Source organism: Glycine soja, chromosome 5, assembly GCF_004193775.1.
Source record: "Glycine soja cultivar W05 chromosome 5, ASM419377v2, whole genome shotgun sequence".
Classification (NCBI taxonomy): domain Eukaryota; kingdom Viridiplantae; phylum Streptophyta; class Magnoliopsida; order Fabales; family Fabaceae; genus Glycine; species Glycine soja.
In genome coordinates this window covers 2,431,257-2,496,252 of record NC_041006.1, presented here as the reverse complement: position 1 = coordinate 2,496,252, position 64,996 = coordinate 2,431,257, and the positions used below count along the sequence as shown (strand labels likewise).

Below are 64,996 nucleotides of genomic sequence, written 5' to 3'. Positions count from 1 at the left end.
CTTGGGAAGTTTTTATTTGGTGAATAATGCTAAATTATAATTAAAAATATTGATATTGTATATACTTTCTTTTTTTGCTGTAATCACTTTCACATGTGATTCTTTTTATTTTTTTTACAAACACATGTGATATCAATTACTGTGATTATATTTTTTTAGATGCTACCAATATAAATGTAAATTTGTGATAATTAGCAAAATACTAAAATATGCTGTTTCAACTCTTTTTTTGCGGAGAGTCAAGAAGCTGTTTCGACTTTGAGAACCAAACTTCTTTAAGGAGGATGAGAACAAAACTTGGGATAAATTAGGAAGGGCCGAATTCCTAATGTGAACTAGTCCCGTTTTTATATTAAACAAAAAGGCTTATGTTGTCCAACACATGCTCCATCAAAGGAGCTTCTATTCTCACCATCATTACATCGTTGGCCAAGTTCATACCACAAGAAACACTCACTAGTAGAAGCAGTAACACAAGATTTTAAATTTTGATTTTAGTTCATGGCTTTAGCTAATAACATTAATTAATGATATAATAATGATGTTCACAATAGAGATGAAAATAGACTGAATTACCTATCGGAGCTTATGACCTGACTAGTCTGATATGTCTACTAAAAAAATTAGACTGAGTTTCTTAAAAAATCTATTTAGTTAAATAGACTACATTTAAGCTTATAAAAAAGTATGATAAATTGATCTGTTTATTCATTTAAATATAAAAAACAATAATATATATTTTTACTTTTATATTTAATATCTTTATAAGTTAATAATTTTATATTATAAATAAAATAAATATTTGAGATAAAAAGAAATTTAATTAGGTTAAATTAAAGATCAAATTATACTTTTTAAAAAGGTCATGTCAAGCCTAAAAAAAGTTTCTATAGACTAATAGCTTAGATTAAATCTTAATTTTTTATAACAATTCAACCCTATTTATATAAAGTCTAGTCTAATTTGGCTTATTCTCATCCCTAATTAGCATCACATTGACTTATCACATCAACAAAAAATTTAATATGACAAACACATGTAAGTTTTTTGGCAAATTATATTTTTAAATTTCTGACCAACTAATCTGATTACATCAACTATTTTGAACATGGTAGGATTTAAAAACATATTATAAAAAAATTGTATAAATTTGTCATGTTAGACTCTTAGATTTTTTATGGATAAATTAATGAACTGTCAATGTTATGTAATTATTTAGTGTTGTTACTTGACAACATGAACTAAAACAAAAAAAAAAATCTATAATGAATTAAAATCAAAACAAAAAAATTTAAAAAACTAAAATTAAAACCCCTTTATTTTAGTAGAGACCAAAAGGTTATTTAAACTTAAAATAAATCATTTTAATTTGTTCAACTTATTTACAAAGATCACTCAAGCAGATGTTATATAATCAAAATTGCTTTGAATCATTAGCACATTACACAAAAGGAATAACTTTTTACAGGTAATTAAATCTATCACTATAATTATATATGTGTTTTTGATAAGAGAATGATATCGTGGGAATCACTCAAAATATAAAAAAATAAAAAATAAAGAAAGTTGACGTGTAATGTGTGTATGATCATCTGAATTTAGGATTTGTCTCGTTTAAAATAAGTAAACATAAAATAAATAATTTTAATCATCGATAAAATAATTAATGATTAATATTTTAAAATTTGAATTAATGACCATGTCTTATTAGTATAAATTAATTAATCAAAATTATTTATGATAACTTGATATAATTTTTTAAATAATTATTATAGAAGTTAACAAACTTATTTATGATGCATAATAGTTTATAATTAAATAATAACATAAAATTGATTTACACATCCATACATAGTTTTTTTATATATATTTTAATATATACACATAATATTAACTTTTTTGCACAATTGTAAAAATTAAATTATTTTAATAGTCTGTTTTATATATAATGGATAATGGATGGATTATAGTCAGTGGTAAGAGTAAATTCCCATTAGAAGAGCTGCATCCTTAATTAATTTAACATACGCACTCAACAAATATCAATGCTTCTGTTGAGTCTTTTTGGTTCTAACCTACGGAAGAGGGAAGTAAGAGATTAGGAAATCGTGGATGAAATGTTCTTTATTCAATGATCTCTCTCAGGCTGCATCTGGGGGCACATGAAATTATTAGACGTCAACGGAGTTGATCTCTAGATTGTCATTGTTATTTAGACAAAGGGTATTCTTAATAAGTCACATAAGAATATTGATTAAGAAATTAAAAAAATATATATTTATAGAAAAACATAAAAAAAAATGATGAGTAGCATAGTTTTTTTATTTTCTAATAAAAATATATTTTTTTATTTTAAATTTTTTAACCAATATTCTTATAATACTAATCAGTATGTGTCCTAAACAAAAAGAAAATATGTTACATACATTTAGAAGTACGGTACCAATGCAAACAAGTGGATAACGAGTAGGTTAAATTATTCATACACATAGACAAAGTATATAACCTTGAAAGTTCAATATTTTATATGTCATTTACCAACCTAACTTGCCTCCCTCATTTTATATGGCTGCGGCGACGAAGACATGTGTGATACATTGATACTATACTAAGTAGTTGTCATTAAACAAATGTGTGATCCACATTAAATACGTAATAATTAACACGTAAATTAATTGTGGTTACATATGATTATACATGAATATTAGTTGACTAAGATTATTATACTCTCTTTGGTCTTTTCCATTGATCATTTTATATGCGTGCGCCTCGTTTATTTCACAATCGTACAACTTGGGTTTTAAAGTTCATTTGATTAGATTAGGCTAATATTAAACATATCAGATTAATCTTCTTTCTAAGAATTTAATCATTCCTCCTATAGTTTTTACTTTTTTACTCTTTCAATTGTCTTTTTAATTTGTTTAAAATTCATTACACTAACACCCTATATCATCCAAAAAACACATTATAATGTGTGCCGGTGTGCCCTTATTAGTGCTTTTTTATTTATTAATATAAGTGACTATTGTAAATGTTATAAAAATAATAATTCAATCTCAAAAAGTTTTAAAATATGTCACTCTAATTTATTCATAATCTTAAAAATCTAGATAAAACTATATAATATGAAATATAATCGAATAGACTATTTTTACACATTGCTAAAAAAAACTAAATCAAACCCCAAAATTTATTGAATAGATTAATATGAAATTTTGTATATAAAATACTAAGTTGGAGTTATTATATTTTCATTTATTTATTTTTTTAATCACTGTAATTAAGATTTTTTGACTCTTTAGAAAGACCTTAAAGTATCTTCATATTCAAAAGTGTATTTTATAAGAATTAAAATTATATTTTTTTCTCATAAACTTAGTGTAGGTTATCAACTAAGTTACATCTATTATTTTTTTCATTCATCTCTTTCAAGTAAGGTAAATAATATCCATCTTCTTAAATTCTTTAAACAAAAAATATTTTTATATCCAACAAAGTTAATTTAAACCTTAAATAGTGTCTAATTAAAATTCCAAAGAGAGAGAAAAGTTGAATGAGCATTATAGTAACGTTTTCCTTCTAAATAGTACGTAGTGTCCCAAAAAACCGGGCGGTGTGGGGGGCTCGTAGCCTCGTACGTAGATATTAGCCTTTAAAATGAACAAATGGAGGAAGTTGCCTTTCTCAAACCCAAATAAAAAAGAGAGGCTGACAACACGATCAACTTTTAAGATGAGCTTTCAGACTTTTTGAAGAGTAATGTGTACAAATATTTCATTATCTTAAAACATCCCATTAATATTTTTTTTATATTTTTTATTACATTATAATCCTATCTTATTTATATTTTTTATTTTCTTTCTAGATGTTACATAATAATTTGAAATGTTGATTTATTTTTTTCTTTTATTCCTATAAAAAATTTTTATCGCAGTTTATAAATTTATTTAAAATTTATCCTTTTAAGGTGTACAAGTTATAATAACATTTGGGCTATTTTTTTTACCTTAAAAGTTACTTGAAAGTTAAAAGAAAAAATAATTAAGATCTTTAAAATCAAAGCTAATTAAATGTTTTAGCTTAAAAGATATTTTTGAACTATGATTCTGGAGAATATATGCTGGATCTTAAAATTAATATTAAGAATGATAAAGGAGAAAGAAAAAATTCCTAGATGATTCTAAGTCCCCTTCCAAGTACAATTATAATTTATATATGCACTTTAATTTATTTTGCTCTCGATTCTCCTACTAAATCATATGAAAAAATGAAGAAAAAACTTATATATTTTGAGGCATTGACTTATGTTATGTAATTCAGTAAGGGCAAAAAATCTCAATTTTTTTTTACATTCTCAAAATTGGTTTTTAATATAAACATATAACGAAAATCCCCGCTTTATAATAAAGATATTATAAATTTACATTAACGATATGATATATTATACTAATAATTTAATGAACCAATAATGCATAATAATTTCTCTGTCCATGCGTGGAATTGTTTGTTAGAATGATATATATTAACAATCTAATTAGGGTCTTTAATTTGGCTTTTTTTGGGATTCTGAGGTATTTATACAAGGTTCATAGCTTTAGATTGACTATGAGACTATATTTGAAATTTAATAGTACTTAAAGTTTTTTTTCTCTTTCTAAAAATGTATTATGTGGGAATAACTTAATTCATTTCTCACAAATTAAGCGTATGCTACTGGCTGAGCTATATCCATTAGGTTTTTGCAATGTAAACATATCCTCCGTGTGTGTAATTTTTTAATTGCTATGAATTGCAAAATCTTACAAAATGTGCGTGTTAATTAGAATGGCAAAATCTTACAAAATTTAATTTTAACTAAATATTTAAGAAAGAAATCACATTTTTTTTTTGGCAGAGAAGGTAAAAAAAAGAAAACATGAATACATAAGTGACGATCGTTTTTTAGGATAAAATTGCAAACATTACCCCAGTATACATTCTTGCTATACTTTGTACCACAAAAAATCATGAGGAAGTGAATTTTGAATTTTTCACAATATCTTTATATTTCTCATTATCGTCCATTTAACGTTCCTTTCCCATTGTAGTTCTTACGTCAGTGAGCCATGACAAATAGATTATTCATCTTCATGAACAAGTTGCTAGAAGTTAATTTAAAACCCTAGATATTATCAATATATATCATCATCACTACATCAGCACGAACCAATGAGGAATTCTCTGGCTCATAGCCCTACATGCACTTTGACCCTCGAATGTCCAAATTCTGAATTTTCTTTTTCCTATCTAGATGATGGATGTAGTTGGGTCCATTGCAAAATGGGGACAGTGAAACATCGTAATATTTACACTTAAATTCGTACATCTTTTTCTCACGCCTATAACTTTTGTTAAAGAAAATGGAAAGAGGCAAAATTTATTTATTTAATCTTTTATAGTATTATTTTTTAAAATGGTGTGTATATATACGCCAAAGCCAAGGAAGTCGCACTTGGTTAAAATACTTGACTCGAAGAGAAGACCAAGAAATTAAATAATATGTTGATATCCATAGGAAATTAAGTCACCTAAAAAATATACATAGGAAATTAAGGGAAGTTGCGGTCACTAGTGGTGGCAAAAATTTGACCTGAAAACCGTTGTTGTCGTTTGGGCCATGTGACTTTACAAAACGTACGAAACTTCAACGATGGCACCAATCACTAATTTTCTTCCTTTTTTGTTTTAATTAGTCAATTCTTTTCATGCGTCAAATACTTCATGCAGGCCCTTTTTCTCTAGTCTCTATACCAATATAAAAGGAGGGCTTTGTTTGAAGACTTAGAAGAAGAAGAAAGCACATCAAGAAGGGCTAGCTTGCGGAGAAGAAAGAGAAACTACCTTTTTCCATATATGGAGCTTGCTTCGGAGAGATCTGGTGATGGAGGTATTGGACTCAAGGAAGAAGATAGTGCTGGTGATGATGATGGTCATCATAAACAAGAGATTATTGTCGAGGTGAAGATTAATATTCTCTTCCTAATTAATTAAGGGCCAGCAGTTTTAACCTTTAAATGATAAAAACATCTTTCTTTCTATATACAAGTCTTAATTTTTGTTTTTTTAAGCATATATTCTTAGTTTGTGTTAGTTCGTGTTGGATTTGGTTTTTCTATACATCCTTTAAGATTTGCATAAATGACCAATCGATGAAATTAAATAGAATTTATGGAATAATCATGTTTAAAGCATAATAATTTGATCATTTAATGTTGGTTTCTCCTTAATTCCTCCCTCTGCTATCTATATTTATTTTCCAAAATTAAAAGGAGGTCTTCAGTGAATTCGTTTCATGTCCTCGACGCAAATAATCTTTACAAGAAATTCAATCCGATTAGTTAGGAAATAATTGTAGGTTTTAATATGCTTTTATTTCGAAAACAGACTCAGATTCTCTTTTTTGTCGTATCATCATCATCATCATCCCGATCAGTAATTTGTTATATCCTAAGACACAACATATAACATTAATCTTTAGGAATTTGTTTGGTATAATTCATACTAAAAATAAATATAATTCATAGCTCCATAATGATTTATCAGTTAGCAATAATAAATAAAAAAGATGATATATATATATATATATATATATATATATATATATATTTATCTACAACTAGAACAATACATTTATGAAAGTAGTATTGAATTAGTCAACTCAAAGATAAGATTTATTTTCAAAAGAAATCGTCAATATTAACGTCTATTAGCTTAAGTTGTAAGGAAATCAATTTCTAATTTTGTGACCAAAAATAAATAAAGTGAAAGAGCTTTACTCCCTTAAAAGAATTTATCTTATTCGGCATATATTATTCAAGAAGTAATATCTTTAGAATAAGTTTGGACGAAAGTCTTTAACCATTTTTTTTTTTGAAGAAATTAAACCAAAAGTTAAAGAAAGTTGTTGGTTGAGAAATTAATACAAATGGCCAATCATACATGTCCTTAGCAAAAAAAATATTTGAAAACATTATCATTTTTTGTGAGCATATTATTAATACAAACCTGTGATAAGAGTTGACCCATGCATGTGCCTGAAAAGAAAATTAATGATATCCAACACATGATAATTCATCCTGCACGTGTAAGTTAAAACCAATAGATTCTCACTGAGCCAAATAATCTAAATAGTCATATATTTCCTCATCGAATAAAATTGCTCACATTTACTTCCTTCATTCCACTGTACGTATGAATTCTCATTTTCTTTTGTTATGCCAACAATCAAAAGAGTACTCCAATATTTTTTATTTTATGTAGAAGGAAATTAAGAGTTGGAAAAACCTAATTGAATGCTTTGCATCCATGAAACATATATATAGAGAAAAGTATGTAACAAAAAAAAATACATTATTGCATGCTTATATTATTTGATGAATATTGTTTTGGTGCGATATATACAGGAACCACCCGTGACTAATACCGAAAGTTCCATACTGGAGGCTCCGCCTAGCACATCCCCAAACAAAAAAGAAGAGGTTAAATTTATAATGATAAAATTAGTTTTTTTTTTTTTTCTCATTCACTGTTGAGAAACTAATTATAAAAACAATTATTACTCATATGATTCAGAAATATAAGGTTAGTTAGATGATTAAAAAAGAAGATCTCAAGTTTAATTAATTTCTCTTGCTAACAAAATTAACATTCTAATCATTAATATTTATCGATAAAAAAGAAAAATTTAAATTACTCATGTCATAAGTTTGTGATGGCTGATTGTAGGTTGTTAATCAGCTTGAGACTGCCAAAGCTGAAATGGGTGTAGCGAGAGAAGAAAATCAACTGCTAAAGACGTGTTTGAACAAAATAATGAATGAATATCGGACACTAGAGATGCAATTTCAGGATATACTAAAGCAACAAGGGACAAAAAAGAACGCTGATAAAGGAAATGATGATAAGCATGAAGAAATATTAGAGGAAGCGGATCTTGTTTCCCTCTGCCTTGGAAGAGTTCCAAGAAGTGATGAGAAAATCAAAGTTTCTAATAAGCCATTGAAGGATGATGAAGGGTTGACTCTTGGACTAGAGTGCAAATTTGAAACATCAAAGTCAGGAAGCACAAATGAAGCTTTACCTAATAATCCAAGCCCAGAAAATAGTTGTGAAGTAGTACCAAAGGAAGAAGGTGGGGAAAGTAAGGAGGCACTAAAGACAATGAGATCAGACACAGAGGATGAAGTTGCTCAGCAAAATCCTACAAAGAAACCTCGAGTTTGTGTTAGAGCAAGATGTGACACTCCAACAGTAAATCTCTCTTCTCTCAACTCATTCCATTTAACCTATGATATACCTATATACACATGAGAAATTATATTTTAAATATATATAGACTCTAATTTTTAAAATAATATATAGACTCCTCTAGTCTTGAACAGTTATAAATATATATAGAAAGCTATTTGTTTAAGCTTTGATATATATATATTAATTGAAACAGATGAACGACGGATGCCAATGGAGGAAATATGGACAAAAGATTTCAAAGGGAAATCCTTGCCCTCGAGCTTACTATCGTTGCACAATTGCACCATCATGCCCAGTTAGAAAACAGGTATCTAGCTATATGACTATATATACATTAATTACATACATTGACGAGTCACAATTTAATAACGCAAAGGAAAATTATTGTTGACACGCATTTGGGGGGGTTGTACTTTATACACTCCATTGAGTAAAACAGTCAAGATAGAGATAATTTTTTTTATAAATATATATTTGCTTTCTCTTCGACTTGTTTTTACTCTTTCTTAATCTATTTCTTCTTCTTTTTTCATTATATTGCTTATGAAAAAATTGTAATTTTTCTCTCCCCAATTCATCCTAAACTACCAAAAATAGAGTGAATTTTCGTTATAATTTAAAAAGAGAAAAGTAAAAAATTGCAATAACACTAAAACTTATGTCTTATAAAAAAACCTAAAAAATAATAGATAAGGATATAAAGAGAAAGAGAAAAAAAACTTTGAAAATATGAAAATTATAGATTTAATTAAGTTTTTTTATACCTGGAATATAGGTCATTTTCAAATTACTATTTAACATTCATTTTTTTCAACCAAATACCTGGAAAAAAAATTCAATTTCATTTTACTATTTGTTAATCGCCTTCTGTTAAGTAATGACGTGACAGACGGAATATCACATCATCACGTTTTGTCATGGACACCCAATTGTCATATCACCACCTTCAATGACGTGTCCGTGATTGAACATGATGACATGACATTTTGTTTGTTACGTCATCATTTAACGGAAGAAGACTATCGATAGGTTAAAAATGACCTATTTTTCCAATATGAAAAACTTATTTAAACAATATATAATTGATATTTTGTGATCTATGATTAATGTATAACATGTTATGTCTTTCCCGACTCTTCCTTCACTATCCAAAATATATATCTCACAATTTGATCTTGTTGGCTCTCTTTTAAATTTGTCCAGATATTAAATATTCACTCTTAACTCTTTAATTTCACCTTTAATACTATTTTATTAATTTAGTTCAGTTGATTAAACATGATAAATTGATAGCTAAGTTATTGTAAATTTTAAATAGTATTTTTTTATTCCTACCAATAAAAAATATTATTAATTTAATGTATTTCTTATTTTAAATGAGAAATTATCTTTAAAAAATAAATAGGATAAAGTTTCTTAAGTCTATATAAAAGTAAACTACATACATGTTCATCAAATTATTTTAATTAATTTTTAATTTTTTTGACAAGTTTACAAATATTTGATTAAATAAAATGTTTGAGAAACGATTTTTTTCTTATAAACTTATAAGATTTGCTTTTAAATATAACTTGAATTTATGATTACCATTTTTATTTTCAATAAAATAATAAAATTTATCATTTATCATTTTATATGAAATTAAATTATTTATTTTGATAAAATTCCTCTTTATCATTTGTTAACTATAAAATTATTTTTCTGAGTTAATTAAATTTTTCATACATAAAAAATAGATCATTTTCAAATTATTACCTAAAAATTCATTCTTTGTCAAATAACTATATGAAAAAAAAAATTATTTTAACTTATTATCTATCGTTAGTTTTCTTCTGTAAGTGATGACGTGACGTGACAGACAAAATATTACGTCATATTTTTGTCCCTTAAATCATCACTTAAGATAACTAAGAGAAGATAATAAATAAAATTAAATTTTTTTCATGTACTTGATTGAAAAACAAAATAAATATTAAGTAATAATTTGAAAACCATCTATATTTTATGCATGAAAAATTTAATTAAGTAAAAATTATATTCCAAATTTAAAATTCTATTTATAGAAATACTATTATTAACTAAAATGCACTTCATGTATATAAAGTGGAGTATTGATAATTATTTTTTTCATCCTATTTTTTTTATCACGTCATATATATACCATATTTATAATTATTTTTTCAGGTGCAAAGATGTGTTGACGACATGTCCATTTTATTCACCACTTACGAGGGAACCCACAACCACACTCTTCCACCATCAGCTACTGCTATGGCATCCACAACTTCCGCAGCTGCATCCATGTTATTGTCTGGTTCATCAACCTCTAACTCTGCCTCAATACCTTCAACAGCAACCACAAATCTCCAAGGCCTCAACTTTTATCTCTCAGACGGTTCAAAACCAAGGCAACTATACCTCTCCAACCCTGCACTATCATCTTCACTTTCACATCCAACCATCACTCTCGACCTCACTACTTCACACCCTTCAGCCTCTTCCTCATCATCATCACCCTTTGTCAGATTCAATTCAAACTACAACAACAATCACCAACCCAGATACCCCTCTTCCTCATCAAGCCTAAGCTTCAGTACTAGTAATTCCTCCGAAATTGCTAATGCTATATCTTGGAGCAACGGCTTCCTCAACAATAATAGGAACATCCTTAGCAGTGTGAACTTTGGAAGACAACAAATGGAAAACATGAACCAGTCCTACATGCAAAAGAACAACAACAACACAAGCCTTCTTCCTCAAGCTGATACTATATCTGCAGCAACGAAAGTGATCACAGCGGACCCCGCTTTTCAGTCAGCTTTGGCAGCAGCACTTACTTCGTTTATTGGCGGTGGTGGTGTTGGAAACACGCGAGGAAGTCAAGGTGGTAATGTTGTTGGAGAAAGTTTGAGTTTGGGTCAGAAAATGAAATGGGGTGAGGTGTTTCCAGCGTCTAATAATTCTAATTCTTCAATTTCGAACAATAAAGTCAATGGTTGTGCATCCAGCTTCTTGAACAAAACGCCGGCAGCGAATACACAGACGAAAAATTTGATGTTTCTGCCGCCGTCGTCATTGCCGTTTTCTTCTACTCCCAAAAGTGCATCTGCATCTCCTGCTGCTGATAATAGCGACACCACCACCAATTGACCATTAAACTGGTCATATTTCTCTATAGCTATATATATCTATAGATACATATCTAGCTACTTTATTTTATTTTTTCAATTTTTATTTCTTGAATTGCATTGATGTAATTATAAGTAAGATGCTAAGTAAAATTTAGCATAGACACATAATAAAGTATGAACATAGATGTTTTTCCCTTGATTTTGGGATGAGAGATACGCTATCGAAAATTGAGTCAAATGCACCACTAAAATAATTTGGATAAATACTTGGTGTTGCAGCTGTGCAGCAAAGGATTAGCGGTTGCACACTTTCTCTCAATATTTTTTTAATATTAAATTTAATTAGTATCTTTATATATTAATTAAGAAATTAAAAAAATATATATTAGGATTCTCCTATAATTTTCACAATAAATATCTTCTTTATTTTTTTAATCAATATCTTAAAAGACCCTTGTTAGCAACATCTTTTCTTAATTTGTAGGTTGGTTTTGACTTTATCTAAGTCAGTAACTGCGGCTCTTCCAACCTACTAAATTGTATGCAAACTGTTTTGCTGCTTGTATCATGTCTGTGATGAGCCTGACAATAATTGTAACTATTCTTTTTGTAGGAGATCATGGAGGATAAAAGGAAAACTCATCTTGCGGGTTTGCCAATGAATTTCCTGGGGAGGGGCGTTATGATACTAGCTAGATATAAAGCAAGTTCAGAATCAAGTTATATATAACACGTTTGGTTGCATATCTCAATCTAGTTTTTCACGTGAAAAAGTCGTAACTATATATAGCTTCTACATTTTAGACATTATTTATTGCTTCTCAGCTGTTTTATGAGAGCAAGGTACGTTGGGATTTATGATAAGACAAATGCTAACTAAGTCTTAAGGACACTAATTAAAAAGGTAAAAGAGAATGATAGTTAAGCAGCACAATCATAGCAATTAATCTTAATCCACCTTATCATACGACAGTGCCAGCAGTGGATTTATCATAAGGGTCTTTCTCCTTGTTAAGGAATTAAAAAAGAAAAAATAATTAAAAATTATATAAGAGCACAATTAAAAGTCATAAAGAGTGTATTTTTACACAGTCTCGTGTTCTTCACTAGTTACAGGCAAAGGGAGAAGTAGTTTTTCTTTAATTATTACCTCTTTCTACCCTTGGTTTTATTTTGAAGTCTTTTGCTGTTACAAATTTTTTTTCGTACTCAAATATTTTAGGTATCCATACCTGCGTCCTCCGTTGCATCTTCTAAGTTGAAAGGAGCACTGAAAGTCTGAACTCTGAAGCAAACATGGTTGCAAAGTCCGGCACTAATTATATATCTTCTTCCCTTTTTTATATATTGATTTTTATCTATTTTCATCCTCTTTTTATTCTGGCGTCTTTGTTTGTCCCCAAATTTTATTTTGTTCCTCCAGAAACTTGTTCTTCAATCTTACTATTATACACTGTGATTTGTATAGAGAGGTGAGTTGCAACAAAATATATTATAAATTTATTCATGTGATTAGTATTGGTTTATTGAAAATTTTAAAGATAAATTTCTGTGATTTATGCTGATTTGTATTGGTTATTTTATGTGATTAGCATTTTTTAAATGTGGTAAGTGGGTGAATTGATTAAATATATCTGTGTTGTTGAATTTTATTTTCACGCATACAACGACTGTAAAATATATTTTTTGACTTTTAATACTTAATTAGTTCGGGGAATATATGATAATATAACCCAGATGATTGTAACCATAAAAATAATATTATCTGGATGGTGGATACATAGATTACAGATATGAATTAATGTGATACTCAACCAGTGCCAGACACATCAGTTTCTTTCTCCGTCAATCATTGTTATATATTTGAATAAAATAATTCTGAAAGTCCTAGTATACGATGTTTACTTACGTTGATTAAGATTTATCTTGTCTTCCTGTTTTTAGAGCCAAATTAAGCGACGCAACTGTGATAATTTTAAGGGCCCAAAATACTGAAAATAGTAGTGGACGCATATATGACTATGAGAAAGCAGATAGTTTAATTGTGTGACATTTTTAAGTCTTGAACTGAATATTAGTGAATCTCCCAATCAGTTCTAAAAATTGAAACTTGTAGAGTACTATAGATATCTTGTGATTAAAACTCTATTTATAATGATTAAAAATAAAATATAAAATACATATACTCTTCTTTATAACGAATACATATACTCTTGTACACACAAAAAAAAGTGGCATTTTGATTGTCCCTTCTAATAAGGATATCTCCAATAAAACAATTTCACCAACTTTTGTTTTTATCATTGTTATATTTTTTTATATTATCACATAATTTTTTAGTAGTTTAATTAATTTTTTTACTTCAGCCTAATAATTCTAAGAAATTTTTTAAATGAATCTCACAACCTATTTCTCATCTTTATATTTTATAACTATTTAAATTTAATGTTTTTTCTTAATTTAAAAATAATAAACGAATATTATTTGTAATTAAATGTTTATCTTAATTTTTTAAAGTGTACAGAAAATATTGTAAATTTTAATTAATAACAATTTAGTTAAATATGTTAACAAATATTTAACATTATATTTGTTTTTTTAACTAACAATATCATATTGATACGAAATATTCATTATAAAAAACAATAACTAATATTCATCGAAAGTGAACACATATATATATATATATATATAATGAATATTTATCTTTCAATATAATTTATTTAATATTCAAATTTAAACATTTAATCACTTAATTAAAAAATACATTTCATTATCATTTGTCTTAACCAGGATTTTAGTATAACATTATATAATTATAATATAGTTGAATTATAAGTATCTTTCTAATCAAAACATTTGTAAATATGTTATTCGAGTCTGCTTAAAGAAGATGATATATATTTTCATTTAACTTAATGTAAGTATATTACAAAACTGAGATGAAAATCAGTAATTACTTTATGTGTCAGAATACTTATCACACTTGCATCTACGAGTAAGTTGTAATACATTTGTATCTATTTGGAAAAGCCTTTGTCATATTGATAAGGAGTTAAGGACGGTATACGTATAACACTTGCATTCATGAAAAGGCATCTACTCGACATCATAGGACCCATTGGTCTGCTTCGAAGAAGGCTTTTGTTATTTATGCATTCCTTTTTTCCATATACACACCCCATTAATATTTTTGGTGTAAATTATTAACATACTTCAACTGAAATATTAATGCTTATTTTCAAAAAAAATATTAATTATGAAAATTATGATTATGAAATTACTCTCTTTGATAAAATTATCTTTATTAAAAAGTAATCATTAGAGAATATGTCATGTTTACTTGAATGAGTTATTTATCTTATATTTATGTATTATACAATGTTAGATAAATTTAAGAGTTCTACATAGAAATTCACTCTCTAAAGTTAATATTGCTAAAGTGTGTGTTTAATCTGAGTCAGATTAAATTTTTTGATTAAAAATAAATTTTTATTGGTACGAATTAGTTAAGTAATGTTACTTATATTTAAACAATTCTTTTAAGTTTAATGAAAAGATTTGTTAAAAAATATGTTCTTAACTTTAAGCAACTCGCTGAATATCCTCTTACAAGTTTATTTAAATACTTACGTGAGAAATCAATTAAATAGATATTACTAAATTTATTCATGAGATGGATTTTGTTCAACCATTTCAGCCAGTGAAATGTATTTTGGACAGATGAGAGAATTATTGTATGGCTCACTCCTCTTTAGATGCTAACAATTTGGTTAGTAAAGGATGGATGTTTGTTGGAATCCTCCCCAACAAGGTTGGTCAAAATCTAGATGCTGATTGCTGTGGTCAAAATTGGAAGAGCTACATCCTTTTTAGCTGAGTTATGGTTTTTTTTTTTACATGATCATGGAGCTTCAACCCTCTTTCTTGAGCCACTTGTTGCTCAGTGATTCCTTGGGAGTTACAACTCCTTGTTCGGTTGCTTTCTAGTTTGTTTTTTTGGGACTTTTGGCCCCTTGGTTTCATCCTATACCTTCTCATTCCAGCTTGCTGCCACATTTCTTGAGCTTTTGGGCAGTTCACAAACAAGTGTCATGCATTCTCAAATTTAGACATACAATAAGTACAAGTTGAAGTACAACTTACACCTTTTTGAACTAATTGAGCTCTAGTTGGAAGACAATCTCTTTGAATTCTCCTGGTGAAATGTTTTATTATTGGTGGTACTTTCAATTTCCAAATCCATGACCAATTTCCTTCAACCTTTAAGTGAGAGGTGTCCAAAATTGATCCATTATACTGTGATAGGCACTTCCAACATTGTAGTTCCCATCTTCACTAATCATCGCATCATTCGCTTGATAGTTGAGAAGTACTTTTTACTGATTAATTAATTATAATTTTATTACAAGTTGATGAATGATGATTAACATAAACCTCGTAAAATAGTTTTTTTTTTTGGAAAAATATATGAATGATTTTAAATATTTTGTAAAACTTTCATACTAATTATATTCTATTTATCAAATATATATTTTTATTTAATACTTTCTTGGAGGGCAATAGTAGATATAAGTACAGCATTCCAAGCAATGATATTTTGATTTACACACATTTTTTATTTTAATATTACATCAAAATTCACTTTATTTTTAATCTATAACAATGAATACAAATACCTAAAAAATTTATAATAATTAAAACCCATTTAATTTCAATCAAGTGAGTTAAACAGGTATTCAACATATATCATTTATCTTTGTCTCTTTTTTCTCTCCATCACATATCATCTATAATATCTATATTTTTTTCCATGTCCTATATGTATATTAAAGATATGTATTAGTATTTTCCTAAAAAAAAGATTCCACCACCAAATTATATATGATATTTTAAGCGTTGTTTGGGGAAGGGTGATTAGACCCCGACTCAATTACACCACGCTTCTAAATTCTGAGAATGAATTCGTAAGATCGAAGCAATAGCCTTTTTCTCTGCCGCCACTGGTTTCGATCCCACACCCACAAACGCAAACCCTCCATCCTTTGAATGCTCTTGCGTTTTCCTTTCACTACCTCATTCCTAACTCACACACACACAACGGGTGACTCAATTTTTTCTCCATTTTCAATTATATTTTTTTTATTTGTTAATTTTGTTGTCTTTTTTGTTCGAATTTTCGTTTTTTATGACCTGAATTATTGATGATTGCTACAGAGGGTGGATCTACATCAAAGCCCCCTTTTTTCAATGTTTCTTGGAAATTCCCACTGTTTTTTGATTTTGGGGTTTGTTGTTGTGTTGCGGATGAAGCTGTGGTGTGAGATTAGTGAAAAATTTATTTCTTTTTTCTAAATTTGGCGTGAGTTGTTGCCCTAGGATGATTGTGAAAATTTTGCAAGTTAAATTCTTGAATTATATCTTCAAATGTGTTCTTAGTGTTACCCCTCATTTTCCACGTCTTTAGTCTGTGTTGGAATCTGAATTGACCTGTTGGTTATGCTTCTTAATAGTTTTTTAATAGAAAATTGAAGTTATTTCCGTTTTCTCTTTGTGGCTGTTGGTTTTTCTAGGTGATATCAATGTCGACTCCTGCTAGGAAGAGGCTCATGAGAGATTTCAAGAGGCTGCAACAAGACCCGCCTGCAGGAATCAGCGGGGCACCTCAGGATAACAACATAATGCTGTGGAACGCTGTCATATTTGGGTGAGTTGAATTGAAATTGGATAAAGAGAAACTATTCTGCTTACTTGAATAATATAGTCATACTGCTATTATTTTATTTTTTCCCACACTTTGTGTAAGTATGGATGGATAAGCAATTTCTGCTTTCTTGTCTGCTTTGGATTGCAGTCCTGATGATACTCCATGGGATGGAGGTGAGTTTGTCTTTTTACCATGGCTCCTATTTTGGAAACAATTTTGATACATGTCAACTCAGTTATTTAGCCATCCTGTACATTGCATGCAATTTTAATGATTCTGTTAATATTACATGAACATGCTTTGTAGGTGGTATTAGGATTATGTTGCAAAGAATGTCATATCACTTCCATCCTTTAAAAGATTTTGGGAAGCTCTCGACAAGTTTCTAAATTATCTTAAAATTGAGAATTTCTTTAGAATTGGCATGTAGATGTTGCTTGGGGGGTTGATGGTATTTTGTTTTACTTCTCTCTTTTGTTGTTGGTCTCCAATGAGTAAAGAATTGGTTTTTGTTGATATTATTGTTTTCTTTTTGGTTTCTGATATGGCAGTATTAATTCTAATTTCTATCTATTATATTGTCTTATGTAAGAACACTTTTAATGTTATTAGTGGGTACGCACCTCAGGTTGGGTTAGCAGAACACTTTAAGGTAAAATTTTGGGAGGATCTAGAAGGGGTACTTCAGGATATACCCCAAGGAGAGAAAGTTTTCCTAGGAGGGGATCTCAATGGACATGTAGGTAGCGTGGCTAGAGGTTTTGAGGGGGTGCATGGGGGTTTTGGCCTAGGGGAGATGAATGGGGAGGGTAAATCCATCTTGGAGTTTTCGGAGGCTTTGGATCTTTCTATAGCCAATACATGGTTTAAGAAAAGAGAGGAACATCTTATCACTTACAAAAGTGGAGGGACATGTTCTCAGATAGATTTCTTCCTTATCAGGAAGTCTGATAGGAAGTATTGCTTGAACTGTAAAGTTATCCCGGGAGAGAGCTTGACTACCCAACATAGAGTTTTGGTTATGGATGTAAGAATTAGAGATAGGGCAAAGAGAAGAAGTCCTATGGTAGCACCAAGGATCAAATGGTGGCACTTGAAGGGTGAAAGACAAGGAATCTTCCAACAAAAGATATGGGAGGGATGGTGTGGACAATCACAAGGAAGTGCAAATGATAGGTGGAACAAGATGTCCCAAGAGATTATTAAAGTGGCTAAAGAGACGTTGGGTGAATCTAGAGGTTTTGGACCTAGGGGTAAAGAATCGTGGTGGTGGAATGAAAATGTTCAGAGCAAAGTTAGAGTAAAAAAGGAGTGTTTCAAGGAGTGGTCTAGGTGTAGAAATTCTGAAACTTGGGATAAGTATAAGATAGCTAGAAATGAAACCAAAAAGGCGGTGAGTGAGGCAAGAGCCCAAGCTTTTGACGGACTATACCAAGCTCTAGGAACCAGGGACGGAGAAAGATCTATATATAGGCTTGCTAAGGGTAGAGAGAGGAAGACTAGAGATTTGGATCAAGTAAAGTGTGTTAAGGATGAAGAAGGCAAAGTCTTAGTGCATGAAAAAGATATCAAGGAAAGGTGGAAGGCGTATTTCCACAACTTATTTAATGATGGATATGGATATGACTCTAGCAGTCTAGACACAAGAGAAGAGGACCGGAACTATAAGTATTATCGTCGGATTCAGAAACAGGAAGTAAAGGAAGCGTTGAAAAGAATGAGTAACGGTAAGGCGGTGGGGCCAGACAACATACCTATTGAAGTGTGGAAAACTCTTGGAGATAGAGGTCTTGAGTGGCTCACCGAACTCTTTAACGAAATTATGAGGTCAAAACGCATGCCGGAGGAATGGAGGAGAAGCACGTTAGTGCCAATCTATAAGAACAAGGGGGATATACAAAATTGTGCAAATTATAGAGGAATCAAGCTCATGAGTCATACCATGAAATTATGGGAAAGAGTGATCGAACGGAGATTAAGAAAGGAGACTCAAGTTACTGAGAATCAATTTGGTTTCATGCCGGGAAGGTCGACCATGAAAGCGATTTATTTATTACGGCGGGTGATGGAGCAATATCGCATGGCCCAACAAGACTTGCACTTGATTTTTATTGACTTGGAGAAAGCGTATGATAGAGTGCCTAGAGAGATTTTGTGGAAAGCTCTAGAGAAGAAAGGGGTTAGGGTTGCATATATTCGAGCTATCCAAGATATGTATGATAGGGTATCGACTAGTGTTAGGACACAGGGTGGAGAGTCAGACGATTTTCCCATCACAATTGGTTTGCATCAAGGGTCAACCCTTAGCCCCTACCTTTTTACCTTAATTCTGGATGTCCTCACGGAACAAATCCAAGAGATAGCGCCGAGATGCATGCTTTTTGCAGATGACATAGTCCTCCTTGGAGAGTCGAGGGAGGAGTTGAATGAGAGGTTGGAAACTTGGAGACGAGCTCTAGAAACACATGGCTTTCGCCTAAACAGAAGCAAATCGGAGTATATGGAATGTAAGTTCAACAAAAGAAGGAGGGTTTCTAACTCAGAGGTGAAAATAGGAGACCATATTATCCCTCAAGTCACACGGTTTAAATATCTTGGGTCTGTAATACAGGATGATGGGGAAATTCAAGGGGATGTGAATCATCGCATTCAAGCAGGATGGATGAAATGGAGAAAAGCATCGGGGGTGTTATGTGATGCAAAGGTACCGATCAAGCTAAAGGGAAAGTTTTATCGGACTGCGGTAAGACCGGCAATTTTGTACGGAACAGAATGTTGGGCGGTCAAGAGCCAACATGAGAATAAAGTAGGTGTAGCAGAGATGAGGATGTTGCGGTGGATGTGTGGTAAGACTCGACAGGATAAAATTAGAAACGAAACTATTAGAGAGAGGGTTGGAGTAGCGCCTATTGTAGAGAAGATGGTGGAAAATAGACTTAGGTGGTTTGGGCATGTAGAGAGAAGACCGGTAGACTCTGTAGTGAGGAGAGTAGACCAGATGGAGAGAAGACAAACAATTCGAGGCAGAGGAAGACCCAAAAAGACTATAAGAGAGGTTATCAAAAAGGATCTCGAACTTAATGATTTGGATAGAAGTATGGTACTTGATAGAACATTATGGCGGAAGTTGATCCATGTAGCCGACCCCACCTAGTGGGATAAGGCGTTATTGTTGTTGTTGTATATTGTCTTATGTTTCTGTTAGAGGTGATGACTCTTATGTTTCTGTTAGAGGTGATGACGTGACGGAATAAGATTTTTGTTGTTCTTGTGTTTGTGTCAGTGATTGTGTTTACTTTTGCGAGAGATATAATTTTTTCCTCTTGAAGCTGTATTATGGTTTTGAAAAGTTAAATGAAAATTGGATGCTCATAGTCAGATAATCTTTATGTATGTACTTGGGAGTCATATTTTTTCTCTGAACATTATCACCATAATGTCTACATATTTTGAGTTATCCAGGCACGTTTAAGTTGACTCTCCAATTTACTGAGGATTATCCAAACAAGCCACCAACTGTACGATTTGTCTCTCGAATGTTTCATCCAAACAGTAAGTTTTAGGTGGAAAAGATTAATCTTCCTATCCGTAAATTACCTATGTAGCTACTAATGTCATTTTTCTACTCTTGGAAGTTTATGCGGATGGAAGTATTTGTTTGGATATATTACAAAACCAGTGGAGTCCTATATATGATGTAGCTGCTATACTCACTTCTATCCAGGTATTATCTTGTATAGTATAGTCAACAATTCTACATATCTTTTCATTCCTTCTTTAGTATATTACAAATGAAGATAGTATGCACATATATTTTTACATAATTAACTCTACACTTGAGGTTTAGTTTGTTTGCGTCGACCTATGCATGGCCACACCTTCATTTTACACAAATTAATGCAGGATCCTGTGGCTCTTCAAATTATTTATGCTTTTTTTATCTATAGAAGAGTTAGCTACTTAAAGGCATTGCTTTTGTTGTAAAATGTCCCATTCTGTTTGCTGATTCATGTCTTGATTCATTTGTAATGTTAACTTGGCTTTCCCTTTTTCACCATTAAATTTTGCATTTTCAACAGTTTGGAGTATGCAATTCTGAACATGAATTTTGTAAAATATTATCATTGTCTTGTTAAATGTTTGATCTCATTTACTGTCAGTTCAGTTGTAGTGTATTTCTAGAATTTCAAGCCTTGAAATTTGTAACACCTTTTATAGAACAGGCTGGTTTTCTTATCTTAGCTTCCTTGTTTGTGGGGATAAGGGGCTAAGAGTTTTTTTAGGTCTGACTTGCTAAGAAACTGCGTTGTTGTTCAGATATGATGTATTTTCACTTTTTCTACTTTCATGCATACTAGCTTTAGAAGGATTTCGGATCCTCCTGTTTGTAGACTTGTCTTAATGGATTATTTTGCTAATAAAATTCACAGAATCATAGATAGATGCTTGTTGTATTTCTTTTCCTCATATTTTTGTTTTGGGGGGGGGGGGGGGGGGGGGAGGGGTTCATTCTTGTTAAGAGGGATGTCCTAACTCCTAAGACATGGTGAGGGGATGTGAAGGATGGGCTAAATGTGAGTATTAGAACTCATCGGAGAATGGGAATTGAACTGGTATAAGGTGCTTCCCGGAAAATTGTGTGCTACTACCACTATGCTACAAGGCCATCATTGGCACATATATCAGTTGTTTTACTTGTATTCATGGTGTATAGTAGTCAGCATGTTATAATTATTTTCTGAAAGGTAATTATTACTCTGTGGCAGTCATTGCTTTGTGATCCCAACCCAAATTCTCCTGCAAACTCAGAAGCAGCTCGAATGTTTAGTGAGAACAAGCGTGAGTACAATCGAAGAGTGAGAGAAATTGTGGAGCAAAGTTGGACAGCTGACTAAGCTTATCTTCGCATGCTTGTGGGCCTTTGAAGTCATGAATTAGATTGCACTGCTGGAATAAGAATCATTGTGCCAACTTACTGAATTTTATGCCGCATTCCTTACTCTTCTGAATGTTAGGATCATCTCATCTTTAATTCATTGTAGTTTATGCATTGTCCATGTCAGTTCATGTATTATAGAATCCTGTCAATTTGCACCAAGTTGTTGTCAACACAATGTATAAGTTGTAGTTTTCTGAATTGGTTACGATCACAAGGATTTGTTAAACTAGCTTCAATTTCTATGGTTTCGTTGTCACATTGCATCTAGGATCTTGCTTTCAACCTTTTTGTTGTGACTTGACGTACTGCCTATGAATGAGATGATTTGATCATACTACGATGCTATGACAGAGTGCACTAATACTCGCCAGAAAAACTTTTGCTTTCTTATATGATTTACAGATTTAGTTTCGTATAGATAGGAATTTACATGATAAATGTCTTTACTGATGGCATATTACTGGAGGAAGCATAGGTTAGACGGGAACATACGGGGGAATAATTTATATGACAAATACTATGGGGCTGAAGTTCTGTACTATAGTATTTATCATGTGAAAGATGGAGGGGGGTTGCTAAACAGGGGTCTGTGCTCTATTTTTCAAGCACAGGTTTAATCAAAGGATAAAATTGGGAAGTTTTTTTTAAGTGTTCTTTGTATTATTCTTTAATTAGAATTAGAGTTTTATTTTAATAATTTACATGATTAAAAAGTTTTCATTAAAAATTTACACCAATTACTGTAGTGAAACTTAAATTTCAATTGGAGGTCAACACTAAAATCGCATAAGGAATTGTATGTAAGTTTAATTCTTGATCAAAATGTTAGTACTAATCAATTCAAATTAGGGATCAAACATGCAGTTGATCAAATTGAATGAATAATAGGTGGAAAATATGGTCGCAAGTTGTGGAGAAACACTAAATTGTTTGAGAATCCCGCAAGTTGTGGAGAAACACTAAATTGTTTGAGAATCCCGGTTGAATGCCAATTAGAAGTCTCAGGACATTTGTTTCACAGATTTGTTATATTTTCGGAAATGTAATTTAAGGAAATATTATTTGATAAATAATTTTAATTCTTGAGAATGTTTTTAAATTTATTTTAATTCAAAAACAAAAATATTAAATATATTTTTGGTAATTATTATCTTCAATATAATTATTTAATAATTATAAAATTAAACATGCAATTTTATCTTATCAATAATCATTTTTTTATTTTTTAATTCTTTAATTATTATCGTTAACTATAATAATTAACAATATAAAAAAATGTTACAGATATTAATTAACTAACTAAAGGTGAAATTTTCTCTTATAATTAAAATAATATCTTGTTATAATTATTAATACCATAAAATATGTTGTTGCATAAATAATGCAGTTAGAAAGGTATTTTTTTGGACATGACAATTAAAGTACAAATCCATAAAAAAGAATTACATTTTTTACTTTAAATAAATAATTAAAGTAAAAATTTAAGAATATATTTATTAAAAAAATTATTTGAAATATGTTATAGTTTTAAGTTAATGATAAAAATATTCTTATCTTTTAAAATTAAAACATTTATTCATGTTAAAAAAAACTTAAAAAAACATATATCAACGATGGTTCACTTCTAGGAATGCCATAACATAAAATGCTACTTCTTACCAAACGGAATATAATGACAGTAGTTTACACATTACTTGATTATTATATATTATAATGAATGGCAGGTTAATAAGTTTGTTAACTTTATATAATAACCATTCAAAAGTCATATCTTAGTTAAAAAAGTAAATTAACAACATAAATTAAACTCAAATTATTTTATTCTCCTTATCCAGTTATTATTATCAAATTATAAAATAATAAGGAGAAATTGACTATTAGTAGCTAACTTAACATTTGACAATTAGCTGCCATTCAATAAATTATCTAATCCAATTTTAAAAACCTCAATTTAAGAAGATACCATTTCTAATCCAATTTATACATAAAGATAGAGTTAGCACCATGAAGAGATATTGATTTTTTTTTATGGAAGATATTGATAATTTTTTTTTTGAAAGGCAATTTTTTTATTAGCATCCAAGCTAGGAATGCATCACAAGGTGTGTACAATCCTAAACCCAAACAGTACTAAGAGATATTGATAAGTAAAACACCAATTTTCTTCTCTTTTTTTATATTGAATTGGTGTTATGTTCAACTTCAATAATTTGAAACACATCAGTCAAGAAGATATCAGTAAACACGAATTTTCTGATAAAAAATTCAGGTTAAAATATTCTCAGTTTGGACCACCTTATCATATATGATGGTATCATGTTCCGATTCAAACATGTAATTTAACATGTTAAAAAGAATAAAAAATAAAAAAGGTTGAAATCTGCATATATATATATATGTGTGTGTGTGTGTGTGTGAATAAATAATTACGAAACATGCAAATTATGTCAGAAATCTATTTGTCTTTGCATATATTATAAAAGCACCTATAGACAAGATAAACCAGAATATTCCGTACAGTTTGGTTTGATTAACAATTAAACATTAAGACACAAGCACAAAATATATATCTATTGCCAACTGATAAAAAGAGATGTAATGCAGCCTTGGACAGCAAACGGTGAGAAAACAATTTTCATGTTTCATCTGTTTTCCTGTAGAGAGGATAACTGCACACACATAAAACACTGTAGACAAAGCTTTGTGAAAAAAATTCAGATCTGCAAAGCTTGTTTACGCGACTTCTGTCAAAATCATCTCATCAGGGGTCTGAACATCCTACAACGTGAGAGAAGCAATGTGTTAGCCATATAAGCTTTTTCGCAACTTTGTAAAAATTGCACTTTCATAGTGAACTTACCATATTTTCTTTGTTTCCCTGTGCATTATCTTCAGCATGTGTGGGGCTAATTGGAGCTGTGAAAAAAAATAATCATGAAACGTTGTTAGACTAGCTGGACTAAAAAACAATCATCAGTATCAAAATTGAAAATTTGCTGCATTCTTGCCTTTTATAACATCAGATTTCTTTCCTTGTTTCTTGACCTCGCTTTTTTCCTTATTAGTTTGTTGCGTAGTTGGCTTTTCTGATTTTTTAACCAATCTAGAACTCCCACTGTCAGAAGCAGGTCTTGAATTTGCAGAGTTCTTGAGATTTTCTCTCAACCTGGATCCGGGGTGGTTATTCTTTTGGCTAGTTTCCTTCTTGGTTGACTCTATTTTAACAGGAGCAGGTTCAGTGGATTCAGTGTCCAAGGGTTCAGGCTTCAGTTTTGCAGTGTCCATGGTGGACGAAGAACTGCAGTGCACTTCTTCATCATCGGAGGATCCAGTTCCTTCCTCTGGCACCTGTGTAATGCTTTCAGACACTTGTGGCTGCTCTATATTTTCTGCAATGTCATAGCTTTGAAGCAGTTCTTTCACTTCTCCAAGTTCAGCAAGCTGATGTCGTTGCACATAAGACTTTAGCTCATCTTTCATCTTCTGAAACGGCTATGGTTGATGATGTTGAACCAAAGAGTCATGAAAGGGAAAAGGGTTCAATTACTCAGCAAAAAATTAAGGCCAAGGATAGTGCTAACTGCTGCAGTCCATAAAGATAGTATGGAAGACAAGTGAATTAATAATAAATGTGTGTGTTTCTGTATTTGTATTGCCTATGAATATGAATATGAATATGAATTCACGGTGTTACCTCACATCTTGCCTCCGAGGCAAGTTTGAAGAATCCAAGTGAAACTGAGTGCTTGTCAGCAGACTCAGAGAGCTTGATCTGGTTTAGCCAATATGAAGAGGAAGATAAGAGATTGAACTTCATTCGGCTTGATGTTCTTGAAATTTCAGAAGCGGGTGTCTGGCTTCTGCTTTGAGACCCTTGGACATTACCAGACCTCATTGTTCTGCTCTCTGAGATTGGGGTAATGTTACCAACCAACTTTAGGTTTGGAGTGGGAGATGCTTTCACAGGATTGGAGAGCCTTCTTGGTGGTTTAGCACTAGTAGACTTGTCCTTGTTGCCAGAGAAATCAAGACCACATACACTTCTGCTTAGACGGGGAGTACTTAACCCCCTGAAAATGAAAGTGAGAGGTTTTTAACATATGTACTCCAATTTCACATCTCACAATCACAAAAGCCACTTGTTTCATGTTGCCTTGTGAGGAGACAGTGCAAACAGCAAAGCAATTAAAAAGTACTGTAATTAATGTCAGAACTTAGAAGTAGCGCGAGATATAAGAGTGCAGACAGATATCGTCATTAGAACTAGTAGAATATTCGGAGATCCCAAATTGTTTGTTTTTCTTTTATATGTAGCTTTCGAAGTTCCAACAAAATTTGGTCCTAATTCAAAAGCATGGGCTAGATAAAACCATGGAACATCGGCATTCAAATTAGAGAATTTTAAGGCCTGAACTTCCAGAACAGAATATACAAAATTTGCAACCTCTTCGGAAATGAAACTTTGAACTAATCATTTAGTCCCTATAAGTGATAGTACTAATTTAAAATTTAAAAATCAGTCTTGTACATAAAAAAAAAAGCTTTAGTCACAACTCACAACTGACCAAAACTTAACTATTTAACTCAAGAAACATAGTAACAACATAAACCAAGGTGTACTAATAAAAGCGTGTAAAGTCGCTAACTAATTTTTTTTTTCATACAAGACTTATTCCTAAATAAGTTTCACATATAGGGAGCAAATGAAAACTTTAAACAAAAGAAGCAAAAACACACACTGAATCACATGTTCTGTAATCCATGTTGGTGCAGAGAATTCCATCCATATGAAAAGCCGAATTAGTAAGATCAAACTTCAATATCTTTTTGGGTAACCAGATGTATCTGGGACTTCTTATTTGGCACCCAACTAATCATCTCCCAACGGGTCGGCCCATTTTAGGATAAAGTGGTACCTCCCGCTGTGACTCCATACCCAAGCCGAAGATTGAACACCAAACCTTAGTTAAGAACTCAAATGCCAAACCACTTGTGCTAATAACTTTTGGTGAACCTCAATATTTCAAAATTTATATTACAAATCAAGTTCCTCCAAATCCCATAACAACAAAACGTAAAAAAAGTGGTACCGTTTAGATTCAGAAGAAATGGAGCGATCAGGTGCGTCTGGCTTGTTTTCCTTGGATTTAGAGGAGGAACGAAGCGCGTATCTCTGAAGCTTGGGTCTCGCAGAGTTCCCTGAAAAAACAGAAGCACACAATTCAGTTACACGCATAAATAAATGAATAAACAGATTCAGTCAAATAGGGTGAGAGTTAGAGAGAGTACCAGCAGAGAGGGGCTGCTGTTCCTTCACGGGTTCTTCCATCGTCTCCTTCTGAATCTGAAATTGAAAAAGCAACACTAATCGAATGTTTCTGTTGCTTTGTAACTGCTCTTGCTACGTTTTTATGTTTGAATGGAATCATAAAAACACGAGGAGCCGGGGAGCGGGAAAAATACGAACGGAAAACTCAAAATTTGGTGTTACGGATGAGATGATGACGTGGAAGAGAGAGAGGCTTTGGCAAAGTGGTCAAAAACTGCTTTCCAGTTTGCATATTAACACCTTCTCCATTAGACGAGGACTACCAGAAATATAGCGTGTATTTGTATTTTTATTTTATATTTTTTTAGTAAAATTAATATATTTTTTATTCATATTTCATAATTAGCGTGTATATACTAATATTAGTTTAATATGATTCTTGTATATCATATGCATGCCAATAATATAATGATATAGAGAAATGTAATTATTATATACACAAACATAAATAATATGATAAAAATTCATCACATTAGGAGACAACTAATGAACACTAAAAAAAGAAAAAAAAATTCTTTGATCAAGACAACCAAGTTCTCAAATCTTAAAAAATGAGTTTTCTATGAGAGAAAAAAGAGAATAGAAAAAAGAACATTTGTATTGTTTCAAATACTTTAAAATTAAGGGAGAGTTTATAACTCTAAGAATTTCTTCATTTCACAACTAAGTCTTATTATACACACCCTTTTAACATAAACTAAAGTTCATCCTATTACATTCAGACTATTAAAACTCATTAACCACATACATTACAATTATTATTATTATTATTAGCGGAAACATAAATGCATTTGATGTATATCTCTGTCCGCATTTCTATTTTTCTATTTCGTGTTTTGTGTTAAAATTTATTCAAAATAACATATTATAAATTTTTAACACTAACTATATGAAATACAAAAAATATATAAAATAAATTTTAAAAATTAAATTTTATATTACTACAATATATTATTATCATATTTATTATTATGTTTATTTTGTACTTGATGAATGTTTACCTGTAAGTTTTTTTTTCTTGTGTTATTTTTAGTTTATTAAGTTATTTTTTCTCAATATATGTCTATTTCTACACATTTTTTGTTTGTTTGGGTAAGAGTTAAATTTGTTATTTTACAATAGTTTCGTTAGTTTTATTTTATTTATGATAAAATGATAAATACCCTCATGTATGTGATGATAATCAACAAGACTAGCATATCATGTTGATGTCCAAGCAAGTGAATGGACCACCATTTTCGCTTATCTTTGTCTTTTGACAAAGTCAACTGAAAAGTTTGGATAAAGAGAGTAAGTTCCTACAGTGAGTAATCATTACCCCTACTTCAGAATCATCCTTAAACATGTTTTTTACCCTATCCACCACCAACTTACAGTCCAACTCAAATATCACCTTAGTCAGACCAAGGCTAACCATCTACTGCATTACTTGAAGTAGGCCCAGTGTCTCACCCTCGAGAACCTAGAATCAAGGTTCCTTCCACACAAATCTTGCTGCCACAAATTCACCACTGGGATTACTACTACACATAACCCATCTGGTTGTGTTAGTGTGTGTTTGGTAACAATTCAGAACAAAAATTGTTGTGAATTTTCAGAAGCCACAAACACACATAATATGTTTATGAAATGCAACATCTATGCTGCATTTAGCGATTCCATCTTGAGGAGCCTTCCACTTAACCACAACAACATCAGTTAACTGAGCAACAATCGTGCCTCGTTTTGGCTTAGAAACTTGCCAATCCTCAAGGGTTTGCTTATATTCTCCCAAAGCTTTTCATTTGTTTCTTTCCATATACCCTATACGATCTCCTTAGCCGAATGACAATGGTCCAACAATGAATTAATTCTCTATGTCTCAAGCCTAACTCTTGCCAACACAACTAACTCTTTCCACTAGTGAGAAAGTGTCACAAATTTTTTAATCCATCCTCTGAGTGAGCACAAGTTGAAGGACAATCAATGCCTTTATCTTTAAGTCTCATCCTCGTGGGTATAACATCTCGACAGATCCTCCAAAGGAAAAGTTTCATCCTCGAAGGAGCTTCCAGCTTTCCAAATACAGGACCAGTCCTCATCAACTTGCAACTGACTATTCATCAAGGATAAAAGGCATTCTTAACTGAATACATCCCATCAATTTTAGTTTTTTTAAGAACCGATCTTTTATTCTTACTTTTTGTTTTAAGTGACAATTGAGAGGATAAAATTCATTATATTAACCTTTTCTTTTAGCCATTATTTTTACATTAAGTATGTTTGGATAAATTTGAAAGTATAGGGAAAAATCTAAATTTCACATCGACTAAAAAAAAAGTCAAGTTAGAGTATATAAGTGAGAAATAATCTCTCACCCTTAGAATTAACTTTTTGGGTTGAGTTAGACACAAACTCAAAAGAATTTAAGATGGTATTAGAACATATACAAAATTAATTCAAATGGTCACATACCATGTTAATTATGCACTAAGCCCAATAAGTATTAGACGTGAAGGGTGTATTGAAAAAAATTTAAGTTCCACATCGATTAAAGATAAAAGTAAATAAGAGTATACAAGAGTGAGGGATAATCCTTACTCCTTAAACTAGCTTTTGGAATTGAATTAAGCTTAAACTCATATTTAAGAATCCAAGAGAGAAGTTAATTATATTTTTACTCTCAAAGTAATATTCTTTCTTTTTGCATTTAGTAATTAAAATTTATTATTATGCATTGAAATAAATAAAAAATCCCTTCAATCATGTCATACCTTATTTCTTTTTTTAGCTAAACTCAAGTAAAAAAAGCCTTTGTTAATGGAATTATTACACATTGCCAAACACTTTCAAATAATTATTAGAGAATAATCATGAAACCTACTCACTCCATTCAACTAAGATTTTGTAGGATTAATTTGCTTGTTGAGATTTTCTTACTACATAGATGATATAGACCTATAACAACCAATGGACGAAACTATAAATGACATTAAGATTGAACTAATGATGTCAACTGCTTTTTTAGAAGGACAAAAAATTGAAGATTTGTCAAATCCAAGAGGATGCTAGTTTGAAGTTATATTGGTTTATGTTTGGAATAGAAGATTCAGAAAATCTATTCCTTGTTAAAAGATAATAAAATAATTATTTTTGAGTGTGTTTTATTTTTGAAAAAGTAATATCTCCACGTTATACTCTTTTTTATTTCTAGAGAAAGGGACCAAAGAAGTAGATTCCTAATAAAGGAAAATGCATCTTGGGGAGAAAAATACAGACATTATAATGTTTTTAGTTATGATTTTAAATTAAATCTAAAATTCTACTTCAGTAAGTTTAATAAAAAAAACCACATTTAAAAATTAAAATAAACATTGATTAAAAATAAACTTCAATTTAAATAAATTAAAGTTTACTAAAGAACACCTATGCCCGCCCTTAAATACAAAACCGGCACAAATACGGGAGAGTAATAAGGTGGGGTCAGTAACTGCACTACACTACCGTCGCCTACATCCTCCATGTTTCTCTTTGTCGCACACTCGACGCAATCGACCACACTATCCTGCCAGCGTGGCTCCCATACCTCTCGCCACGCGCTTCCATCTCCGCCGTCCATCTCATTCCACCAACGGCTCAACTTCCCCAAACGCGATTTCGCGCGTGAACGCGTAAGCGTCTTTTCGGTATGCTTCGGAATAAAGATTAAAGAAACTGGAAACACTTGGTTTTGAAGTAACTGCACTGGGACTCCCCCAGAAACAACCCCTTTTAAATCACACCCACTTCCTTTTTCCTCACCCTTCGATTGAACCATTCACTATGGTCAAGATTCAAACCGCATCAAGTCATTGCATCAGACGGTAAAAACGAGGGTTGTAAATCATGCAACGTGAGCGTGAGTGACACCTTGAGAATCCCCTACAAATTATCCAACCTTTTCAGTTTCCATTCAGATATTTTTGTTTTTTCAAATTTCACTGATCCAGCTAGCACAGTTTTACAGAGAGCAACAAACAAAGCAACTACAAAATTTATGCAGCTTTAGATCAATGTCTTTCTCTCTCTCTCTATCTGTCTCTTCCATGGTACACAACCTTCTTGTGTTTCTCTCTCTACTCTTGTTCACTCCATATATTCCTCTTCTCGCTCTGTTAAACAAAAGCAAATGAGGAAATAAATAATTATTTTAATTTTGTAATCTCATTGTTTGGTTCTGGTTCTCAGGAATGGTAGATTTGAGGTGAAGACGTTCCACATTGGTCAGGTAATCCTCAGATCTAGCTTCACTCTAGCTTGTTAACACCAATTTCATGCACTGATTCAAGGACTGAGCAATGTTCAGTGCATGCTAGTTCTTGCTTGTAGCAGATCTTGTGGATTGACTGATTCTAGGGTTTCTATATTTTTGCATTTTAAACTTAAGTTTTTTTGCAGTTCTTTGTTACGTTCTCCAGTGTTGCGGCATTTTAAGCGAAATGTTTTAATTTCTATTTTTAGTGAATTCGTCGTATTTGTTGTGCTTAATCAGAACTCAACGGGTAGGAGTAGGAGTCGGAGGAGTTCGAGAGATCGAACGTAATTTGCATTGTGATTTGTCTCATCATTTCATTTCCGTACGCTATTATTGTCGGTGGCATATAGCACTTCTGTTTTCCTAGTAGCGGTTTTGCGGTGGAGGTTACGAAAAAGTCAATGAGTGATGGTGCATCACATTAAAAAGGATATAGATATGATACCATTTTTTTGGTGCTGTATTATTGCATTAGAGAAAAGATGGTATTAATTGTGCATGATGCCATGATGTCTATGTCTATTTACTGTTGATAGTTGATTGGTCATTAATTATGTCATCATAAGTTGTTGATAATACTTGATTTTTAGTAGGGAAAATATATTTTTCTATTGTTAATTACATATTCATTAATGGTTTTTCTTTTTTGATTAGGAAAGCTATTTATTCTGAGACTAACAGTATCCTCATGGAAGAAAAAGCTGTTGTTCGGTTTCACATAAAAGTATTGCCTAAAGGAAAAAAAAGTTACCAAAGTTATTTTCTTAGCATAATTAAATTTTATGAGAAGGCATCACCAGATGCACTTTTGTTTAAAGTTCTATGTTATCCTTGACGTGTTTCTTAAGGTATTAGTTCAATATTACTATAAATTTAATGAGATCTCCTTTCCTGAACTCCTAAAAACTAGTCCTTTTGAAAATCACAGCATTTTGTTTTTCTGAATACTTTAGCTTACCAGCAATGGAGGACATACTAGTTTCAAGAATTTATCCCACCAATATGCTTGGCTAATTAAAGGAAATGAAGAGTTCACTTTTTCTTTAGTTGCATTAAGTATAGTTAATTGAATTTGGTGATCTAGTTAAGCTGCAAAGCAGGCATCTTGCATGTTTTCAGGATTAATTACTTTTCTATTTACTAATTTACAAATATTAAACAGTAGTCGTAGGATCAATTGAGAAATTAGTTTTACCTTCTTCTGTTACAGGTCCCGATCTCACGATGGGGAAGTCACCAGGAAAATGGATCAAAACTGTACTGTTCGGGAAAAAGTCATCTAAATCAAATATTTCAAAAGGCAGAGAGGTAGTAGTAATATTATGATACTTAAGGCAACATCACAACTCTGGTCAATGTTAATCAATATTCATATTTCATGAATGCAGTCACAAATATGCTTTCAAATTATATCATTTTTTACACGACATAAATAGCCAACTTTATTTTTCTTCTAGAGAAATGCAAAACACTCTCTAATGCACTCTTTCTACTCCCTCTTTTATTGGATAGTAAAATTTAGTGAAAACTGCAAAATCATGAATGAGGTTCATTGAATAAGAAGTGTGAGATCTACAGAATTTTGTGATTTCCATCAAATTTCAACCAATAGGAGAGGGTGTGTTAAAAAGAGTGTGTTGCTAGCATTCCTTTTCCTTTAAATTTTAATGCAAATTGCATCATCAGAATTGTTAATCAAATGTTTTCATGGATTGAGAGAATAAAGGCAGGAAGGAGAGAACACATATTCTGTTTTGCATTAAATATTTAAATGATACATTCTGGTTTGGTGCTGTTGTCCTGGGCTTAACATTTGTTACTATTTTTGCCCTGTGCTGACCTTGTTAGCACTTAGCAAAAATTGCAAATAACCTAAATTTACACATGAATTATAAATTGTTAACTGTTATGTTGTTGAAAGCATCAGTGTTAAACTCATTTTTCTTAACAAAGATGATAGTATTTTGATATGATCTTCCCCTTCTGTTGTGAAATACCTGACTTGGTTTGCTATAATTTCATTTAGAAGCTTGTTAATCAAAAAGGAGTAGTAGTTACCTCCAAGGTGCCAGAAACTGGTTTGGCTTTAGAACCAACCTCCGATACTATTGCCAGACATGAGGAAGATCCAGAGCTGGAAAATAAAGAAGCAGAAAATGTTTTACCCGGGAATCAAGAAATAGACACAGTGGGATCAATTAATGAAGATGCTGCACTAGATCCAGAGAAAATGAGGCTGGAGGAAGCAGCTACAAAGGCACAAGCTGCTTTCAGGGGTTATTTGGTATACAACTCTGTTTTATTGAATACTTTACTGATTAAAAACACTTCACTGATGAAATTGTATGTGTCCTTTAGTTTTAAAACAAAATTGAACTGTAAATATGAAAAATATGTTTTAATCTGTACTGCAAAAGAATAGTAAATGAGTGGAATTGATTTTCTGCTATGATTGTAAATTATGTTAACATCTGACTTGGAGGCTTTGGTGGATCAAAAAATGAAGAGGTTTAGAGGATTTAATGTTAATTATTATTAGAGCTCCACCTTGAAGATCAGTGTGACATTTAGAGTTATAATCCCTGGAGACTTAATTTGTCTTTCCCTGTCCCCATTTTTTTCTTCCAAATTTCGGATCTTATTTTATAAAATTGATCTGAGACTCTGACTGTCTGACATGTTTATTTGTTGAGGGAAGCTGCCAAGTCTATGTTGCAACTTTGTTCATTTTCTCTAAAATAAACTAAGTTAATAATATCTTTCCTTTTATAATTATTTGAAAAATTGTTTTCTTGAAGATAAAATGGTTTGTTTGTTTAAACTTATTTGTTTACAAAAGTGTTTTTTAAAATAAAATAAGCAGTTTTCTGCTTTTCTGGTGTGTTTTTTAAACTGCTTTTACTTAAAAAAAGTTCTTTTCTGTTTTTCTCAAGCACCAAATCCTATTTGCATCTTAAAAAACACTTTTTGAAAAAGCTTTTTTTATTTTATTAATTTTAAGCAACAGGCTCAAACTCTGCCTGATTTGGTGGTTCCTGCTGTTATGATACTCTTTATGGAAACCATATTACATCTGCAAATTTGTTGTTTTCTTAAGTTTGTCATCGCTTCTGTCTCTAATAAATTGATGATTGATAAGTATGTCCAGGAAAGGTTGGCAATACTTGGCATATAAACAATTCCTTGACTTATTTGAACTATCTTTGTCAAGTTTTGATTGTATGACTTATTTATTTTTTATAAGTAGAAATATTTGATATAATTCCCCAACTAATGGGAGTGTCTTTCATGAAGGCTCGGAGAGCATTTAGGGCTCTAAAAGGAATAATAAGGTTGCAAGCACTCATCCGTGGGCACTTGGTTAGGAGACAAGCTGTTGTTACATTATGCTCAATGTATGGTATTGTCAAGTTTCAAGCACTTGTTCGTGGAGGAATAGTTAGACAGTCTAATGTTGGATCTGAAATCCATGAGAAGTCCAATATATTGAACCCTCTGGTAATTTTTTCAAAAATTGTATTCTCAATAAGTTATCATTAGTTCATCATGTTGTTTTTGGTTTTCTTCTGATTAAACCTCCTTTTTTGGGGAAAAGTATGCTAGTGATAAATGTGCCTGGTTGCCATGGTCAAGTTATACAGGCTAGTAGGATTGTCTTCATCAAGTTTTTTTTTTTTTTCAAACTACAAGTCTAACAATCTCTATTAAACAATTTGTGAAATTTCTAATGAGTTTCTTTTGGTTGTTGGGTAGTGCACCAGTTAGTTATTGTTAGAGAACTTCCAAGTTTCTGAGTGTTCTCATGTCAAGGATGAGAGTAGGTGAGGGAGATTGCATGCATAATATTTTTTAACTGCTGCTACTTTTAATTATTTTCCTTCTCAATGTGTTGTACCTTTAGGATGGCAAGCTTGTCAAGCCAAATGCTATGTTCACGAAAATTACCAAGCTGTCTGCAAATGCTTTCATTCGGAAGGTAACTTACATTACACCATGTATGTGTTAAGTTCAGTTTTTATGTCTTGCTGCTTATTCTGTATAAGTTTCATTCTAGAATACACAGTAAGTATACTCCCTCTGATCCCCTTTATAAGAACCAAATTAAAAATTGTTTGGTCCTTTTTATATGAATCAATCTAAAACGTTTCATGCAATTGTTATTTTTACAAAAACACCCTTAATTATAAGTCATTTCTCTAATTCAATAAGGTGATCTTAGGGTGAGTTTGTTTAAACTTAAAAAAACAACTTTAAAATAAGTGCTTTTTTAAGAAGCAGATAGGATGTGCTTCTTAAAATAAGCATAAAACTGTTTTTTTTTAAGCAGAAGCAATTTAGACAAACACTAAAAAAACAGAAAGCTGCTTATTTTATATTAAAATAAGCGCTTATTTCAAACTGGTCCGTAAATTGAGAAAGTAAGGGCTTTTCAAGTTTCTACCTTGGTTTAATTTAAGTTGTACGGTAATCTTAACTCTAAAATTTATGGGTGGATATGGTCCCCCCCCCCCCCCTCCAATTTATATTACTGTGTCAATAATCTAGAGCATGTACTTCTATAGTTCTATTACAATTTGTCCTTTTGATCTGTCAGTTAACTTGGCCATGTGATAATGTTGGTTTGCTGTTCCAGCTTCTTACTTCGTCAACTACAATAATGGCGCTGCGGTTGCAATATGTTCCCGGCGATCCAAATTCAGTCCTAAGTTGGTTGGAGCGCTGGTCAGCATCTCACTTTTGGAAACCAGTTCCCCAACCCAAGAAAATTCGAGATACTAAGTCTCAGAGAAAGCATGGCAATATTTCAGTTGGAGATACTCATGTGAGCAAGTCAAAACGAATCAACAGGAAGCTTCCTACTGCAAGTTTTGACTCGGTCCCAGTGCAAGCAAATCCTGAATTTGAAAAACCAAAACGAAACACAAGGAAAATTTCAAACCAATCCTCAGATCCTCATGTGCAGGAAAACCCACAAAGTGAGCTTGAAAAGATTAAACGTAACTTGAGAAAGGTTTATAACCCAGTTGTTGAGAATGCTGTTCCGTCAGAAGTTGAATCCGAAATGCCAAAGGATCATTTGGAAAAGGTAACAGTTACCTCATGCCTTGCTGTTTCAGAGCAAGAGGTCATTAGTTCTAATGAGAAGATCAAGAAGGAAGCAATATTAACTGTTTCCAGTGTGCCAGATATAGAAACTACTCCAAGACTTTCAGTTAGTAAGGAGGTGTCTGACACACCAAGCAGTTATCAAGTGACTGTGGAATCAAAACCATTGACTGAGATTACAACTAAAGATAAAAACATTTCTGTTTCTGACGAAGTAAAAAATGAGCCCATAGATTTACCAGAGCCTATTTGTAAAGATGAAAATTCTCACTTAACAAATGGAGATTTGAGTCACAAGGAAGATCAAATAGGCAGTGAAAACCAGAAACCAAACCAAAAAGCCTCAATTGTAGCAAAGCAGGAACGTGCAGAGAATGGTATACAGAATAGTCCAACATTACCGAGTTACATGGCAGCAACTGAATCTGCAAAGGCAAAGTTGAGGGCACAAGGATCCCCAAGATTTGGACAGGATGGAAGTGAAAGAAACAACCATACTCGGCGACATTCTCTGCCATCCTCAACTAACAGCAAAATTAATTCACCTTCACCTAGGACACAGAGACCAGTTCAATCAGGTGGCAAAGGTGGCCACAGAAGTGACAGAACTGTATCATCTTCTAGAGATGGGAATGGTATGATATAGTTCTATCTATAGTGGTTTGGAAAATTCACCCAAAAAGTATGACGGTTTAAATATATTGCACAATAATTTCACGTATTTAAAATTACTTGGTTAGCTGAATTGCTAGATTAAATCATGCCAAACTAGTCTAGATTTCAAATTCCGAAAAACAGTACAGTTCTTTTTATTTACAGGAAAACAACCTAGCAGATGTGATCTTCCAAATTTCAATTTGAATCATTTAAATTCTGGCGTTTGTCTTTTGTTACATGATTGATATTCATCAATGGGTCTGTTCGTCTTCCAGGAAAGGTAATTCAAGCAGAGTGGAGGCGGTAATTTGAGGAAGGCCGATGTTCTGGAGGAACATGAGGAGGGCGAAACCGTGTGTGGTTTATATGTATCTTTGATGAGAATTGTTGAATGGATAGGACTATAGGTGTGCTTGAATTCAGGTTATTTCTTCATTTGCTGCATTTTGGGCTTTGAGGGTGATTTGTACATTATAGGTTTCTAGTTTTGCATGATGCAACTATAACTAAATTTAATTATGTTTTAAGCATGATTTCTGAGCTGTCCATATTATGCATTGTTTTTCGTACTTTTGAGTGTCTGGTTATTGGCACTTACCTTGGCACGTTTTACCGAGAACTTCTCTATTTCGACCGAGTATGGTCGGGTAACAAGAATCGTGCTACATTTCTTAGCAGATGTTTGTTTTTGGGGATTTCAACAACCTATCGTCAAGGATAGAGCATCTTGTTCTGTTATGTTGACTTCTCAGTTCTCACCAACCTAGGATGACAAAATCTTTGAAAGGTTCTAGTAGTGTACGCTTTCGTGTTAAACGCTTGCTGTTAGAAATAGGCATGGTGGATTTGAGTGTGGAATCAAATTACTCTAATGTTACGTCGAGGATTGGTGGCCATTGGAGTGCATTCATTACATCCAATTAAGAATGACACAGTTCATAGGATTTCCGCGATTGTTAAGATATTTGGTTTCTGATATCGGATAAAATGAAGTCAAATGGCAAAAGCTACAATTTAGATGTGGAAAATTACGTCCACCGCATGACCAGACACGTAATTCTTCTGGTTTTCTTTTTTTGATTCCTGATTTGAGTGAGTGTTGCATTTAATTGCATATTAATGGTTTCTCAAAAGTGTACTGCAACTGAGGTAATGTTATTGTTTGAGGGAAATTTCTTGCTCCATAAGAAAGCTATTAGATTTTAGAAGACTGCAATTTTTTTTATTATTTGGAAAATCAATGTCCTTTATTTGATTCCAATTAAGATACAGTCACTAATCATTTTCTCTAGCAATTATATTCAAATTCATAGTTATTCGTATGATTTGACTTGAGTCGGAGAAAAGTTAAATCAATTGCGTTATAATACCTTCATATTTAAGTGTGTGTGGGTGAGAGAGGTATTAAATAATGTTAGAAATAATTTATATGATTTTTTTAATTCAACAACGAGTTTTAAATTAAAACTATCGATTTAAATTTATATGTTTTTTATTTATTTATTTGTAGTAATTTATATGTCTACTGTGAAAATTGAATTGTCAACATACCTACTTATAATAAGTTCAACTCAGCAGAATCAACCAGTGCTAAAATTATACACTTAAATATATTTTTTTCTTTAATAAATATTTTAATTTATTTTTGTTTCTTAATCAATTTTTGCTTTACAATAAGTAATAAATAAATAAATTTTCTTTTTGATTCTCAGTAGAAACAAAACAAAATATAATAATTTATTAGAAAATAAATATAAAATTTACTAAGTTATTAAAAAAAAATTATATTATCAAGCACTCAACTTGAAACAAAAATTATTAGAGAGAAAATGAAAAATGAGATATTTATTAGAAATAAAGCCAACATTGAAAGGAGGATTTGGCGAGGTAGCAAGCGTGCAGTATATATACGCAACGGTAAGAACGCTCGAATTTGGCTCCCATAAAACCAAGACACAGACAACACCAACACTCCATCCACACAGTACAGACAAACACAGATGACAAATCCTGCTCCTGCGAGCTTCTGGACTCAAGCAAACGCGCTTCTTCGCAAGAACCTTACCTTCCAGGTTCCAATCCCTTCTCCTTCTTTCTTTCATTTCAATTCGCCTCATTCAATTGCGCCATGCAATGATACATTTAATTTAATTTAACAATTTTTCTGCTGTTTGAAAGAAACGGAACGTGAAAACGAACGTTCAGCTGGTACTGTTCCCGGTGTTCCTCTGCTTGCTGCTTTTCGCGCTCCAACGCTTCATCGACACCCAAATCGGTGGGTCCGCCTTCAAATGCGGCTGCGTCTGCGCCAACAACACAACCCGAGAACACTCTCACTGCCCTGACTCACAAAAAGTGTGTGGGGTCCAGTACTCCGATTCCCTTCAAGCTGCCTTCTGCGCCATTCCCAACCCCATCGAATGGCCACCGCTCTTGCAGCTTCCGGCGCCGTCGAGCCGCGCCGTGCGAACCCCTTCTCTTCCCCTTTCGGATTTGCCCGATGCCTCGTGCCGGAGAACCGACTCGTGTCCTCTTACTCTGCTCTTCACCGCACAGAATCACTCCTTTGCGAAAAGTATGCCGTAAAACATACATGTTTGCTTTGCTCATTCTGTTGTTATAATCTTCATTCATGAGTTATGACGTGTTTGCTTGGAGATATAAGGTGGGTTGAATGGTTAAGGGAGAAGAAAAGGGGAAAAGGTCGCAGATTTGATCCCTTGTGCCAACAAAAACTAACATTCTAACATCTCACATTTGTCGATAAAAGAATAAAAATGACGTTTTTGCTTGTTTTTCTTTTGTTACAGACGTGGCTGCTAATATGTTTGGGAGTGCCTTGAGTGTAAGTGACTTTGGTAGTGATTTCTTGGCTAGTTTGGCCATGAATGTACTGGTGAGTTTCTTTTCTTGCATGTTTTTCTCTTTTCATTTTGTTTGAGTTTAATTTCTTTGGGCTGGGAATGTAAGTTCTGTTTACACTCTCAATCAATAAAAAAAATCATGCTAGATGGATTTAAGGTACTTGTTGTAAAAGTCAATAAAATTTCAATACTTGAAGAGTTCTGATTGATTGATGTTATAACTTATAACACTATCGTTGCATGAACAGTTTACTCTTTGTTTTTTTTTTTTTTTTTTTTAATTTAAGAGTTTAACAAGCGTGTACGGTCACTGTGAAAGGTTTTATATTGTCAACCAATTAGAGATTGTCCACTGTCAATCAATTAGAAATCAATAATTTATTATACATGATGTTTTGTGATTGAATGATAAAATAATTACTTTTTTGCACTGTGTTGGTCCATCTGCGCATGTATTATTTATTCTTAATTTTATTAGCGACAATTCAGTTTTGCTGCTTTTGCATCTCTTTTTCTTTTTTTTGTGAACCTTGTTGATGGTGACAAAAAATGATATTGATATAGGGATCTGAATCACCTCCCTGGGGAAACAATTTTATTGAAATTGCTTTCTCTTCGGGTGACCCCATTTATTATCTACAAAAAAAGTGCACAGACACAGAGAAATCTGGACTCTCCTTTCCTTCCCTGCCGGCAGCTGACAATGGTATGAAACATCCTTGTATTGCCAATGTACCTTGTAAATTGCTGTGCATGCCTCATGACTATTTTATACTGGAAACTTGCAATCCATTGTGCCATTCTTGATGGTTCCCACAAATTGCGTTGGCTGTAGTGTATCCTGGATGAGTTCATGGCCATATGTTCTTATGGTTTTGCTAGTTTGGTGTATGCTCTTGATGATGACTGGTTGCAAATGACAGATTGGCAAAATATTTAGCTGCTGGCTCATTATGCCTTTTACAAACTATTGTTTGCACTTTTTTTTTGAGGGAGGGGGGATAGAGTTTTGTTTGCTATTTTATTCCTGTGGCTATTTGACTTGAACCTAATTGTTCATTCATGTTTTTTGAAAAGCTTGGAGAACCATAAAATGGGAGTAATAAAAAATACTGAGTATAAGGTTCAGCATAAAACCATAAGTGCAACCTTTGTGATGCATTTGAAACACTTACACAATGATAATAATCTTATGGTCAGTTTTTCCCAATAAATTATTTGAATATTTTTGCATGGAGTACACTGGCATTTCATGTACACAATCTCATTTCTCTCTAGAGTCTAGACATGACAAGGGTCTGCATCTTACATATAGAGTATTGTTACTAATTGAATTTATTTCCCTTGATCTAGAGATCAAATGTGCTCAGGCTCTAAATTTATGGCGTAATAGTTCTTCTGAGATCAACGGTGAACTATATAAAGGTTATCAAACAGGTAACACAGATGGACAAGTCAATGAGATAGTTTCAGGTACTTAATATCATTTTTGTTTCAATACATGCAATGTGTGGAATATGGTACTTATTTTTGTTGTTTTGGCAGCTTTTGATTTTCTAAATTCAAACAGGAATAGATATAATGTCAGTATATGGTACAACTCAACCTACAAGCAAGGCACAGGATTTAGTTCTAATGTGTTGTTGCGGATTCCTCGCTCTATAAATCTGGTATATATATCTAAAACTTGTTTCAATTGTTGCATCCTCTTTGCAATTATCCTAACCATGGATACAACATAATGAAACAGAAAGCACAATCTCAGCTTATAAAATAAAAACGCGCTACTTGCTAGCCTGTACTATGAGTCTATCAATTTTTTTTTATTATAGGATTAAATTTAAAATCAAAACACATACTTGATTCATTATTGATGGAACAACATATTTTCTAAAGGAAAAAACTTGATTAACTATTACATATTTCAAATGCATGATTTGAATGGAAGTATGTGGAACTATGTTCATGATGCACATACAGTATTCAATTACTGTATTGCAAATTTCAAAATTAATTGCATCAGTAAATTTTACTAAGCTGATATAATAATAGTAATTTCAATCAATATACATTTTCCCTTTTTTTTCAATAGCATTTGGTCTTTATTTATCTGCTCCTGACAGATGATGATAGGGAACTGACATCTATATGCATGCAGCTATCAAATTCCTACCTGCAGTTTCTGCTTGGACCTGGAACCAAAATGTTATTTGAGTTTGTAAAGGAAATGCCAAAGCCTGAGACCAGTTTTAGGCTTGAGATATCTTCTCTTCTGGGAACTATGTTTTTTACATGGGTCATCCTGCAACTTTTTCCTGTAAGTGCACATATATCTGAACATATGTATTCACTACCATAGAGTATAGTTGGATAAATAACACTACAATAAAACTATCCTATGAGCTTGGTAGGAACTTTGTGATTACAAATAACCCCCAACATCTTTCTCCATTTTAATTTTAACCATTCAACTTGTATCCTATTTGTAATATTGATCCCAAATATTTTAAATTTAGAAACCTGTGGCACACATCTTTTCCTATTTTTACTTCCAATTCATTTTTCTCTTGGTTTTGGCTAAAATAGCAATGCATATGCTCTGTCTTACTACTCAAGTGAAAAACTCTTTCATTCCAAAGTTTATCTTCTAAGCAAGTTCAGAGTTGACCTCTTCACTCAAATCCTCAATCAAAACTATATTATTCACGAAAAGCATGCAATATAGGATAATCTTGTGCACAACTCTCGTAAGCACATTCAATACTAAATTAAACAAGACTCAAAGATGAGCGTTGATGTAATCTTATCCTTCTAGGAAAGTCCTTTATCTCGCTTTCTAGAGTTCTCACACTAGTAGTTACCCCATCAATATCATACATGCCTTGTATAGTTTGGATATAAGTAACGCAATCACCTTTCTTTTCTTAAGTTTTCCACAATATTTCTCTTGGCATTCAATCAAATTCTTTTTCCATGTCGATAGAAACCATATTTTAGTCTCTTTATTTTGATACCTTTGCATCAACCCTCGTAAAAATAAATGGTTTCTGTTGTATAACTTTTAGGAATAAAATCCAATTGATTATCTGTGATCCTATATCTTTCTATCTAATAGCACATTTAGTTGTTCAACTTGATAAGCTCTATATGTTTGTGCAGGTTGTTCTGACATCACTAGTCTATGAGAAGCAACAAAAATTAAGAATCATGATGAAAATGCATGGTCTTGGTGATGGGCCGTATTGGATGATTTCATATGGTTATTTTCTTGCCATATCAATAATCTACATGTTGTGTTTTGTGATATTTGGTTCACTCTTAGGTAAGAATATAACCATTGAGCTGTTTGCTCTTCTTGGGATTTTCTCGTTTTCTTTAATACTGCTGACTTTATTTTCAGGATTAAAAATCTTCACAATCAACGACTACAGCATCCAATTTGTGTTTTATTTCATCTATATTAACTTACAAATTGCACTGGCGTTTTTGGTGGCTTCCATATTTTCAAATGTTAAGACTGCTACAGGTTTGATGATAGCTACTTTTCTCTTGTTCATAATAATGGGTGTATTACTATTTTCTTTTCCCAGATCTGACTAGTGATTACTGACTTGTGTTCTTGATAATTGCAGTTACTGCATATATTGGTGTCTTTGGAACTGGGTTATTAGCTGGCTTTCTTTTCCAATTTTTTGTTCAAAATACATCATTTCCAAGTAAGTGATTGAGGAATGATACCCATTATGGGTTATTCTTATAGTTTTCATATATAACTTTTTGTACTTTATTAAGTCATTGGAGGAACTCATCAAGGGAGACTTGAAACTTAACAATATTTTTGAAAGCTTGGTTTTTAACCGTGCCGAATGGCGTCGTGTGATCCATGTAGCTGACCTCACCTAATGGGATAAAGCTTTGTTGTTGTTGCTCTATTAAGTTATATCTCTAATCGATATGGGACTAAACACAACCCTTGAGGCTGAAACTAAGGCAACCACAAAGAGGCCACAACTAAAGTGGGTTAGGGGTGATTGCAATTAAAACAGCCGTCCAACAAGAAGTCTGTACACCTTTTGAATAAAAATTGGTTAAACTCAGTCAGATTTAGCCTGGATGTTTACTAAATAGTCAAAGTAATTAGGGATGTAAACAACAAGGTGGGGAGAAAACCTTGAAGAGTGTATACTGGAAGGAATAATAAAGACAGTCAGAAATTTAGGCGGGAGCTTAGGTGGTTAAAAAGGTTAATTGGGCCAGTGGATAATTAACAACTTGTATAGGGGAAGCATCTTCTGGGAATAGTTAAGGATCGAGCCATTGCTTCAGTGTAAAAGGGAAATCCTTAGAGGAAAATGTTGTCCTTGATTTTTTTATTTCAATATCAGAAAATTTTATATCTCCCCTTAATCTCTTTCCCTGTCTATGAATCTCCTTGTGCTCCCCTTAGAGTTTAGGTTTGGACCTAACTCAATCTCAAAAGCTAGCTCATGAAGTAAGGGTTACCCTTAACTTATATACACTATTTTGATCATATTACTAGTCAATATAGGATCTCCATCACACCCCTTTCACATAAAGGACTGGACATTTAGAGAGTAAAGTTTGGATGACTAGGTATTTGAGGCTGTTATGATAACAGCTCGATAATGGGTGACCTGATAGGTTCAACAACAATTATTATAATAGACTCTGATACCATTTTAGAATTTGGGTTAGATACTTAACTTAATCCCAAAAGTTAGCTCATGAAGTGAGGGTTGTCCCCCCACTTATTTACACTATTTTTGCCATATTACTAGTTAATGTGGGATTTTCAACGGTTCCTATCAAAATAATGATTTGGCATTTGAAGTTGTATATTTGCATTGGAGGAAAATCTACTGTATCACTACCAAATTCAGAAATTATTTGATTATCTATGAATTGTAAATGATGGACTGATAAGATCACTTTTACTGTAATGAGAATTTTTAACTACTTAGATTTCACTTCAGCCGCCTTTATGGATTTTATGTCTGTGTTGGAAGTTTCTTATCTTCTAGCTTTTTGATTTTCTTCAGGAGGGTGGATAATTGTTATGGAGTTGTATCCTGGGTTTGCTTTATATCGCGGGTTATATGAGTTAGCACAATTTTCCTTTGAAGGGAGTAGTTCAGAGACAGGTGGTATGAAGTGGCAGAATCTGAGTGAAAGCACCAATGGCATGAAAGAGGTCTTAATTATCATGTTTGTTGAGTGGATAATGATGCTTTTTGCTGCCTTCTACGTTGACCAAGTATTGTCGTCAGGAAGTAGAAAAGGTCCGCTTTTTTTCTTGAAAGGATTTCAGAAAAGGCCTCCTTTCCAGAAGCTTGATGCCCAAATGCCGGTGTCAAAAGTATTCTCTCAAATGGAGAAACCTGATGTCATCCAAGAGGTGAGTATTACTTAGTACTGAATGAATGTATACCGTGCTCATATTATGTGTTCACCTGGATTATTAAATTGAGTAAACTAAGGTCTATCAAGAGGTGCATTTCACATGTTGGTTTTAGAAATCGATGTAATGGTGTTGCCTTGGTGACGAGTAGTATTGTGAATTGTGATGCACAACTCTTAAATAACTTGGTAGTACAAGTAGGGTGGAACCTTAATCAGGCACACACTCCATAGTGAACCAAATAACTTTTGTTTCAATTACAAACTTTTCTGTATTAAAAAATTATTTGTCCTGAAATTATGGGGATTAAGCTCTTGAGGGAGGAAAAAGAGAGAATATAGACTGAATATTCTAAAATTAATAATAACTTAATATGATATGATCCATTATGCGTGTTTTGATGTGATATAGAAGACTTATAATCCTAATTAAATTAAACATGGAAACAAATCTCAAGATTTCTAACAATTTGTATTCAGGGGGGAAAAGGTAACATGAAGGTTTGAGTTTGACTTAATTAGCTAGCTTGTTCTAACCCATTAAGGTTTGCCCAGTGGTGGGCGTTTAGGTATATTGTACAAGGCCCTAAATTCAAACCTTGATGCTACTATTGTACACAAAAAAAAAAAAGATGTTGCATTTGTCTCATAAATGTTACTATATATTTTCCATGAAAGACCTCATTCATGTATCATGTATGTGTTACAAGTTAGGTTGTACTGATGTACTCAATATGTCAATACTGAGTTACATGTGTAAGGTGTTAAATGCTTTCTTCTTTTTCTCTTCAGAAGGAGAAGGTGGAGCAACTGCTACTTGAACCGACTATTAATCATGCAATTGTATGTGATGACCTGAAAAAGGTCTATCCAGGGAGGGATGGAAATCCAGATAAATATGCAGTTAGAGGGTTGTTTCTTTCTGTGCCTCAAGGGGAATGCTTTGGTATGCTTGGTCCCAATGGAGCTGGGAAGACCTCTTTTATCAATATGGTCAGTAAAAATGGTTCAACTGATATGTGCATTGAAATTTGCTTGAGTTGTCTGAGCTGATATAAGAGAACAGAATAAGTTTGAACTTTGAAAATACCTTACGAAAATAGACCGTGATGAGCTAAATTCACTAAGTTATGAAATTCTAATAGAATGAATCATGCTACTTTCTTTGAATGATTTTCTCCTTAAGTCATAAATCTAATGAGCTTTTGTGTGCTTATAGATGATTGGTCTCACAAAGCCAACCTCTGGTATGGCGTTTGTTCAAGGCTTGGACATAAGAACTCAAATGGATGGAATATATACTACCATGGGTGTATGCCCACAGCATGAGTAAGCTGGAAAATTCTTCTAATTTTTATTTTTGGTTTCAATATTTTTTTAGTCCTTGCAATTTAGTGTTTTTTTGCTTTTCGTCCTTGCAAAATTATTTTGTTTTTAGTTCTTGCAAATTATATTTGTTTTGTTTTTCATCCTTAAAGTACTTTAGATAGCGTTTTGAACAGTGAAAAAAACACTATCTAAAGCGCTGTAAGGACAAAAATAAAACAAACATAATTTGCAAGATCTAAAAAAAAAAAAAAATTGCAAGGAAGAAGAACAAAAAAATGCTAAATTGCAAGGACTAAAAATATATTTAAGCTTTTATTTTTTTTCTTTCCTAAATCAAACTTATAACTACTAAAAAAATGTTTTCTAACTTACCATTCACTTTATACTGTAGCTTGCTGTGGGAAAGCTTGACAGGTAGAGAACACCTATTTTTTTACGGCAGACTTAAAAATCTTAAAGGCTCAGTCTTGACACAAGTAAGTTAGTTTCAGAGAATTATTATTTTATTTTATTAAGGACTTAAAAAGTACGTAGTATTTAGTTGTACTACTCTTGTAAAATATTAAGTGTTTAAAGTTATGGTGCTTCTACAACACATTCTCAATTATTATTTATTACTTATTTTCTACTAAGGGCTGGATCTATATAGAAGACGATTGCAGTGTACATACAATTTGAACAAATTTCTTTTTAGCTATTATTTGGCAGGGAAGACTTAGATAAATTTAGCTACCAATCTATTGCTGCAGGAAGTAGAAGAATCTTTGGAGAGTTTAAACCTTTTTCATGGAGGAGTTGCTGATAAGCAAGTTGGAAAATACAGTGGAGGGATGAAGAGGAGGCTTAGTGTTGCAATTTCATTGATTGGGGATCCCAGAGTATGTTTTAGTTTTCAATCCATTCTAATCATTTTTCTTTAAAGAAGATTCAACTTGGGTTTCCTTATTCTGTACGTGCAAAATTTTGTAAAGGTTGTTTACATGGATGAGCCAAGTTCCGGGTTAGACCCTGCCTCAAGAAAAAACTTATGGAATGTTGTCAAGCATGCGAAACAGAACCGTGCAATCATTCTCACCAGTATTCTCTCACTCTTTTGTGGATTTTGATTTAGAAGCACGTTATTCTGCTCGTTCTATTTAGATATACTCAGCTTGTTATCATCTCATGCTAACATAAACATTTTGAGTCTCTCTACAATATTGATAATTCTTGGTTTTATGCTCTCAGCACATTCCATGGAAGAGGCAGAGGCCTTATGTGATCGATTGGGAATATTTGTAAATGGTAACTTGCAATGTGTAGGAAATGCAAAGGAGGTAACATTGCTCAACTGATTTGCTGTATCAAAATCTTTTGCAAAATAAATCTGTTGGATCAATGCAATTTATGAGAAACCCATAGATTGCACATGATTCTTGGATGCAGCTTTGAATGTAACTGCTCAAAATTCCTATCTGATCAAATACTTTCACTGTCTATTCTTTTACTGCAAAGTAGAAAATGCAAATTTGAACTGTGCAGACTTTTTGATTTCTTATAACACTGGCTATTTCTGTTGGTTTCTAATAGCTGAAAGCAAGATATGGAGGAACTTACGTGTTCACAATGACAACATCTTCAGACCATGAAAAAGATGTGGAGAACATGGTGCAGAAACTCACCCCAAATGCCAACAAGATATACCATCTCTCTGGTACTCAGAAGTTTGAGCTGCCAAAAGGGGATGTTAGAATAACAGATGTATTCCAAGCTGTTGATGCTGCAAAGAGAAACTTCACCGTTTCTGCATGGGGCTTAGTTGACACCACATTGGAAGATGTCTTCATTAAGGTAGCACGCGAGGCTCAGGCATTTGACACCTTGTCATAACTGTCATACAAAATAAACTCTGCTCAAAACCAAATTAGTATTTAGTAAATACATAAACTCTATGCTACACGGTTAGCATAGAGTAGCTGGTAGCCAGAATAAGAGTTTGGTCTAGTAATATTCTATATACCCATTATCCTATAGCACCTTCCTAATTGTGAGATTAGTATAATTGAATGGCCTTTACAAATGCAAGGCCTTTACAAATGCAAGCGGATGAACATCAAGCCTGAATATTCTATATACCCATTTCCCGCCGAGGAATTGCTTTGATGATAAATATCAAGCCTGAATATTGTATGCTGCGGATGAACAATTGATTATTTTGTTAAAAGAATGGTTTTACTATTCTGTGCGCTATACTAAACATAGGTGAATCTATATTTTATAACTCTTTTTTTTTTGGAGAGAAGTCTATATTCTATAACTTATTGGTGTCGATGTGGGTTTTATGTTCATGTATTGTAGGAAAAAAGAGGGGGGACGGGAGTAAATGGGATTTTAACAAGCATTTAATTACAATAGACTATCTGTCATTTGATAATCTGTTGATTTTTAAATAAATTCCTCAATATTCATATATAAGCAAAAACAATTGCATTCGCACTAATTAAGAAAATTAGTTGAAATTATTTTAATTTTATTAATTTCAAGTAAAAATAAGATTATTTTAAAAAAATAATTTGGAACGGCTAAAAATATATTAAGAGGTTATTTCTAAAATATTCTTTATTAAAATTTGATATCATGAATAAAATAAAATTAAAATTAAATGAAAAATATTTTAGGAATGATATTATTAAATAAAAATAAAATTAGTTAGATTTATTTATAGTTTAGTCAAAGATATAAAATAATTTTTTTACTTATACATGAGAGGGAGTAATTTAAAAGTCATTAGAGATTAGGGGTTAGATCCATTTGCCACCAACTATAAATCTAAAAACTTTTAGGCAAAAATTTTATATAAAAAAAAGGTCACGTGAGTAAGAAAAAACAAGCTTAGGAACTCAATTGTAAAAAAAATATAGAATTAATTAAAAATGATCAAATAATTGAGGGATCTATAAATTAATTTAACACTAAATTTACAATGAATAATTTAAATTGTGCTATCATATAAAAATATTTTTAACTTTTGATTTTCTTTGAATCATAAAAATTTAATTTAAAAATAGATATAAAAAATTATAAATCGAAAGAGATATACAATTAAAAAGAGAAATTACATAAATAAAATAAAATGAAGATAATTTGAGATTTTGTGATCATAAAATATAAAATAAAGGATAAAAAAAAAAAATCAACAAGTAACACATTAGTTGGTATCTTTCTAGTCTTTAGTTAGTACATTAGTTGGTATCTTTCTAGTCTTTATTTATTTATTTATTATAAATAGTTAAATATTACAAAGAGAATGTGACACCTTGTGTCCCTACATGCATGTAAATAAATAAAACATATAAAAATACAAATAAATAAATTCACGTGGATAAAAAGTTTATATTCAATTCATTATTATCAAATAAAACTTGTTAAATCAGTGAGGTAAAATAAAATAAAATAACATCATGCAATTAAAATAAAAACTCATTTCCATTGTTACATCCTATCAGAACATCGTGTCACAACGCCCTATATCATGAGGTTTTTTAACGTCATTCACCTAGTCATCTGTTCCCATGAACACAAGGTTCGAGATCATCACAATATCCAAACACAAATAACACACAGGAAGTGAGTTATCACATTTCTAAAAAATACAAATAAACAAAAACATGATCAAAATAAATTATAAAAGTATTTATAGTATATCTCAACTTAATACAATTTATGCCACTTCACCACTTTATCATTTAAAATTCATTTTTTAATCATCAATCACATTACATATGAATCACACACTCAGGTTAAGATGTAATAACTCTCATCAATTTCATAATAAAAATTAGGAGACGTTATGCAACAATTATACTAAGACTCAAGTCTATATGCAATGTGATATCATATCGGTGAAAAATCACACTGTGGCACTTAGGAGTACATAACAAGACACACCACACAATGGGTATGTCAGATCACTCTCACTAAGTAAAATCATAAGGTGACCAGTTAGGGTCACTCTATTTTGCAAGAATGTTTCAAGATCAACATAGGTTTAAAGGAGTACTCAAACCGAGTATCTTTACCCCCAAGGCCTAGACTTCGAAGAATCTATTAGGGCCTCACCTCCAACCCCTAAAATAATTTTTGCATGCAGACACTGCTCTGAATTATACAATACCAACGACCCCACACTCGTGTTTCAATACAAAAGAGAATTTATGACCCTTGTAATTCATCATTTTTACACCTAAACCTTACTATACACACCCACCCCTCCAACCATAAACTAAAGTTCATCCTCTTAAGCCCAAAATACTAGAACTTACTAACCACATACATACATACAATCAAATCACCAAATTTATTAATTAATAATTCAAGTACTTAAATTAAATTTTTATTTCTCTTATAATTTAATTAAATCACCTGAACAAACAAAGTACGAATACAACGTTACAGAAAAAGGCTAAAATATACGAATGATTCCTTAACATATTTTTTTGTTCTAAATTGGTCCCTAACTTAAAAAAAATCTAAAATGGTCCCTTTGTTAATTCACGACAAGTTAGTCATTTCGAAAAAATGTTTGTTTTCAATTTTTGGATATGATTTTAAACATTTTTTTTATTGATTCAAGATGTGAAATTTATCCTATTAGATTTGTCAATGTGAAAACTATGAAAATCAATTAATATTTAGACCAAAAAGAAACATGAACAAGATGAAAAATGCATTAAAAAATGAGTCTCATAAGTAATTGAAAACCTAAAAATCTAATGTTGCATTCTTTTCTTATTACTTACGAGACTCATTTTTATACAATTTTCACTATATTTATGATTTTTTTTATTTCAAACATTAGTTGATTCTTATAGTTTTTATGTAGGTGAATATAATGATACAAGTTTCATGTCAAAAGGTTCCAAATCATGTTTGAAAATTAAAAATTATTAATTTTTTAAGGATTAATTTATCATGAATTAAATAAGGAGATATTTTAGAATAAGAATTAAGTCATCAATTTATAAAAAAAAGATACAGACTATTCCTATATTTTATAACCAACCAAACAATCAGAAACTCTTTTTTTTTTTTTTAAAGAATTCATTATCCGGATCCAATTTTAAAGCTATTTAATTAATATCCTTAAATTAAATTTCATACTTATATTTTTTTCAAAATCTAAGATTTTTTGTTTAATGTTTGGCTCATTTCCCCTCTTATATAAATCCATAGTTAGGGGGTCATATTTACAGAAGAACTAGAGATTTATTCAACCATGTCTAAGGTATTCTTGTTGTTATGTTTTCTCCCTGAGCTTCTGCTCCTTGTTAGTTAGGGCACATGAACATCATAGGAAAATTGAGTTTTATGAACTGAAGAGAGGATATCTCAGGCTCAATTTGACAAATTACGGTGCTACAATTATCTCAGTCATAACCCCTGATAAACATGGTTTGTTTTCATCTTCTTCCCATTCTAAATTATTTATCTGTCACACAATAACATGTAACATTTTTGTTGTGACTTTTTTCATAGGGAATTTAGGCGATATTGTTCTTGGCTATGGGCCATTGATTCTTATACGGTATGATTCATCAATTCTGATCCAATTAGCTAATTGAAAACGAAAAACATATAAAAATAAAATAAAAGCTTCGTTATTATTCTGTCCCTTTTTCCCTTGCCCTTTGTCTCTGGTTCAATCTTATGGTTTATTTATTTATTCTGTATATAGTGTTTTTTTTATCAGCTATTCTGTATATAGTGTTTGATCAATTGAATAGTTTTAATCAATTTATGTTCTGATTTAAAAACAAGTTGCAGCAGTACCTACATTTTGCGTCACACATGTATTCTGAAAAGTTTATGTCTAAAGTGAACAACTTAATTTTCTTATAAATGATTATTCACCTGCATTTTACACTAGAAAGCACACTCATAATCTAAAATGTGGTTGTTTACTAGGACTACGAGGGAAAGATTATTTATCACAGTGAGATTTCTCAAACTTATGGCCTTGAAATTTGATGTAGAATGATACAGTTTACTTCGGTGCCCTTATTGGACGTGTGGCAAGTAGGATCGGAGGAGCTAAATTCACTTTGGAAGGCAAAACCTACAAATTGCCCGCTAATGATCACGGGAACACACTTCACGGTACATTAATATTGGCACATTAAAGTTTCTGATAATCCACACACACTCCACTGATGTATTATGTTCATTTTCTGATTAATTATTGACGAAATTGCTATTAACTTAACTGTGAAACATATAAAATATCAGGTGGCGCAAGAGGCTTCAGTGATGTCATATGGTCAGTGGAATCCCACAAGAAACACAGTCATGTAACATTTACCTACGACAGTTTTGAAAATGAACAAGGTACCTACCTTAACTACTTGTTCGTAATTTGACCATGTAATTCGTGGGTCATTACTACATCTCAGGCCTTATGATTCGATGTATAGGATAATATTGTTGAAACTTATAATTTTCTTAAAAAAATAAATAATAAATTATAAGACAAAACTTATATGTACTGCTTGTATTTTTTTTCAATTAGATTTGAGGTTTCACATGAAAATCTGAATAATGTTTTAATGAAATGAAACTTCAATTCTAATTGAAAAATTATAAGAACAACACCTATAAAATTGTAATTTACTTTAAATAATAGGATAAAATATGTTTTTAATTTCTATACTTTTATTGAATCTTATTTTTAATTTTCAAATTTTCATATCGCTTAATTTGATCTCTCAACTTTATAGGTGTTTTTAGTTCCTAATCATAACTTTGAAGTAAAAAAAAGTCCAGAAATTGGAGAGTAAACCCAAAATTACTAAAAGCACATTTTTTTTATAAAGCTCAGAAATTAAATTGAAAGATACAAAAGTTCAAGGATTAAAAACAAAATTCACAAAAAAGTAAGGACTAAAAATATATTTTATGCTAAATTGTATCATACATTGGTTTAAATTAATTAATATATTTTACATAACAGTATTTTTTTTATTGACATAACTTGTTTTAAAATTATAAATTATATGTAATATTTATTATCCTCTGCTGTACTCTAACTCTAATGGAAACATCTTTCTAAACATTTGCTAGGCTTTCATGGAAAACTAAGGTCTCAGTGACTTACATGCTCATTGGAACACACGAATTTGGTGTGAAAATGATAGCAAAGCAAGTGGACAAAGCCACACCAGTGAATCTAGCGCAGCATACTTACTGGAACCTTAGGGGCCACAACAGTGGTGACATTCTTTCTCACACTGTTCAGATCTTTGGCTCACACATCACACCAGTGGACAAGCTTCTCATCCCCACTGGCGAAATCATATCTGTTAAGGGCACCCCATATGATTTCCTTGAACCAAAAAAAGTTGGAAGCCAGATTCAGGAAGGTCTATATGACATGAACTATGTGCTAGACAAAAGTTTCCAAAAGCACTTAAGTAAGGCTGCTGTGGTGATAGACCCTGTCTCTGGGAGGAAATTGGAGCTGTGGTCAAACCAACTTGGTCTGCAGTTCTATACTAGTGGCCAGTTGAATGCTACCAAAGGCAAGGATGAAGCCCTATACGGCAAGCATGCCGGCATTGCCTTGGAGACAAAGGGTTTCCCAGATTCTGTGAATTACCCTTACTTTCCATCACAGATTGTGAAGCCTGGGGAGATTTACGAGCACACCATGCTTTACAAATTCACAGCTAACTAAATAGATTTTAGAATTTACAAATTAAGACCTTAGGCGAATAATGAATTTATATCTTTTGTTTCCTTTTTTTTCCCTTTTGAGTTTGCTTCCTATGATACATTTTATGTAGTTTTGAATAGTTTTCAAGAAATGTTGCTCTATGGTTCAAGTTTCATTTGCTTTGCTTCATTTTCATTTTGGGTGATTGTCTTCGAATATGATGATATGATATGGAAAAAATCGTCTCCAAAGTTATTTTTACACAGAAATAGGAGAAACTGAGATAGTAAACCAGAATCATTTACGTGCAACTAAACTGAAACTCTTGTAGCAAGAATGCTGTTATGATGGCAGGAACCAAATGATTCCTCCTGATAGTAAATGGATAAGACAAAGCATTTTGATGCTGATAACATCTCTGTGACCAAAGTTATGTATCCATAAGTAAAGTAACAGTCCACTAAACTCTCTCATGGGTGCTATCACCTAACATGACCCATAAAAAGAGGTTCTAACTTAAAGAGAAAATACACCAACTTTGGGATTTCACAACTCTGGATGGTTATGTCCCAAAGGGGATTTTAACATAGGGCTTGGCATGGACTTCTCTTCTCCAGATGGGCTAGCTGAATGTCTAATGGCTCGCAGGTGTTCCAAGGCAGCCAAAACCTCAAACATCTGCGGTCTAGTCTTGGCCTCACTAATACATTGTAAGGCAATAATTGCAATTGTATAAGCTGCCTTCTGTGGGTATTGCCCTTCTAACTTGGTGTCCATGATCCGGAACAACTTCCTCCTATCACCCAAATAGGGTCTTGACCACTCTACCAAATTATGTTCCACTCCAGATTTTGTGTTATCAATAGCATGGCGCCCTGATAGTAGTTCCAATAGCACAACCCCAAAGCTATAGACATCACACCTTGAAGTCAACCGACCTGATCAAAGATTTTTTTGCAAGAAAAAGCACATCATTGCTAAGATATCTCAAAAAGAAAATAAACCATTCCATATGAACAACTGCGTAATTTAATGTGAGCAATACCTCATGAAAGGGGTAGAATGCACTTAAATTTAATAATGGTATATGAAGAAATAGAGAAATTACTTCATAAAGGGTAGTTAGCAGATAATTAAATAAATATACGCGTGAGTGGGAGTGATATATGTATATGTATGTTTGTATATTTTAAATTCTCACTAGAGTACATAGAATTGTTTTGATAATTATCTGGAAACTAATTTTATTACCGAGTGAAACGAATTCATTCATTGATATTTAGGTCAGACCCCAGGAAAATGGCAAATATGAACTATTTTAAGATCAAAGGCTAATGTGGCAGCTAGATTTTTATTTTATAAAAACACAAAAAGCTCCACTTATATAAGAGGCTCACGTTAAACACGGAGAAGATGATAGAACTTTTCATGTAAGATGAGGAGACAACTTTTCATGTTTTGAAAATTTCTCGTAGATTATAGATGTTCAGATGTTCATTTTAAGTTGGTTGGTCTGTCATTAACATTGAGCCTTGAAGATTTCATCCATCACTTAGTTAAATATCAAGTTTGAGTTATATCCATGAAATGCCAGTTTGACGTGAAATATCAATTAACAATCCAACATAAAAATCTAAAAGCATTAAAAATGAGGAAGATGATAGAATGTAAGATTTTTTATGAACCCAAAAGCATGAAAATAGATTTAAGCAAAAATCAAACCTGTAGCAATATATTCAGGAGCAGCATAGCCATGAGTTCCCAGGACTTGAGTGGAAACATAAGAACGATCACCAGTGGGGCCTGCTTTGGCCAATCCAAAGTCTGAGAGTTTTGCATTAAATTCCTGCATTTGTAGAATAACATGTTAAAATGCTGGACTACTAGGATACTGAAGTTAAAATGAAATTTCAGTAAGAATTTTAAATTGGATGAGTCTGTTAAATTTATGGACACATTTTATTTAAAAATCCCAGAAAAAGAAAGAAGGGAAAAAAAATAGAATAGATAGGAAATAAAGATGGCTAAAGGTACCACCAACTGATACATTATTTGCAAGAATTTTCCATAAATGTGCACAATAGCATGGCAATGCAAGTGCTTAACCAACGTACCGAATCTAACAATATATTAGAAGCCTTGAAATCACGGTAGATAATTTGTTGCTTAGAGTCATGTAGGAAGGAAAGACCTTGAGCAGCACCAATAGCAATCTTGACTCTTGTTGCCCAAGGAAGTGGTTGTGTGCCTTCTGCAATATTTTAACAGTTCAATGGTTGATCAAAGTGCAATTCAGTGGCACTGTTAAAAAAAACGTTTGGTGATAGTGATACCAAACATATTGGATTACTTGATTTACAAAAGGTTAAATCATGGTACAGTCAGGTTTGAAGTGTTTTTACTTTCTGAAACTTAAGCTACTAAAGGCATCAACATACTTCGAAATATATGATCTTCCAAGCTTCTGTTGGGCATGTACTCATATACTAGAAGTCGGTTATCTCCTTCTAGACAGTATCCAATAAGTTTGACAAGATTTGGATGGCGAAGTTGTCCAAGATAGTTGACTTCAGACTGTAAACAAAGAGAACTATGATAAAATTTGATTAATTTGGAACAAAATCAAAAGGATTAAATGCCAATAGAAGTAACTTGCCAGCCACTCCTTATGCCCTTGAAAACCTTCAGGCTTAAGCTTCTTCACAGCTACAACAGTTCCAGATTTAGGCATTGTAGGCCCAAAGGATTTACCATCATTAATCAACCCCTTATACACATAACCAAATCCCCCTTCTCCAATAAGACTATCAAGCTGGAAATTTCTAGTGGCCTTCTTAAGATCATGCAATGTGAAGGGTTTTAAATGCGGGGAAGAAAGTATGTCCCCTTCAGATCTTGGAGTGGGGAGAATAATCTCAGGTTTGCCTTCATCACTGTATCCATGCCCGTTTAGATTTGAATGAACTAACAAATGGGTGCTTCTACGGTGAACTTTGGTAACATCTGAAAAATAATTTTCATTTTAGTGAAAGGTAACAACTTATTTGAAGAAGCAGAGAAAATAATATTTCCTCTTGGAATGAATCATCTGCAAAATATTAGCAAATGAGATGCATAACAAATTAAGACCAAAGAAAGACTTAGAGCCTCCAATATACTATATATCAAATCAAAACAAATAAGGAGCGGGAGATTGCAACAGCTCTTGCTTTCCCAAGAACCACTAGTCCAGCCTACAGCACTTCCTAATAAAGAGAATGCAAACTTAATTCTAACTTGCATTAGTAACAACTATAAGGTACAATACGCATACTCCCATTAATGATGAGCATGCTCTTCCCCCGGCAGTATGGAACAGCCACTTAATCAACTGGGATTATTATCATGTCACCATATGCTTTTGATTACCATTTGATGCTGAAAGTAATTCTGGTCATAAAATGTCAATGTCAAGAACAAGTACGGTTACATATCTTATGTCTCCACACAAACGAATGAAAAAAGTAAATGGAGCTTTGTGGTATAGTTATTAAAGACCCCCCAAAATTGGTCATCTGTCTACTTGCCACAAACTCCTTGCGAAGAACCGAAGTAAGCAAATATTCCTAATTCATCAATGGTTTACTTTAATATTTCGTTATTGTCTTCAAAAAACATAGAAGAAGAGTAAGTAAATGCAAATTAAAAAAAAGTAAAATGGGAAACACTTGATTTGTAAACTAAAGTTTAGTTATGAAAATAGGAATAGGGAACAAAACGAGGGGTTTACTGAGACTCCAGTTACACATATACTAGTCAAATTTCATCTCCTCTCTCCACCTCCCCCTCTTTCCCCAAAACAACAGCAACAACAAAATTTTACTTTCCCTTTATGGCTCCTATAAAGCACGGCCTTGAACTAAAATTGAGCCAAACCCCTAACTAAAGCATGAGAAAGCAAATAATGAGGTGTGGTACCGCTGTGAAGTAAGTAAGTCGGCCTGCAGGGACTATATTTTTTTCATCTATAGAAATCAATGATAGATATTAGGATATTTACAATTACTCACGTACCTTATTAAACAAACTGAGTTAGACCCCCTTAGTGTAGAGACTACAGAATTAAACACACACACAACATAAGCATGTATATTAAATGAGTTTAATTTGATGCACCATAGATTTTTACATTATCAATCACTAACTATTTTACTAAATGGACCCCTGGAATAACCTAACATTCTAACATTTTTATCACTATTTCATAAAACTATATGCACATGAGATCCACAAAATTTTTAAGGAGCACCTGCTGCTTGAGGAATGCTCAGCTCCAATGAAAAAGACTTATTAAGCACTTTGTACTTAATAAACAAAGGCAAAATAAGCACCATTAGGTTAATTATTATAAAAGTTAATATTCTTACCTATATGATAATACATGATAGGATCGTATATAAAACAAATTACGGTGTGAGATCTAATTAAATTTATATTGTAGTATTTCACGGGAAGCGCCTATGTTTTGCTTTAAATTCATTCCTGTACCAAAAATATCCATTCATTCATAATCACGATGAACAAATAGCAAATGCATGCACAAACCACAGCCATTTCTTCCACAAAAAAAGAAAAACCATCAGAAAAATCCACATTCGAAGGGACAATTAATAGAAATTAAATATGAAAAATACATAATCTCTCGATTTCCGCAACGACAACAGCATAAGATATATGTTACGTACGTAACCGTAGGGGGAAAAACATAATAGCATGATAAAAAAAACGTTACCTGCAGAACTGTGGTTGGAGTTCAAAGTGTCATCAACCTTGCAACGAGTTCCACAGCAATTTCCCATGAGAGGAAACAATTAACCTTTTCTGAAAAGCCAACAACAACAATAAAAAGGATTCAATCTGGCTAAATTCTTGTCATGCAACGTGACATCTATGTCAATCTCGAAATGCATTATGCCTTGTGGTTCTCTTGCATCTTGTTCTTCTCCCGTATTTCCAGAGAAGAACATGAAAACAGAGAGAACCAGATTATAGTGTTGAGTTGTCTTACTTTTACGTTTATAAACACTTGGAAATACAGATAATAATGACACGCAATTTTATTAATTATGTTATTAATATAGAGGGCAGTTAGCGGTAGCCAAGTGGACAAACATCCTCGACAATCGAAGTTACCTTCTTCCATAAATGCCCTCGCATGCTTTTTGTAAATAACACTCTTCTAATGATATTTACAATAAATATTTTATAATATTTTAAATTTTTTAATTAATGTCCCAAAAATAAGATTAAAAAAATATAAATAGTGGGTCAGTTATTTTGCTTGTCATGTCATGGACTCATGGGTGTTCATGACCCAAAAGGACTTTTACAGGTTTGAGTTTAAGAAATTAATTAGATCTCGTGCATCTTTAGAACAAGTTTCGTTATGTTTTGGATTGTCCCAAACTGGTATAATGTCATATATTTTTTTAAAAGTATAATAACTCTTTAAATAAATATGTATAAATAATACAACTTTTAGTTTTAATAAATACTCCCTTTGCCCTCCTAATTGTAAGACATGATTAACTAATTCACACATGTTAAGAGAAAGTTGATTAATTTAGTTATTAGCATTAAATTTATTTATAATTGTAATATTTTTTAAAATTATCCTTAAATAAATTATGCATGGAGAGAGAATAATAGCAGTGGAGTTTTAGTTTTTAAAACTAATTACTTCAATCCTTATAAGAGAGAAAAGGAGATAATTCATAAAATTTATTTATTTATAGACCGAAATAATTAAGGATATTTTGGTTAAAAAGTAATTAATACGAGAAACAATTAAAAAAATCTTATAAAAAAGATAAGAAAATTTCAAAATAATGTCTTATAAAAAGGGATAGAAGAATAGTGTTTAATGTAATATGATATTATGTTTATATTGATGTCATTTATCTTAAAATTAATATATATTAATTGTAAAATATACATTAATACTTCTTTAATTCTACAATTTAATTATGTATAGTGTTATATGTCAAGTTAGATCAATTAATATATTGTGCAGCAAGTCAAGTTGATCTGATCTTATTCTAAACGTTGTCAATTCTTAATTAGGTCGATTTCAAATTCATAAAATTAATCCTATAAATAATTCAGGCCGGGTAGGGACATAATAACTAAACCATCCAATTTGTCCCACAAACACTCTTGGTACTTGTTTACACTCTCTCTCTTTTACACATATATATATATATATATATATATATATATATATATATATATATATATATATATATATATATATATATAAACAATCAACCTACTGTATATACATAGAGAGAAAGAAAGAAGAAGAAAAAAGTTGATATGATAAGTGATATAATGTCATAAGAAAAAAAAATTGGAATAAATAATAAATGTTGGTTGATAAAATATTTAATTTTAAATATACACTTTTTTTTAAACAATGTTCCTTTTTCATTGATTTTTTTTTTCCTTTCACAAGAAGTGTTTCCCTAAAGTCTAATATCTGAGATATTGAAAATAAAGGATATATCTCTCCTAATTAGATTTACTCCATTCATATAAGAGTTGAGTTCAATTAACAAAATTTCATACCCTTATACGTACACAAATGGAATCAATTCAATTAAGAGCAAGGGAAAGAAAAATTAACTCTTCCTTTTCGTGGGAAGATGATGGTGCCTATTTTCATAAATCACAAGCCATCCATGAAAATGAATGTTTGTCATGCTGCCATTGAAACCAAAATTTATTTATAAGAAATTAATTAGTATACCATGTCCAAAATTCCACCAAGAAATCTTAAATCCAAGATTATTTAATTATGCAACTACCTACTGAAATCCTCATTAAAAGAGGGAAATTGATCGAATGCCAAAACTATAAAGTATGTAATAGTAATTAAATATCTAATGAAAATCCATATGCACTAGGAAACAATAATGCATAAAAAACATCAAAAACAACATTGAAGAGTAGATGAAGAAAGAAGTATTGGTAGGAAGGTCTCTTCCCCTGGTAGCAATCTCAAACTTAGTGTTCAAACCTATCTCAGTCCACATTTGATCCAACAATATAGTATATAGTTACCTAAGCAAAACCATGCACTATTCTCCATCTAAATTTGAAACTAAAAAAATAAGCCAAAGTAAAACAATTAAGAAAGAAATAAAAATTGTTATAAAAAAAAGAAAAAAAACTTGGGTTGCCTCCTGTTTTCAATAACTTGACATTGTATTTGTCTTTCTCAAGGTGACGTGAAGGACATAGAACATATCGTCCTTGTATGTTTTGCTTCTTTGTTAGAAGCTCCATTAATATTGGCTAGATATCTATGAAGTGACTTCCATACCATTGCAACAAGAGGGCTAATGAACAAGACAATAAGGATGCCAAGGAATTTATAATTAATGTTTTTCACAGCTTTCTTCCTTGTTAATATCTCTTGCTGGAAAGAGATATTAGATTGTATAAGACTACCTTTTCGAATTTCTATTTGTAACTATTCTTCCCACCATTTTATTTTTTCCTGTTCAAATTTGTCTTCCTTTTTTTCATCTTTTTCTCTTGAAACATGTTATTCTTCAAAACTCTACCGCATGCCTTAATCTCTGTTGTATTTTCTTTTTCTATGATCATAGGGTCTTCAATAATAGGCGTAAATGTCTTGACAATAGATCTTTCTGCAATTGTTCTACTGCCTTCGCAACTTGAATATCAAGATTTTTGTTGAAACATTGATATTGTTTAAAGAAGTTTAGGTAACTTCAGAGAATTGTATCAACGCATTCTCAAGGTTAAGTTTATCCTATATTCTGATTCACAATATCTTATTTTATGATTTTCACCACAAAATTCACGTGTGGGATGCAAGATTTTGTTTGAAAATGCTAGGAATTGCTCCAACATGCTTTCAAGAATATCCATGGTTTAATTCCTAAATTATTGAATCACAATATACCACTTTACAAGTATTGAGTCAAGAGAAGAAAATGGATTTTTTTTAAACAAGAAAATTAAAATAAGAGAAAAATAATTAGAAAATAAAAAGGTCCAAAATAGTAGGATGTTGAATTTATTCATATTGAAATAAAAAAAAATATGACAATAATTCCAAAAACTTGTTACATATATAATAGAGTGGTAATTCACGCAAAAAAAATAGTGGTAAGTAGATTTATCGTTCCTGTGAGGATGTCAAGTATTAACTACTACTAATAATGATACTATTTGGATGAGCAATATGAATTGAGTTTGCAAAAATCAAGTGCAATGAATGAACATAACGTAAATATGCAAATGAGAATGCTAAAATAATGCAAATCTAAGACACAAAACTATCTACTAATATCTAATTGTTTTAAGATTTTTAGTTTGTTGTGTGAAGAGTGGAATGTGGAAGTTGTTAGGTTCGAATACTTCCATCGTCCTTCTTTGATAATATCATCTAATTCAACACAAGCATTTACAAGCATTCAAGTTTAAATTAGCACTAAATCCTTGGCGTATAGGGATATAACTTTAATTAAAGTTTAATTTACAATATATTTCACAATAAATAATATCAGTATAATATCATGTTATACACAATATTATAAGTCAAGAAATTATACTAGTAATATAACTATTGTAAAAAATATACTTTTCAAAATAATATTAAACTTTGGATAGAGTTAGAACTTAATTACGACAACCAAAGTACAACTAAATAAACCTACCCCTCAAACTACATTGGGCCAAAATTGTAAACTTAGACTTGTCAAAAGTAACTTCAAGTCAAAACAGTTCAGCAAGACAATCAGATCATAAACATCTTATTTTCATTGTATAGTTATGATTAAAAAATTCTCACTGTATAGTTTTAATTTTTTAAAAAATTGAGTCAGATTTGAAAATTAATATTTATCTCTCTTGCTTACACACACAAAAAAAATTGTATATAAAAATGTTTATATTATTTTAATTATTTAAGAATATTAATTGTTAAAATATAAGACAAAATAGTCTTTATAGAAGCATATAATATACTAAGCCTAAGATGGTACTGTAGTATTTTGTTTTAAGAATATAACATTCATAATAGAGACAAAAACAATGTATCAAGTAAAAATTCGAGCTCATATGTATATTATTTTTTAATAGTAATAATATATATATACATATAATTATATGATTTAGATTTATAATTTTTATTTATCAAAATAAAAAAGTTCTCTCTCTCTCTCTATATATATATATGGGGGTTATAATCTTTTACTTAACCTTACAACAATGTACAAATCTTTTGAATATCCGAGTAATACTTGCTCAAATTGTCGAATTAGGATCATCTAAAGTTGAAAAACATCTGCATATTGGTACAGTTTTCATCCAATAGTCTTACATTTATTTGAAATAAACCACCAAATCATACTAAAAGATGGGCTAAATAAGTTTTTTTCCTTAATTATTTTAAATTTTCCTATTTTTGTCCTTAAATTTTTTTTTTATATAGATTTTGGTCCTTTGATTTTTCATCAGCACTCTTAGGCATTGACATTAAACTAGATTTGTTATGTAAAGAAAATCTATATTAGCATGACATAGACATATGAATGTCAAGTGGCATCACATAAAAGTGTTATGTGACAATATCATGTTCTATTACTTGTGATTGCATGAAGGTGTCATGTGACACTATATAGAGACACCTCTTGTTATTTTTATGTGATACTTATGTTTAGTTCTTGAAAAATTTAAAAGACAAATAAAAAATATATAAATCTTAAATGTAATTTAATGGCGCGCAGCATTAAATTCATATCAAATAATGTATTATGGAATTCAATTTATATCTCATAAATGAATTATTTAATATGCACTATCAATTTATGGCAAAGAATGCAAAATGTTTAACCGTAGACAAACTTTTGAGGGATCAAGTTAAATAAGCTTTGATTAATCTTTTAACTATTTTAGATTTTGACTTTTAGTTCCTTTTAAAAAAATTTGATAAGTTTTGATCTTAATGATTTTTTGTCAATATTTTTAGTCGTAATGTTAAACTAAATATGCTAAGTGTATCAAATAAAAATTTACTCAATACAACATTTATATGGCATGAAAGTCATGTGGCCTTATGTATCATGTGATGTCACATGATAACCTTATGTTGTGTGGTGTCATGTGATATAATATTTTTTTGTTTATTGTTAGTGTTTAGAAAATCTTAAAATTTTATTTTTAGTTCCTATATTTTTTTTACCTTTTGATT

General features: G+C 31.7%; 6 protein-coding genes and 1 pseudogene across 12 annotated transcripts; 5 read left to right on the top strand and 2 right to left on the bottom strand.

Annotated features, from left to right (window-relative positions):
• The first annotated feature begins 5,801 nt into the window (after positions 1 to 5,801).
• On the top strand, positions 5,802 to 12,175 carry LOC114411876 (probable WRKY transcription factor 72). 2 transcript variants are annotated; one of them, XM_028375604.1, is made up of 6 exons: positions 5,802 to 6,000; positions 7,446 to 7,520; positions 7,768 to 8,292; positions 8,486 to 8,599; positions 10,477 to 11,453; positions 12,037 to 12,175. In XM_028375604.1, the coding sequence occupies exons 1-5, from the start codon at positions 5,896 to 5,898 to the stop codon at positions 11,440 to 11,442; spliced, it is 1,785 nt and encodes a 594-aa protein (XP_028231405.1). In that variant the 5' UTR covers positions 5,802 to 5,895; the 3' UTR covers positions 11,443 to 11,453; positions 12,037 to 12,175. The 2 variants fall into 2 exon arrangements, with proteins under 2 accessions (XP_028231405.1, XP_028231404.1); XM_028375603.1 differs by lacking the exon at positions 12,037 to 12,175 and having other exon boundaries at positions 10,477 to 11,635.
• Positions 12,176 to 16,307: 4,132 nt separating this feature from the next.
• LOC114411878 (ubiquitin-conjugating enzyme E2 2) lies at positions 16,308 to 22,412 on the top strand. Its single transcript, XM_028375608.1, has 6 exons — positions 16,308 to 16,527; positions 16,997 to 17,130; positions 17,278 to 17,303; positions 20,593 to 20,682; positions 20,766 to 20,854; positions 21,897 to 22,412. Exons 2-6 carry the CDS (start codon positions 17,006 to 17,008, stop codon positions 22,023 to 22,025), a joined length of 459 nt encoding a protein of 152 aa, XP_028231409.1. The 5' UTR covers positions 16,308 to 16,527; positions 16,997 to 17,005; the 3' UTR covers positions 22,026 to 22,412.
• Positions 22,413 to 24,511: 2,099 nt separating this feature from the next.
• Positions 24,512 to 27,600, bottom strand: LOC114411875. The gene is made up of 6 exons (XM_028375602.1): positions 27,359 to 27,600; positions 27,160 to 27,268; positions 25,764 to 26,139; positions 25,078 to 25,561; positions 24,930 to 24,985; positions 24,512 to 24,847 (listed from the first exon to the last, which is right to left on the bottom strand). Exons 1-6 carry the CDS (start codon positions 27,396 to 27,398, stop codon positions 24,803 to 24,805), a joined length of 1,110 nt encoding a protein of 369 aa, XP_028231403.1. The 5' UTR covers positions 27,399 to 27,600; the 3' UTR covers positions 24,512 to 24,802.
• A 3,524-nt stretch (positions 27,601 to 31,124) lies between these two features.
• On the top strand, positions 31,125 to 38,003 carry LOC114411873 (protein IQ-DOMAIN 31-like). 6 transcript variants are annotated; one of them, XM_028375597.1, is made up of 9 exons: positions 31,128 to 31,275; positions 31,376 to 31,465; positions 31,605 to 31,644; positions 32,882 to 32,982; positions 33,698 to 33,955; positions 34,966 to 35,169; positions 35,573 to 35,647; positions 36,305 to 37,412; positions 37,710 to 38,003. In XM_028375597.1, the coding sequence occupies exons 4-9, from the start codon at positions 32,896 to 32,898 to the stop codon at positions 37,739 to 37,741; spliced, it is 1,764 nt and encodes a 587-aa protein (XP_028231398.1). In that variant the 5' UTR covers positions 31,128 to 31,275; positions 31,376 to 31,465; positions 31,605 to 31,644; positions 32,882 to 32,895; the 3' UTR covers positions 37,742 to 38,003. The 6 variants fall into 6 exon arrangements, with proteins under 6 accessions (XP_028231400.1, XP_028231398.1, XP_028231402.1 ...); XM_028375599.1 differs by having other exon boundaries at positions 31,125 to 31,465; positions 32,882 to 32,979; XM_028375601.1 differs by having other exon boundaries at positions 31,128 to 31,465; positions 32,882 to 32,979; positions 33,701 to 33,955.
• A 1,350-nt stretch (positions 38,004 to 39,353) lies between these two features.
• LOC114411872 (ABC transporter A family member 7-like) lies at positions 39,354 to 49,281 on the top strand. The gene is made up of 18 exons (XM_028375595.1): positions 39,354 to 39,506; positions 39,613 to 40,009; positions 40,245 to 40,330; positions 40,863 to 41,004; positions 41,652 to 41,771; positions 41,844 to 41,968; positions 42,457 to 42,615; positions 43,458 to 43,620; positions 43,699 to 43,824; positions 43,931 to 44,014; positions 45,359 to 45,714; positions 46,509 to 46,709; positions 46,936 to 47,045; positions 47,437 to 47,521; positions 47,795 to 47,923; positions 48,017 to 48,122; positions 48,273 to 48,361; positions 48,615 to 49,281. Exons 1-18 carry the CDS (start codon positions 39,435 to 39,437, stop codon positions 48,912 to 48,914), a joined length of 2,850 nt encoding a protein of 949 aa, XP_028231396.1. The 5' UTR covers positions 39,354 to 39,434; the 3' UTR covers positions 48,915 to 49,281.
• Positions 49,282 to 51,760: 2,479 nt separating this feature from the next.
• LOC114413787 lies at positions 51,761 to 54,834 on the top strand (annotated as a pseudogene).
• Positions 54,835 to 55,059: 225 nt separating this feature from the next.
• LOC114411439 (probable serine/threonine-protein kinase PBL3) lies at positions 55,060 to 59,766 on the bottom strand. Its single transcript, XM_028375126.1, has 6 exons — positions 59,504 to 59,766; positions 57,389 to 57,735; positions 57,171 to 57,306; positions 56,847 to 56,983; positions 56,455 to 56,578; positions 55,060 to 55,670 (listed from the first exon to the last, which is right to left on the bottom strand). The coding sequence occupies exons 1-6, from the start codon at positions 59,568 to 59,570 to the stop codon at positions 55,279 to 55,281; spliced, it is 1,203 nt and encodes a 400-aa protein (XP_028230927.1). The 5' UTR covers positions 59,571 to 59,766; the 3' UTR covers positions 55,060 to 55,278.
• Positions 59,767 to 64,996: the final 5,230 nt, after the last annotated feature.

Bases quoted from the DNA above. Each gene is read 5' to 3' on its own strand.
- LOC114411876 (XM_028375604.1), top strand. From the start codon at position 5,896: ATGGAGCTTGCTTCGGAGAGATCTGGTGATGGAGGTATTGGACTCAAG. The intron at 6,001-7,445 runs GTGAAGATTAAT...CGATATATACAG, and splicing joins AACAAGAGATTATTGTCGAG to GAACCACCCGTGACTAATAC. The intron at 8,600-10,476 runs GTATCTAGCTAT...TTATTTTTTCAG, and splicing joins CATGCCCAGTTAGAAAACAG to GTGCAAAGATGTGTTGACGA.
- LOC114411878 (XM_028375608.1), top strand. From the start codon at position 17,006: ATGTCGACTCCTGCTAGGAAGAGGCTCATGAGAGATTTCAAGAGGCTG. The intron at 20,683-20,765 runs GTAAGTTTTAGG...TACTCTTGGAAG, and splicing joins TCGAATGTTTCATCCAAACA to TTTATGCGGATGGAAGTATT. The intron at 20,855-21,896 runs GTATTATCTTGT...ACTCTGTGGCAG, and splicing joins CTATACTCACTTCTATCCAG to TCATTGCTTTGTGATCCCAA.
- LOC114411875 (XM_028375602.1), bottom strand. From the start codon at position 27,398: ATGGAAGAACCCGTGAAGGAACAGCAGCCCCTCTCTGCTG. The intron at 27,269-27,358 runs GTACTCTCTCTA...CTGTTTTTTCAG, and splicing joins ACAGCAGCCCCTCTCTGCTG to GGAACTCTGCGAGACCCAAG. The intron at 24,986-25,077 runs GCAAGAATGCAG...TTTTTTTCACAG, and splicing joins GAAATCTGATGTTATAAAAG to CTCCAATTAGCCCCACACAT.
- LOC114411873 (XM_028375597.1), top strand. From the start codon at position 32,896: ATGGGGAAGTCACCAGGAAAATGGATCAAAACTGTACTGTTCGGGAAA. The intron at 33,956-34,965 runs GTATACAACTCT...TCTTTCATGAAG, and splicing joins CTGCTTTCAGGGGTTATTTG to GCTCGGAGAGCATTTAGGGC. The intron at 35,648-36,304 runs GTAACTTACATT...TTGCTGTTCCAG, and splicing joins CAAATGCTTTCATTCGGAAG to CTTCTTACTTCGTCAACTAC.
- LOC114411872 (XM_028375595.1), top strand. From the start codon at position 39,435: ATGACAAATCCTGCTCCTGCGAGCTTCTGGACTCAAGCAAACGCGCTT. The intron at 41,772-41,843 runs GTACTTAATATC...TTGTTTTGGCAG, and splicing joins AGTCAATGAGATAGTTTCAG to CTTTTGATTTTCTAAATTCA. The intron at 41,969-42,456 runs GTATATATATCT...ATATGCATGCAG, and splicing joins TTCCTCGCTCTATAAATCTG to CTATCAAATTCCTACCTGCA.
- LOC114411439 (XM_028375126.1), bottom strand. From the start codon at position 59,570: ATGGGAAATTGCTGTGGAACTCGTTGCAAGGTTGATGACACTTTGAAC. The intron at 57,307-57,388 runs GCAAGTTACTTC...CTTTGTTTACAG, and splicing joins AAGGGCATAAGGAGTGGCTG to TCTGAAGTCAACTATCTTGG. The intron at 56,579-56,846 runs GTACGTTGGTTA...CTACAAATGCAG, and splicing joins CTAATATATTGTTAGATTCG to GAATTTAATGCAAAACTCTC.